At 35.8% G+C, this 66,539-nt stretch overlaps 4 protein-coding genes across 7 annotated transcripts; 3 read left to right on the top strand and 1 right to left on the bottom strand.

Moving 5' to 3' along the window:
- Positions 1-16,535: 16,535 nt before the first annotated feature.
- Positions 16,536-23,893, bottom strand: LOC131944345 (uncharacterized; the record flags this gene model as incomplete). Its single annotated transcript, XM_059304900.1, has 4 exons — positions 23,887-23,893; positions 23,576-23,774; positions 22,838-23,130; positions 16,536-16,654 (listed from the first exon to the last, which is right to left on the bottom strand). Coding segments are annotated over exons 1-4 (618 nt in total), but the record flags the coding sequence as incomplete, so codon positions are not given.
- Positions 23,894-31,999: 8,106 nt separating this feature from the next.
- LOC131944365 (uncharacterized) lies at positions 32,000-34,705 on the top strand. The gene is made up of 4 exons (XM_059304928.1): positions 32,000-32,274; positions 33,318-33,557; positions 34,171-34,265; positions 34,615-34,705. The coding sequence occupies exons 1-3, from the start codon at positions 32,049-32,051 to the stop codon at positions 34,263-34,265; spliced, it is 561 nt and encodes a 186-aa protein (XP_059160911.1). The 5' UTR covers positions 32,000-32,048; the 3' UTR covers positions 34,615-34,705.
- An 18,768-nt stretch (positions 34,706-53,473) lies between these two features.
- On the top strand, positions 53,474-55,771 carry LOC131944375 (keratin-associated protein 4-4-like). The gene is made up of 4 exons (XM_059304940.1): positions 53,474-53,732; positions 53,984-54,169; positions 54,416-54,473; positions 55,660-55,771. The coding sequence occupies exons 1-3, from the start codon at positions 53,507-53,509 to the stop codon at positions 54,463-54,465; spliced, it is 462 nt and encodes a 153-aa protein (XP_059160923.1). The 5' UTR covers positions 53,474-53,506; the 3' UTR covers positions 54,466-54,473; positions 55,660-55,771.
- Positions 55,772-59,179: 3,408 nt separating this feature from the next.
- LOC131944383 (glycine, glutamate and proline-rich protein-like) lies at positions 59,180-66,256 on the top strand. 4 transcript variants are annotated; one of them, XM_059304953.1, is made up of 9 exons: positions 59,180-59,319; positions 60,568-60,627; positions 61,507-61,629; positions 62,146-62,258; positions 62,692-62,796; positions 63,617-63,662; positions 64,122-64,265; positions 64,506-64,526; positions 64,567-66,256. In XM_059304953.1, exons 1-7 carry the CDS (start codon positions 59,274-59,276, stop codon positions 64,256-64,258), a joined length of 630 nt encoding a protein of 209 aa, XP_059160936.1. In that variant the 5' UTR covers positions 59,180-59,273; the 3' UTR covers positions 64,259-64,265; positions 64,506-64,526; positions 64,567-66,256. The 4 variants fall into 4 exon arrangements, with proteins under 4 accessions (XP_059160936.1, XP_059160935.1, XP_059160934.1 ...); XM_059304952.1 differs by having other exon boundaries at positions 64,506-66,256; XM_059304951.1 differs by having other exon boundaries at positions 64,122-66,256.
- The last annotated feature ends 283 nt before the right edge of the window (positions 66,257-66,539 follow it).

The following is a 66,539-nucleotide window of genomic DNA, read 5'->3' as shown; positions in this document are numbered from 1 at the left end:
AGCGTATGTGTAGGTTATGTAGACGATTTGATACAAAGTTGAAAGGCAAGCCGAGGTGCATACGAACTTCTATATCCATAACTTATATGTTGGTTGTATATATATGCGTTGATACAAGTTGAAAGGTATGCCGCGGCGCATACACATTTCTTTATCCAACCCACGTGGAACAAGTTTCTGGTATGCTACTGGTATATCTGCAGATAAGTATGTATAAGGTTATACTACCTGTATACATACTTACAAATCAGTATAAGTTTATGCTACCTATACATCTACTTGTGGGCTAAGCTCATGCTGCCCTATACATTAAACTACCATTGTACTTTGTAGACCAAGCCCAGCTTATATCTACATTGAGGCTGATATGGTCTTATATTACCAGTACATTTACCTGTGTGCTACTATTTCTTGTACATCTATATATGTGCTCGTTTTAACTATTTATGGGCTAGTATAAACTGTATTTCTACCTATGGGCTTATCCTACCTTTGCATATCTACCTATAGTCTAATACTACCTGTACTTTTATAGTTATGAACAATAGCTTTAGTTTTTATTGATATAAGAAATTTGTTTCGTTATTTATCAGCTCAAATTAAAAAAAAACGATTAGTTACGAGAAAAGGAAATTCATAAGATTACTGTAAGTTAACTATCTGTTTTTACTTTTTAAACTATTTTTACGATTAATTTTTACTAGATTTCTTGTTCAATTTGTTTACAAAAAAAATTTGTTATTGCATGTATTCAGAGATAGTAGCAGTGAGTAAATCACATTTTTGTACTTGTGTATAACTCATTATTTATAAAATTTATTGCTTGTTAATATGACCCGCTTATACTTTAATATTTTAAAATTATGCATATTTAAAATTAGCGAACATTTTCTTCAAGAGTTTTAGTTTTAACAAAATTTCAATGAATATTTTACTGGTTAAAAAAAGGAGCGAGTTAAAAATAACATAAAGAAACTCGGAATGTTTCAACACAGGAGTTACCGCTCCTAACTGCTCCTAAAAAAGTTAACTTAAAAAATAGACGTCTTGGTTTAGTGTGCCAGTTTGTAGTGAACTTCCTCTTTACTCACTGAGATAATAAACATCACTGATTTACAATCTGGGTTGTAGGATGGTGGGATGCAAATGATACTCACAACTCCCCCCCCCCATTTCAACCTCCGTCCTCAGCATCATTTGGCTAAAGGTTATACATAACAGATGCATTGATTGTTTATATCAAACCGGCTTTGTTATTGATTCCTAATCTGTTTCTGTTTAGTAGGTCAGCTGTATCGGTATTACAAATGTAAAACACAGTTTAAAAAGGAAAACGGTTTTAAAATTTGAAAATATAATAAAATCACGGGAAAAAAGTTAATCATGTTCGTGCCCAAGACATATATATATATATATATATATATATATATATATATATATATATATATATATATATATATATATATATATATATATATAAACGTAACTGTATGTGTATGTATTGTTGACCTTTTAACTGTAATTATTCATTAACTGAACTGACAAAAAGCATTTTTCTTCTATATAGCCTATTTTGCAAGTTTTCGTCTTGGTGTCAACCCCCTAGATGGTCCAAACCCCCCCGCTCCCGCCTCGTGACGCTTCTGGCCTAAATTGAACCATAAAAGTACCCGTCATATCGATACAAGTTAGATCATCCTATGCTAAATATTCAGTTTATTCCCCTCTCTAATCGGTTTTCTTCGATGATGATAACTATCTGCTTTACCTTTTAAATAGCGTAACTCATTTACTTTCTTTGTGTGTATTTTACCTCCCTTTCTATGTAGAATAAAATGGATGCATGTACAAGGATTTTATAACACACTGTTATATTGAAATTCCGTCTTGGTTTGTAGAAAAACCAATTTAGAAAATAAAAACAAATGAAACAAAAAAAAATAGTTTACTTTTAATTATATAATAGATATAATCACTGTTAAACTTCACTGTATATTATTACTACACTTTAAATTTAATATAATATATTGATTATGACGTAACATAGTCTTGATTTTCTTTTTAACATCATATATAAAAATGACATAAAATCAACCGTTACTATTCAACTACCGGTATAAAATAATAAATATGATTTTAACATTTATAACTAATTAAGCATGTTTCTTTATTTCCGTTTTAAATGCAACCAATTTTTTTCAGAATCAATAATTACTGACTTACAGCATTTCTCTATTTAGAAATCAAGTAGCGACAATAATAAATACACACTTAAGAATATATATAGGAAATTACCAATATATATATATATATATATATATATATATATATATATATATATATATATATATATATATATATATATATATATATATATGTATATATATATATATGCCCACGGAATAGTACAAGCAAGTAGGCCTACATCTATTTATCTACATCCTAATATTAAAATTATCAATACAAAAATAATTATCTGACCATAGAGAAGGATCAATGATCAATCATTTTGAAAAAAAAATGGGCATGATCAATTAACCGTTTAAAAACGTGATACTAAAAGACTTACAGTTGATCAAAGTCTGACACAGCTAACCTCCAGGCTTGCCCCCACACAGTCCCTGCACACTACACACCTATCGAAGCATCACATCCCCTACGTCATCTGTTCCATGCCCACCTTCAACCCCCCCCCCCTCCCGCACCCCGGCTGAAGGAAAGGGAAAATATCCCCCCCCCCCACCCCACCTCCTCTCCCCGCTTGTTCCCACATCTGAAGTTCCCAGACGTTCTATTTTTGTCTTTTCTTTGACTCGACGCATACCTTGTTATCTTACGTTGGCGGATCGCTGTTCAATTGTGTGATGGGGTGCTCAAATTGTATTTCTGATGAGATGCTTAAGTTTTATGTGTGATGGGGTGCTCAAATTGTATTTCTTATGACATGCTTAAGTTTTATGTCTTATCGGGTGCTTAAATTTAATGTGTGATTGGGGGGGGGGGGTGCTTAAGTTAAATGTGTAATGGGGTGCTTAAGTTAAATGTGTAATGGGGTGCTTAAGTTAAATGTGTAATGGGGTGCTTAAGTTAAATGTGTAATGGGGTGCTTAAGTTAAATGTGTAATGGGGTGCTTAAGTTAAATGTGTAATGGGGTGCTTAAGTTGAATGTGTGATGGGGTGCTTAAGTTGAATGTGTGATAGGGTGCTTAAATTGTATTTCTGATGGGGTGCTCAATTTTTATGTGTGATGGGGTGCTTTAGTTGAATATGTGATGGGGTGCTATAGTTAAATTTGAGTTGTGGGACTAATGTTAAATTGGTGATGCGGTGCTAAAGCTACATAAGTGATTTGGCAGAGTTATAACAGTGAGTTAGTGCTAAATGTATATATTTACATTTTCAATTTAATCTTATTCTAAAGCTACCTTTTGTGTGTGTGTGTAGGGGGGGGGGGGGTAATATTACACGTGCTTCGAGGTGCTGAAGTTAAATTGGCATTGGGGTACTAAGTTAAATTTATAAATTGATAGTTATGCAAAAAATGTTGTAATTAACAAAAATTAGTACTTTACGTTCAATTGTGTCTTTTAATTAGAAATTATAGCTCAAGGGTTACATATTAGATTTATGCTTATGATAAAATCTGATCGGTGCATTCGACAGATCAGTGGCGTAGGCAGGGGGGGTTAGGGGGGGTTATAACCCCCCCCCATGGACCCCCAAAATGACTACTTTTTTACGTTAAGCTATAGCTATTGACTTGTGTCAATATTGTTTAGGGCTTAAATACTAAACACTTAAGCCTGGCAGCCTCTAGAACAACAATGTATATCATTGTGATGAGAATTGCCTGTAGAATTTAGTTATGAATTTTATTATCGCGCTAAAGTAAAGTATAATAATCTGGAACGCAGTAGGCCAAGGGAAAGTTGGCCAAGGTTAGATCAGTTAAGGAGTGTCGAAAGGGAGGGGTGGGCTACGTGGGTAGGCCTTTGTTGTCTAATATGATTGTAGTGCAATCGGAAAGCGTCTAGAAATGAAAAACAAACAAAGGAATTGATTATTATTCGCATTGAGGTTCTATAATGTGTATGTTTTTACTACTTCAAACCATTTGAAATTCATTTCACTTAATTTTTAAAAAGATAAGTAAACTGAAAATGATAAAGATGGCAGAGGGAGGAGTAGGCAGGGGTGAGGGGAGGGGGGGGGGGGGGTAGAACCTTCAAAATGACAATCCTTTACGTTAAGTTACAGCTATTGACGACGATGGACTTGTCTCGCTATCATTCAGTGCTTAAACAACAAACACTCAGGGTCGCAATAGGCGAAGGGAAAGCTGAACAAGGTTATCAGTTAAGGGGTGTAAAAGGGGGTGAGGGTTGGATGAATATTGGTACGTATCAATTATAAAATACTACCGGATGCACATCTGGCAGGAAGGCGTGGGCTTGACCCACAATTGTTGACACAAAACTTTGTGTTGGTAGGCTATATAAAAAAAACTGCGTATTTGGTTAAATATAGATGTAAAGCCAGGAACCTACAGTAGTCAATTTAGACAGAATAGAAGACCAATAATAATTTGCTTTCTTCTTCGTATAGTCGTGTTTTAATGTGTATCTTTTAACTACTTCAAGCAATTTAAATTCATTTTAATGATGGCGGAAGGAAAAAGGAAATTAAAAACTACTTTATTAACTGATTTCTTTACAAAGAAAAGTAAAACTGAAAATGATAAAAATGAAGATGGTACTATTGCTTTTCAAAGTACATTACATCAAGAAATTTCCATAAATTCAGCACCTTCGACTGTTTCTTACGCAAATGATATCGGCAATTTTATCAAAGGAGTTATAACAGACGATACACGGTTGTATTTATTAGAAAACATCTGGCGTCCTGATGAACTTTTAAAATTTCCAGCAAGCGGACAAAGAAATTTAAAGTTTCAATATTTGTGGCTACTTAGGTGGAACTGGTTGACTTATTCCAAATTACTTGATGGCGCATTTTGCAAATATTGTGTTTTGATTAGTTTGAATTATCGTGGTGTAGGTAGTCAGCCTATGGATAAGCTATCAAAAATTTCATTTTCAAACTGGAAAAAGGCAACAGACAAGTTTAATGAGCACCAGCAATGTGAGTATCATAAAAGAGCAATTTTACTTTCCCAAAATCGTAAATCGGTGATAGAGAAAAAAAAATTAACTTATTAAAATCTCCTTAAATTTATCATAAGTCAACAAATTCAAGAAAATCGTTTAAGATTAGCGCCCATAATAGAATCTCTAATATTTTGCGGCCGACAAGGAAATTTTTAGTTGGAGAAAACTGCTGAAAATGATGGAAATTTGATTTTTATAATTTTTTTACGATAGTGTACATGTGTTACTTGTTACAAAACAATAGCTAATACTAAGATAAGTTAGTCGGTGGCACCCACGAGTTTCTATTGTCACCAGCCACCAATACTTTACACGCACGCACTTACACATGCATATGTACACACACACACACACACACACACATATATATATATATATATATATATATATATATATATATATATATATATATATATATATATATATATATAATGCTGGAAAAAATTTGAACCCCCCCCATGAGACGATCCTGGCTACGCCACTGCGACAGATACTTATCAAGTTGGATTTTTCAAGTGAATCATTGATACTGTGAAAAAAATTAATTTACACATGCGATGCACTGCCTGAATTCTAGACATGTGCTATAATTTTATGTATTATATTTTTTTGCAGTTTTTTCTAAAATATTATTTAGCACTGGTTATTAGTAGGTGTTGGAATCAATCACGATACGTATAGAGATTTATACACGTTTTCTGTAGACTTAAGCAGTAGATGTTCTGTCACTCACATCAGCACCACACACCATCCCTACACATCAGCACCACACATCAGCACGACACATCAGCACCACGCTCCAGCCCCACACATTAGCATCATACATCAGCACCACGCTCCAGCCCTATACATCACCACCACACACCATCTTCCCACACTTCACTTCCACACACCAGCCCCACACATCAGTCCCACACACCAGCCCCACAAAATAGCATCAGACACCAATCTTACACACCTGCACAACACACCCGCCCACACTCCATCCCCACACACCATCCCTACACACCATCCCCACACACCATCCCCACACACCATCCCTACACACTTTCCCCACACACCATCTCCACATTCATTCCCACACTCCATCCCCACACACCATCTCCACATTCATTCCCACACACCATCCCCACACACCATCCCCACACACCATCCCCATACACTATCCCCACACACCATCTCCACACTCCATCCCCACACACCATCCCCACACACCCTCCCCACACACCATCTCCGCACACCATCCCCACACACCATCCCCACACACCATCCCCACTCACCATCCCCACACACCATCCCCACACACCATCCCCACACACCATCCCCACACACCATCCCCACACACCATCCCCACACGTCCGCCTCTGATACAACCCGAGCACCAAACAAACAGTTCAGGTATTACAGATCTCAGGTACTCTCACTCTCCAGGTATGTGCTGCAGCTAAATAAAGGACAAATGTGGAGCAGACGTAAGGGTTAGCTAACTGAACTGAACATGTTTATATGTATATACATACACACACATTTATATATATATATATATATATATATATATATATATATATATATATATATATATATATATATATATATATATATATATATATATATATATATATATATATATATATATATATATATATATATATACACACACACATATATATATATATATATATATATACACACATATATATATATATATATATATATATATATATATATATATATATATATATATATATATATATATATATACGTCTTGATAGATGTAGAATACTTTGAATTCATAAATCCCTTTCGTATTATTAGCGCTAAAGCAATGTTCATTATCCAGGATAAAACATCTAGCATGTCTGCCACCATTGTTATCAATCGCTAGAAACTTGGGGTACTGCCAGGCGTTGAATTCCCCCAGTTGTTAATTCAGGACCAGTTAGTCAGGTTGGGGGGAGGGTAGGGGGCGGTAATCGATAGTTTTTATTTCAATTGGCTTTCAATTACTTTCGTTTTACTGTTAGGAAACTCACGTTCTTACCACTAGACAACATCGCAACAACAAAAAATTAATACCTATTTATATTATGATCGCTGTTATGTCTCACTTTCAATCAACTCAACACAGTCTACTCAAATCTAGTGGTGAGGTCACATTTTTACACAAGTCAACGTAACAAACTCTATGCTAGTCACGGTAGACTTTCATCGTGGGGGGGGGGGGGGGGGGGAATGAGAAGCCTGGAAGAAACTTGGATTTGAACCTTTTCTAACATAACCTTCCCCAGAAAAAGTAACAATCTCTATGGCAATTTTGAAACATTTTGAGAATATCTGATTTCGTTGTCTCCAACCTACACTACTGGATATATCTTCCTTGTAAAAATACCGTTTATACAACTAATCGTCCTATCTTTTTAAATAAATACGATATGGTAAGAGTCATGTGTAGTATTAGCAACTGAATATCAAGCCTACGTTAAAAGGGGACATCAGGTGCTAAGTATTAGAAGATTACCAATGTTTAGCCTCTCTATATAGGAAATGATAAGGTGATTTTAATGACGGTGTGGTTTGGAGGTAGAGCACTCAAATCTACCCCGAATGTCTCGAGTTCAAATATCTATTAGGAATTAAGTCTTCCCTGATTCCAACCAGCTGTGATGATACTGAGTCAAGATTGTCAAAGTAAGGGCAGCTAGAGATAGAGCTGACCATACCAATCCGGTTATGTGCAATCATACGTCGAGAAACACATGAACTCTACTTCATCTACTCTGAGGGAGGCTCGATGTGAATGGGAAACTCTATTTTGTGATACAAAGGAAAGGTATAAAAGACATTGAATTGTCACGAGACTAGTACCAAGACCTAATATCTCTTACATGCCCTACCCTCTGTACCCCCCTCCCCCCCTCACAATACGTTTAGAAAAAAATCAACAATATATTTTCGCTGAAAGTTGTTTTCTTGAATATAAATTACTTATCTAAATCAAAAACTTTCGTTATAAAAAAATTACCAAAAAAAAAAAAACTTTATCTTCTAATAGCTATTCCTTGTACTAAACCGGTAATCCACCCTACCTGTCCTGTTGATAACTCCGACCTATCCTATACCAGCCACTTGAAGAACGCGAACCTCCTAGAGGAAAGTTCATGCCGTCACTATCAGCTCCATTAGCTGCAGGGACCATCCTAGAATCTCAAGGGAGATTAGAGAAAATTACCTGCAGCAAGAGTACAGGTGATAACTGTATGGGGCGTCTCAACCTGCACAATTTTACACAGTTTTACAGTTTTACACGAATTTTTAGTTTTACAGTTGTACACAGATTACACATTTTTACACAGTTTTACACAAATTTAGTTCTACTCAGTTTTACAGTTTTATAGTTTTACATAGTTTTACAGTTTTTACATATTTTTACAATGTTACATATTTTAAAGTTTTACCCACATTAACATTTTTAAACAGCTTACATATTTTTACAGTTTTTCACAATATTGCCCATGGTACTGAAACTAGATCTTCCATCTTACCACACCCTAACAAACCACACACTATTTTGTGTCATTAAATACACGAAATACGTATTGCTACGAAAGAACGTAGAATAAGAATTGATACGTATAGAGTAGATCAGTCTCACACGTAAAGAATATCTAAATTTTTAATATGATACATAGAGAATACATATGTTTCTTATTAGATCTTGTAGAGAACACTTGTTGCTTGTTGATATGTATCTAAGACACTTGCTGCATATTGACATACATAGTCCACATGTTTTAGAAACATAGAAGTAACCATGACAGGCAAGGTTAGAGGGTAGTTTAAACAGAGAAAAGTCAAGTTTTAGATTTCAATAAAGATTTATTTTTGTTTAGTTTGATGGTTTAGTTTAGTACACTTATCATAATAGTTTATTAATTAGTGCTTAACACGATTAAGCTATTTATGGCGGAGTGGTCGAGTGGTTGAGCGTTTAGTTGTTACTCAAAAGATCTCGAGTTCGGATCTCTGCTCTGTAGATCGTCCCAGTTTCCACCCAGCTGTGTTGGGTACCTGACTTACGTTAGAAAAGCATTTAGCTAAGCATAGTACTGAACGTAGTATCCGATTGTAGTCCTAGGTCATTGAAACTGTACTTTATCTGCCTCATGTGTCTTGGGCACGAACCGGAAAAGGTGTTATTCAACTAGGCTTTTGAGCAACATGAACTAAACTAACAATTAATGTGACTAAAAAATAATGCATTTCAAATTGAACTACAGTGTAAATATAATACAATTAATTATATACGTGTATATGTATGGGCTTTTCTTGTAAAATAAAAAACTGTTGTTGTGTAACAGTAAAGTATGAACCAGGAAAGAAACGAGAGTCATCGTCACGCAATGCACGTGCTACGAGAGTGAGTATAGAATCCAGGTGCGCATGTTATGTCATGCATTAGGTAGGGGTCCTGTACAAAGGGCGCTTAGATTCAACCCACACAGCATGTAGAGAGCAGCTCAAGTTTTTATACTGCTAGCTGTTGTAGTAAAAGAACGTGTACTCAATGTAACTTCCTGGGGTTTTACACGTTTTTTTTCAAGTCACGATGTGTCATAACAACGTTCGTCGCTACATACATTTTCTTAAAATATATGTTATTATACAAAGGCTATGGAAGCAAATCCAGAAAGAAAAGCAGGATGAATTCGGAGTCAATGGCCCCAATGGCGTATAAACTATTAACACGTATCCTTAATTGTGTTGGAGGCGTGGTCGAGTCGGCAAAAGCTCATGGTTGATAAATTCGAAAAAAAAGTCTCGCGTTCAAGCCCACTGGCAGATAAGGCTCGATCCCCTCCTACACTAATAATTAAGAACGAAGAAGAAGAATACAAGTTGTGGTTTTACTGTTTTAGCGGAATCAGTTGAAAGTACTGAAAATATCTTTTTTTTAAATTTAATAATTTTAAATGTATGTAATAATATTTAAAAAGTTTGTTGAAAAAATAGCTTTTTTGTGTAGACATATAAATACGTGTTTTGATATGTTTTAGTATTCTTTTACTTATAACTTTTAAGAAACGTTTAAATAAATAAAAATTATAGCATATGTGTGTGCAGAATACACAATCTAAGAAAAATGACTTAAGAATAATGTGTTTGTTTTTTTGTACTTTACTTTGTAAAAAAATGTTTGGAATTGTTTACATTTTTGTTGTTCGAATAAGCATGTACATAAGCGTTTTTAAAAAAAAAATTAATATCATAGGTAAGCTTTCATAATAGCTTGTAACACTTACTATAAGACAGTCAATGCATTATACCGTTTAGTAAAAACATGCATTAATATTTGTGTAGAGTAAATAATGTTCAGCAGTTGACAACATGGCAAAAAGCATTCTATTTTTAGTACCAGGCGAGACTACAACAGTGACGTAATAAACAATGCCTTGGTGCCTTACGTCCCACGCACAGGTGTAGGCACCTGTTGAAGGCTTCTATGATACAGGTGTTACAGGAATGGGCTTGAGATTGTAGGTGTGTCGTCCTGTCTAAAAGCCGTCCTATCTAAAACTATAATTCGTTATACAAATCTGTTTAATGAATTATTCTGTTATTTTAGAGATTTCAATCAAAAGTTATAGATTAAATTTGAATGTTTAAATCCTTGGTGTGTTTGTTAATATAATATTGAAATAAGTTAGAAACTTTACAGAAAACAATAGTATACAAACGCAGGTAAGACAACTGATCACTACTACAAAACCCTACTTAATATTATTATTAGTGTGTTATTTTTATTTAATATAAAAACTAAAAGCATTACATATTTCGTAACATGAACACATTTGTGTGAGTTTTAAGGCGAGGTAATAGAGTCATATTAAAAACGACATTAATTATTTGTCACCTCCCTTGATTTACAAAATTTCAAACAACAATTATTTTATTCTGAAGGGAAATAAAAAGGGAAAGGGAAGGTGATGGAAAAAACTTTGTTATCCCCCTTATTCTCTATAATACGGCAATATGTAGAGATTATTGTTAATACTTCCAAACATAATTTCTAATGAATTGCGAAATGTGGAAACTTTACGTTAAAAAAAGTTATCCGTTTGAAAATGACAGCAGTCTAGGAAACAAGTATAAACAAAAACTATTTTAAAAATAGTTAAAACATTTGTAAAAGGTGTCTGTAGATCACGCCTCCCCTACCATATCCCACACTCCACATATTCATGACACATACATTATTTTTACTTATCCACATTACGCACATGATGCTTAAACATAATTATACATACATATATATATATATATATATATATATATATATATATATATATATATATATATATATATATATATATATATATATATATATATATATATATATATATATAACACGTTCGAAAGTATTGGTGGTCATCCATGAAAGACATCACGCCTTTTTACAAGCTTCGTCTTAGTCGTGTCTGTCTATCTGTGTTCAAATAGAAATAATAATATCAGCATATACAAATTTGTGTGCGTTAGTTTGTAGCATAATTCAAACATCTACAAAATTGATCATTACATGAAGAAAATGGTGAATATTACTAAAAAAGAATTTGTCGATCAACAATTCAAAAGGAGGAAATTAGAAATAAAGAAATACAAAAATGGTATTTTTACCATAATAGTCTTAATTGTTTTTACAGTTATGTTGAGAATTTTTTACAATGCAAACAGCGTGAGAAATTTATAGGAAATATTAACGATATGTTAATAAAAAGGTAGAAAGCGAAAAACAGAGATGCATAGTAGATTTTAATTGGATACCAAATGGGGGGAGGGGTGGTGGATGGTGTTATCTTTTCTTTTTCGGAAAGGAAATTATTCCCCTTTAGGCCAAGCCTTGTTCTACTTACTACGTCATGAAAAGACATGTGACACTGCAGTGGGGTGAGAGGTGTAATAACTGTTCAAGGCCGTATTTTGAAGCAAAGTATAAAGAAACAGTTCAAGGCCAGTTTTAACAAGTCTTACATATGACGCTTTAAAACGTGCACACTATACAGAAGTCTCTATATACCTAGCAGAAAAGTTTGCAGACAAAAGGCCAAATTTGGCATGCTTTAGTAGGGTAGTGGTCTCAAACCAAGGCCATATTTGACATTTTTAATTGAAATAATATTATGTTTTCAATGAGGGCAAAGACTATACCGGTGCTGTGGGAAAAGAAGACCTGAAAATATCCCCTTATACTGTCACTTATACATAATTATTTTAATAGTTTGCGTTTTATACTGTCTGCTGTCCGTCGAAATTGTATGTGTATTGACTGAGTCTTAAAGTCTCGATTTAAAGATTTCATTGACAGCTTTGTCTGTATATTTAAATCCGTCATACTTAATCTTATTTCGTAAATACCAGACTGGCGACCTAAAGACGGCCGTCGCAATCATTTTGTCGTCGTCATATGTTGCAACTCCAGTCTTCATTGAATAATAGCTTTTTTTGCAGTGAATATTTTCTTTGTTTTTAAGATGGTCTTTAGTGTTTGATTTGCTAATTGAATTGTACTGCTTTCTAAAAAAAAATTTGTTTTTCTGTCTTTTGTTTGCAGGTCTGGCATGTAATTTAAATGTTTTTGTTTTGACTTAGTATTGCGTCAGATTGGGGTTGTGTTAAATATTAACCTATAGCTAATCTCTCTTTCTTTGGGTGTTATTTGCTTCTAATGTAAGTTTCTGAAGGTGTCGCTTATATCTATTGTATTGTACTCTCTGGCCCATTTATTCCTATGGTATAGAGGGGTTGCTTGTTGCTTGACCAGGATGTCCAATATATTTTTGGACTTTTCTGCAATGATGTTGCTGTTTCCTTTAGATATTTTAAATATTTTTCTGTAGAAGTTCCCTCCATAATGTGGTGTCATGATATTAACTTTGAGGATATTCTTTATTTTAAGCCCTATATAGTATTGAGCCAATGGGTGGATGTTTGGTTCAATCCTAATTCTGTCTAAGTGTTTTAACCTAATGGCATTGATTTTTGTATGTATATCGTGTAGCCCTCTACTGCCATTTAGCTTGCTTTGTATTAAAGTTTTGTTGCTAATGTTTCTAATTGTGTTTTTAAAGAAGTCCCTAATTTACTTGTTCGTTGCTTTTATGAATCTGTTAGGTATCGTATAATTTGTTGCCATGAATATTATTTTTGGTATGACATATCTGTTAACTATAGCGGCTCTGGCGAAAATCGTTGTGTTAATATTTTTGTATTTTTTAAGGCTTGATTCGATTTTCTCGGTCAGCTTTAGCCAGGTAGCATTGTCTTTAATATTGTTGTCGCCTGTATAGGTTATTCCGTAAAATTTTAGTTTGTCCACCACTGTGTTGTCTGTATTGTAGTCGTCGTTGCCTTCCCATTGTCCTGCTCCCATAACCTTCGATTTGTCCGTGTTGATTTTCCGCCACTGGCTTTGCCGAAGTCGATAAATCTTTCCATTACTATCTTTATGGCTTTCTCAGATTGAAGTATAAAATTTTAGACAAAACCAATGCTCATCAATCCCTGCCGATTGATTAAATTTCAACGGTTTTGAATCAGTTCATTTTTGAGTTTTGTTAATATTACGGGTTTTCTATTTTAAAATATTAATAGTAAAATATAACAGTAATAAAAAGTAGCTGTAGTAAATAGAGTTGTTTGAATACTTTTATTGTTTAATGTCAAAACTTATTACATATGTATTTTATTCATATTTGTATGTCTCAGTTGTTTATTAACTTTTTGGAGTGTAATAGCGGCTTGTTTCCCTTTTTATTTCGAACTTCTACATGGGAAGTAACTTGCAGATTCTAGTGTAACCAACTATATTTTTTCAGCGTTGTATTGTGCTTAAAACAATTTCATGTTATGTATTTCGTTAGCTTAATGATAGCGAACTCCACCCCCCTCCCATCTTTTACGTCACAAAAAGACAGATCCTCCCGCTTGAAATTATGTCATGTCTTAGCTTTAACCCCCCCCCCCCCCATCAATATGGCAGCTATTTGTGTTCAGTAATATTGACCGAGCTCGTTTAACAAAGAGTATATTAATCAAATTTTAATTTACTAAAAACATTTTGTGTAATACGCAAAAAAAAAACCGGATACATTTCGGTTTCTATTTATTTAATGCAAAAGTATGACGTCACATTATCTGAACCTCGCACCCGTCTCCGTCGTAACACTTCTTTACACAAATAAGACCGCTTCCCCCACTTCTCTTAAGTTTGAAATAATTTATCAACGACCCCTTGACAAAAAGTTAACTAAACAATACCGCTATACACATATACACAAAGGTATAAAGTAGTTAATACATTTACAAAAACAAATGTTTGAATAAACATTTTTCACATTGTATAAATTAATTAAACAACAACAAAAAAAACAAACATAATACAAACAACTACATTAACACGAGAATGCTATTTTTAACGTTTAGTAAAGATCATAAGTAAGTTGTGATGGTTGAAACTGTGGTTGTATATTGCTCGCTAGAGGGCTCTGTCTGTTTGCAACAAAGATGGCCGCAGCTCTTGCTGAGGTAGTGTTTGCAAAGCGTCACCAGTGCGCACCGGAAATGACGCCATAACAGGAAGTAGAAGACCGAGTTCAGCGCGGCGTTTGCTATGACGAAAGTGTCAACAAGGGCAGAAACTCTAATGTCTCGAGTGCTCTCCGCTTTGTAAATCTGATAATAAAATGTACGTTGTTTTCATTGTAATGAAGAATATTAAATCAGTTTTAAATGAAAAACAAATCACTCTTCAAGAAATAGTAATTGCTAACTTTGTTCAGAGGCGTACGACTAGCTTTCAATTTTGCGCCCCACCCCCAATATATATTTTTTATATTTATAATTCAAATCTGCAGATAAAATGAGCTTTTCATTTTTTAACCCATTTAGGCGCCCATAATGTCAGCGCCCGAAGACGCCTCTGACTTTGTGAACAATCATTAGGCAATGTTGGTTAAAAATTTATATATTATGGACATAAAACAATTCAAATAACTACCTCTACAGCCCATTTCCCAGATTAATGACCACAAAATGTGTCAATACATCTCAATCTCCAGTCTCAACGCATGCTTCTAACATTGGAATTCGTTGTTTATGGTTTATTAGATTGTGATGGTTTATATTTTGCTGCACAGTGATTTTTTGTGCTTTGTTTAAATTGTGCTATTTTATGTTTTGTTAGATAGTACTGTTTTATGTTTTGTTAGATAGTACTATTTTATGCTTTAAAGATTGTGCTGTTTTATATCTAGTTAGATTGTGCTGTTTTATGCTTTACCGGATTGTGCTTTTATATTTTGTTAGATAGTGCTGTTTTATGTTTTGTTAGAAAGTACTGTTTTATGTTTTGTTAGATTGTTCTGTTTTATATTTTGTTAGATTGTGCTGTTTTATATAATTTATAGAGTATGCTGTTTTATATTTTGTTAGATTTTGCCTTTATATTTTGTAGGGTGTGTATCGAATAAACTCATCAAAAATTAAAAGCTAACACCTGATCGAGACAAATAGAACATACATAGAACACACATAGAACACACATAGAACACACATAGAACACACATAGAACACACACAGAACAGACATAGAACACACATAGAACACACATAGAACACACATAGAACACACATAGAACACACATAGAACACACATAGAACATACATAGAACACACATAGAACACACTCATATTCACACACAGTCATAGTTTTAGTGTTAGTTTCCATTATTATTGAGTTTACCTACTGGAACTCCACTTCAACTTATATGTATTAAAACGAACCACAACCAATATATATTAAGGTATATATGAAGTTTACCTTTGGAAGACGTATGATGTAATATATTTATTCTTCTTCTTTGCTCTTAATTTTTAATGTTGAAAAAGAACGAGCCTTGTCTGCCAGAGGGTTTGAACTTGAGACTGTTTCGAATTTATCAACCATGAGCTTTTGCCGACTCGACCATGCTTCCATCACAATTAAGGATACGTGTCAAGTGAGTGGTTATGCGCCATTGAGGCCATTGACTCCGATTTCAGCCTGCTTTTCTTTTTGGATTTGATTTCATTGCCTTTGTCCAACCAAGAACAAACTACAAGGTAGCAGTCGTTTGATTTTGGAGTTGACTCTCCTAGAAGAGTGGCTGTCCCCAGCTAACGAGCCTCATCTGCCCGAAGGTTTGAACTCGAGACTTTTCGGTTTAGCAACCATGAGCTTTATGATGTAATATATGTATTAAGATATATATTTAGTTTACCGTAGGAAGATATATGATGTAATATATGTATTAAGATATATAAGAAGTTTACCGTAGGAAGACGTATGATGTAATAGGTCCCAGGCACGAGCCAGCAGACGGTATACCAGCAGGTGAGACCAACTGTCAGCCTGATGAGACCCTCATCACGTGACGGCAGGGGCGTGGTCCCTAGGGGAGCAGGAAAATAGTTTGTTGTTACTGTCGTCAACTTCCGTTAGTTCAAACCATAAAAACGTTGAAGAAGTTACAGTGTAACAAAATAGTTTTTCTTGTTTACTCTTCTCATTTGAGGTTAGTTTATTCTATCAAAACATTGAAGAAGTTACAGTGTAACAAAATAGTTTTTCTTGTTTACTCTTCTCATTTGAGGTTAGTTTATTCTATCAAAACATTGAAGAAGTTACAGTGTAACAAAATAGTTTTTCTTGTTTACTCTTCTCATTTGAGGTTAGTTTTGCATAAAAGTACAGTATTGTGTACTCTAATTTATATCAGATCCATCTATCAAAATATTGTTGAAGTTATAGAAGGATGAAATAATTTCCTAGCTTTGCACAGAGGTATTTACTGTCGTGAATTACTGTTTGTTCTATCTATAAAAAATATTGTGCGTGCATCGGCTTTATACAGGAGTATAAAGTACTTTTTCTCTTATTCTACAAAGACTGAAAAAAGAAACTTTATTATTTTTAATTAAATGAGGCGCGCCACTTATGCAAAAGTACAAGGACGAAAAATTAAGCCCCGTCACTTTTGCCAGTTTCATTTTAATGAACGCACGCAAGCTTGATCTGTTTCTGATGCCTAGACTTTTGAATGTTTAAATACACGCCATAAAAACAGCCCTTTATCCTCCTCTAGGATTACGTAAAGTTTACGGCAATGACGTTTTGAAATTACCAAAACAAAATCTATTTCCTCAGCAGCTGATAGATAAATCACATCGTGGGCCTAAATAGTCATTTCTATATTGATATGTACTTATGCTTTTAACCTTTACTTTGTGGTATAGCTTATTATTTAAATTAAAATTTGTACAAGAAAGGATTTTCTTTCAGTCATTCATTGAGGGATGAGGATGGGGCGCTGACTCCTGAAGTACGTTCACCCCTTTCACCTATGAAAAAAAAATTATAAAGAAAAATATTTACTATAACCAGTGTCCCCCCCCCCCCCATCCGGGATTTCAAATGATCCCCCCTTCACCCAGCAGAAACAATCTTGAAAGAAACATGGTACAGCTCTGACCAAAACACCTAACAGTTCGATACACAACGATTAAATATCTAGTCCGAAAGCTAAGGCATTGTACGGCTAAGCCAGCAGTTAACAAACATCTCAAGGCTAACCGTGCCGTTAGAGTCTATCTAAACAACCCCAAGGTTTGCAAAGATCAAAAGTTATGTGTCCCCATCTCCCTGGTCCTGTGTTTACTTAACACGGTACTCTGAGGGCAGAGGCGTAGCGACCCTTCCCGGCGCCCGGGGACAAACTTTCGATTTGCACCCCCCTCGAACTTTTCATTTGCAACCCCCCCTCAAACTTTCGATTTGCACCCTCTCTGGAACTTTTCATTTGCACCCCCCTCAAACGTTCAATTTGGCGCACCCCCCCCCTTAAGGTCGGCGCCCGGGGACATATGTCCCCCCCCCCCCCACCTCGCTACGCCTCTGTCTCAGGGTTAACGTCCAAGTATAACGATAATTTTTAGCCCCACGCAGTTGTGTAACTTAGAACATAAATATCAGTTACAATTTAAAAACAAATATAGTTTTCACGATGTAAAATCCGCCATCTTGGCTGGTTTACTGTTTTTGTTGATACAAACTGTAGCGCCCGAGTCGTAAATAAAGAGATAGCTCTTGTGTTTATTATTGAGAGATACACATTACTAAGAAAATAATGTTGACAATGTACTTCTAATTTATTTTTCTGGCCAGTAAAAGTTCGTCTGTTTTAAAATTATTAATTTGAGTGCGGGTACTTGATTGTGATTGCGGATGTTTATTACACGTTATAATTGGTCTCAGTGAGGGTTACATTATGCTTTATTCAACATAGCCCTTACATTAAACCAAACCGTACTTTATTACCTTACTCTAACCGTAATCCTAAGCATGCAGTGAGACTGTTAAAGGGGGTCTCCAAACTACGGCCCGCGGGCCGGATGCGGCCCGCGAGGTCTTCTCATCCGGCCCGCGGAGATATTTTTGTCCACGGAAAAAACATTTGTTGGTAATGGCTGAGGAACTTTGCCCAGAAAAATCAAAGACATGCCTGGAAGAAACTGGCCCCCGAGCTGAAATTTGATAGTTAATGAGGCCCTCAGGCTGAAAATTTTGGAGACCCCTGCTCTAGCTGATTAAAAGCATAATATTAAGAACTAAAAATTGGAGCTCGTGTCGCGTAGTTCAGGAGAAAGTAAATAAGCTAAAATGGTTATCTACCATTAACAATGTAAAAATGTAATTATAACAGTTTTGTGTAGAAAGTTATAGTGCCTAATTCTTCTGTGACAAGTTACAAAATAAGGCTACAGGTAAAACAAGAAAAGAACTAGTTGTGTTGACTATTACGGAGAGCTATTTTCACTTTTTCAACCTTTGCTAATATATATATATATATATATATATATATATATATATATATATATATATATATATATATATATATATATATATATATATATATATATATATATCAGTGGCGTAGCAAGGTCGGGTGTCACCCGGTGCGGCACTTAATGGTGTCACCTCCCAGAGGCGTAGCGATCCTTCTCGGGGACAAACTTTCAAGTTTTCGATTTGCACCCCCCCCCCATCAAACTTTCGATTTGCACCCCCCCCCTCAAGTTTTCGATTTGCACCCCCCCTTCAAACTTTAGATTTGCACCCCCCTCAAGTGTTTATCTGTAAATTTTGCTATTTTTTGCCTTGGTGTCACCCCCCTAAATGGTGTCACCCGGTGCGGTCAGCACCCCCCGCCCCCCCCCCCCCCCCCCCTTCGCTACGCCCCTGATATATATATATATATATATATATATATATATATATATATATATATATATATATATATATACAATTGTGTGTCTTTAAAGCACTCTAAGAATGTAAGTTTTAGAACCTCTGAAATGTAGGGGTACATGAAGGCTACGCTCCCATTGGCTAAAATACAACAATAGTGATTTGACATTGACGGTGTTGATACAAATTCTCATTCCCGGATATTTTACCCATTTGACCGACATTACCAGGGACATCTCGACTTACAGGTAAACGTGACATTTTTGTCTGGGTTACACCTGATAAGTAAACAATATCACGTGATGTATTTGGTAGACCTGCTTTAATTACCCTGGTTAGCCCGGAACTGTGGAACGATTCTTGGCGGGCAAGAAATAATTAGTCTTTGTATTCAGCTTACCGTGTTATTACTAGCATACTAGGGTCATTATTTTACTGAAATTGTGTATTATTATATTATATTGTATGTTATAGTGTATTCAAGGGCGGTATTATAACTCGTTTATGCTGATTGTATGTGAAACAACGGGCTTTCATGAATAAAGCGTTAAGAGTGTGTGTGTGTGAGGGGGGGGGGTGTAGTGGGTGTAAAACAATATGGTTATAATGTCCGGTTACTGTATTACTTCTAGGGCATTGTTAGAATTTTCTTTGGATTTAGGTTTAAATTTCAATGGCTTATTGTTAATTGCTATAGTTCTTAAGTGTAATTGTAGGGAATTATAATAAATAATATGAATGAACACATGACAAAATAACACAGTTTTAACCATAAGTGCAACAACTAAGCCTGTGAATCTAATCATTTTATATAGTGTGCGTTATAGCATATGCTTTTCCTCAGCCTATGTATAAGAATTTGAACATGTTTGGGTCCAACTAAACACATGAAAGATTGACACCTACAGCACGTCACTAATTGGATCAACCAGCACCAGGCCACGCCCCATCGGTACATGTACTCTCCATGGGAGTAGGAAAGAGACAATATCTACTTCCATGGCTAGGGGCCAGATGTTTATTGATCACAACCTTAACAGTACCATTTTATGACTCAATGCCTCTAGCAAATAATTGGTCGATTCTAAGATCACCTAGTAGTACGTTTGAAATCTTCCATCAAAAGTGCTAGTACTCTTGGCTGTTTTAATACAAACGTCGTTTGCTCCCTATACGTTATAACGTAGCTTAATTTTAGGCTGATGAAGTAGAGTTTATTTGTTTCTGTGACCCATATAAAGGGATAGTGTGGTCAGCACATGCCCAACCACCATAACTTTCCTTAACATGAATTAGGTACCCATCAGAGTTGTGTGGACTCAGGGACGTTCTACTGACTTGAACCCGGATTCGAACTCGAGTCTTCCAAGTCTATTTTACTTCACATATAAACATTTGAGATGTTCTATGGCAACGGACAATTCAACTGCCAGTGGAAGTAGAGATCCTCCAGAGAAAATGGAAATGGATTGGCCACACACTCAGGAAGCTTGTATCCAGCATAACAAGACATGCCCTCACCTGGAATCCACAAGGCAGGAGGAAGAGAGGCAGACCAAGAAAGACCTGGAGACGTGACCTGGAAGAAGACACCAAGAAGATTGGATACACCTGGGGACAGTTGGAGAAACTAGCCCTGGACAGAGACGTCTGGAAAGCTCTTGTCAGCGGTCTATGTCCCAGTAGGGACGACAGGCAAACATGACATGACATGATAAACATTTGAGCAGCCTAAGAATTGCAACCAGATAACCAATGTTTTATATTTATATTTATTGGTCCCACCCCCCTTCAGTTATTTACACTACAGGAACTATGCATTTTTTGGGTATTTTATAATACTGTGGCATGCAAGAGGTAGAGTTAGTAAAGGGCGACAATTATTACTGGGCGTGGTCGTGTGACGGAGCGTACAACCGCTATCACGAATGTTCACAGTTCGGATCCCGTACATCAGGGCAGATGAGGATCGTTAGCTGAGGACATCAACACATCTAGGAGAGGAAAACTAAATACTCAAACAACTGCTGGTTGAAGTTGTGCTTGGGTTGACATAGGTTATGGAAACGAATCTCAAAAGAAAAGTAAATCTAAAATAAGTAAACAGGCAATGGCGCCTAACATGCAGGTACGTAATACTTAATTGTGATGGCAAACATGTCCTCTAATGCAAAAAAAAGCATAATAAAAATAAATCGGAAATCGCTCAAAAGTTGATATGGATCTACAAATTTGATATAATACTTATATATGAAATTTCATCAACCTAGCTATAAAGGTATTCAAGTTATCGTGTTTACGGACACACAGATACACACACAGACAGACACAGACAGACAGACACACACACACACACATACACACACAGACATACGGACAAGATTACATAATTATGTTTTTTGCATGATTACTATACTTTCTTTATACTTCGTATTTACGAGAAAGTAAAAATACTAAGCCCCCTATTTGATCGAAGGGCTCGCCTCTGGATCTCACTACAGTACATTTGATACTCCTTAAACAAACGAGCCGTGAGACGCTAGCGAGTGTACACAATCTCGCGAGATTCTCGTCCAAGTCACGGGAAGTTTACACTAGATGGTGACGTTTGTAACCGTTTCTAGACGTGAGATGGCCTTGAATAATAATTTATTTTACTTGTTGGCTGGGTTATTAGGTTAAGAAAATATATCGGTGAAAAACATTTTTTTTTAAAAGGGATTCGTATGAAATAACCAAATTATTGTATATGCATACAGTAATTATTTAAAAGAAAATCTTTATAATAACAATCTTTTAAAGGCATTAAACTGAGCAAATAAAGCAAGCTGGTGCTTAGCTAAAAAAAAAATTGTTTACAATATATTGAAACAATTTCAAGATGAGATAATAAGTAAAACCCATTATTGTCAGCATTAAACGAATGGTTTGGTAAATTGTAAATGATACTGTCTTTAAAAAATACCATACAGCTCTAGTTGTAAAGGAACTCGTCCATTCCGTTTCGATTTGATACATTTGATGCTATCAACATTAAATACGGTCAAATATCTTTCCAAAAACTATTACGAGTAAGATCATTTTAATTCCTTAATCCTACAAGCTCTGTATGACTCCACGCAGCTATTATTAATATATTAATTTTTACCATTATCCTAATCAAAAATCACAGGCACCAACGTACTAGATTAAAATTGAAAAAAAAAAGGTTTTACTTTTTAAATAACGTTTAAAAATAAATACAACTTTGCTTTCTTGACTAATAATAAGTGACCGAATATCAAGGATCTGGTACCTTATAACGGAAATGTTTTTAAAAAAATCTGACCATTTTCCGCCGGGAGCGAGCACTGGCGAGTGTTTGATCGCCTTAAGGCGAACAGCGTCCAGGCGAACCACACATTCATGGCCAGGACGACCATGAAGGGCAGGACAAAGTTCAAGGTCACGGTCACGTACAGGGTGTACACGCTGCTCAGGTGGGTCGCCTGGGTCTGGTTGTCTACGTCACATCCGCCGTCGTGCGTGACGTAGGTGAACTCGTCCACCATCTGGGGCAGGATGACCAGGACTCCTAGCGCAAGGAACACCAGGCTGACCTTGAGGGCGAACCGCGTCTTTCTGATGGAGGGATTTAAAGAAGTACGTCAAAACGTCGGGGATTTTGAAAAAGTACACACTTTAAAATTATCAATGTAAACATTAGGGCATTGATAGATTGTGCGGTGTGTTGACTGTGGAAGGAGTAGGTTGCGAATGGCAATCGGAAAACTGCGCAGACGGAAAAAAACAACTGCTCAAACAGAAAATTTCGTAACGAATTAAACTAATACACTTTAATTTGGCCTAATTTCGTTGAAATATGTTTTATCATGCTACAATGTACATGTAGTCATTATTTAAAAGTGTCGTTAAATGCTCGATTTAAGAAAACAAAAACGTCATTGCGCTCTTTTTTGTGCGCAGTTTCCCGTTTTCCATTGCGCTGTTTTCCGTTGCGCAACTTTCAGTTCATCATTCAAACAAATAGATTTAAAAAAAAAGAAAAACAAATCAACAAGCGCACCTGTATTTTTCCATAAGGAACGGCTTTGTTATGGACAGGGTCCTCTCCACTGTGACGGAGATGATGACGTAAGCGGAAGTAAAACGACAAAAGAACCAGACACAGTTACAGACGCTGGACAGCCAGATGACGACGATGCCAGTCAGACGGAATGATGACGTCAACATGGATGATATCATGAACAAGCCGTCATATACACCTGGAGGAATAAAGGTGTTAACATTTAAGATGAATTAGCGGTTAGCAAATCAGAGGCAAAACATATAGTATACCAATGAATTACATTATTGAATTTGAACTGTATAAATTACTTCCCATGTATACAAATAAAAAAATCAAGGGAGTGAATCCTAAACCGTTTTATCCATCCGCTTTTGACAAATAGAAATTATCGTTGGCACATTAAAAATGAAAAATATTAGCTGCTATTAAGTTTCAACCTTGATAATACGTTTATTGAAAACAAATGTATAAGGATTTTAGAAAATACGTTTTTAAAATTTATTTTTGGTACATTATTTAAAATAGAATACTGTTAGCTTTATTTAACAATTTATTTATTTTTTAAAAAAGATTCTCGATTCAAGACAGTTTGCAATAAGCACCAATCTCGGACACTAAGCAATTTAAATAAAACAACTAAAGAATTTTGTTTAATGAAAGTAGGCTACAAGTAAATCTGTATCAGTCCTCACAAGCCGATGGTGAAAACTGTAATACTAAAGCAAACACACACAACTGACGCTGTAAATTACATGTCTGAAGCAAAAAAAAAAAAAAAAAAAAAAAAAAAAAAAAAAAAAAAAAAAAAAATAAATAAATAAAAAATAAATAAAGAATTTTGTTTTGCAATACGCAGCCGCACCTAACCATTCCCAAGATTTCAAATTGCAATTTAATTAAATATTAAGTACTCAAGTTTATTAAAATGAAAATGAGAAACCTTGTATTATGTACAAGTATTTTACCTAAGAATGTTTTGTAGTGATAACGATTACCTAAGAATGTAAGTTAAGGGGGGGGGGGATATTACCTTAGAACGTAAAACGAGGTGGGAGGGGGGTAAAGATAAACTAAGAATGTAAAGTGGGGGTAAAGATTAGCTAAGAATGTAAGGTAGAGGTAAAGATTTCCTAATAATGTAAGATAGGGGTAAAGATTACCAAAAATGTATTGTGGGGGTAAAGATTACTTAAGAATGTAAGATGAGGTAAAGATTTCCTAAGAATGTAACATGGAGTAAAGATTACCTAAGAATGTAGTATGGGGTAAAGATTACCTAAGAATGTAGGATGGGGTAAAGATTACCTAAAAATGTAAGATGTGGTAAAGATTTCCTAAGAATGTAAGATGGGGAAAGATTTCCTAAAAATTTAAGGTAAGGGAAAGATTACCTAAGAAATAAGGTGGGGGTAAAGGTTACCTAAGAATGTAAGGTGGGGGAAAGATTACCTAATAATGTAAGATAGGGGAAAGATTACCTAAGAATGTAAGGTGGAGTAAAGATTACTATAGAATGTAAGATGATTTAAAGATTACCTAAGAATGCAAGATAGGGTAAAGATTACCTAAGAGTGTAAGATAGGGTAAAGATTACATAAGAATTTAAGATGGGGAAAGATTACCTAAGAATATAAGATGGGGGAAAGATTACCTAAAAATGTAAGATGGGGGAAAGATTACCTAAAAATGTAAGATGTGGTAAAGATTACCTAAAATGTAAGATAGGGTAAAGATTACCTAAGAATGTAAGGTAAACACTCGTTGACGACCGCATGCGTCTGGATGACGTCACACCGACGGATATCAACGCACCTAATAACCCGATGACGCTGAGTGACATTTGGACGACAGCAATGACGTTCAGGTAAAATCTGGGATCTTCCTTCCAGAAGTTTCAAGAGGAAGGATCAAAAGAAATAATTAAAAGAAAGGTATCAAATGTTCCTTACAGAAGTTACAAGATGAAAAAATTAAAAGAGACAATTAAAATAAAAGTATCGAATCTTCCTTACAGAAGTTTCAAGTTGGAAAAAATAAAATAAATAATTAAAAGAAAAGTATCGAATCTTCATACAGAAGTTTCAAGATAAAAAAAAAATAAAAGAAATAATTAAAAGAAAAGTATCGAATCTTCCTTGCAGAAGTTTCAAGATAAAAAAATTAAAAGAGACAATTAAAAGAAAGGTATCGAATCAGCTTTTAACAATTCATTAAAATAGTATGACATAACATGAGCATATTGTAAAGTGAAGCATTTACCTGTAAATTCACGCATCGACCCAATCGGTACATAAAATACAACATAATTTACACCAGGAGAAAAAAAATAATAACTATTATTTCACATAACATAATTATTTCACGTGATAATTTAAAATCATCATCGCGCACAAACACGAACATTTGAACAAAAGTGATCGCAGCTGGACTAGAAACACGATACGTACGTTAGTCATAACAAAAATATTTTTTATTTGACTTAGTTATTACATCGTTCTATAATAATGTTACGTTTAAATTTTATGCACATTGCTAAATATAGTTAAATCGTTACATGAAAGAAAGAGCATGGAAATATAAGCCAGATGTTTTAGAGTAGAGCTGTTGCTAACGACTCCTGCGTATGAAATTAGATCAATGTAATTAAATTAGATGCATTTCCTTACAGGTTCTCAAACTGTTTTATAAGCGTTAAATAGAGAAAATAGGAACATATTCAAAAATAGAAAATTCAAAATTTCTATAATAACATGGTTTTAATTTCTTATGTTGGCATATGGTTTTTGCTTTTCAAACTAATAAATTTAAGCTTTTTTGGTTTATACCAAACAGTCCATGGTGCAGATGCAGTAGAGTTTATATTTCTCTGACCATGACATATAGAGGATCAGCACTAGAGGTAATTTATAAAGGGGGGGGGGGGGGGCTGGACGTTTTCAGACAAGAGGCTTTCGGGCATTTGTCGCATTCGGGCAGGTGTCCATTCGGGCATTTGTCGCATTCGGGCAGGTGTCCATTCGGGCATTTGTCCCGTTCGGGTAGGTGTCGATTCGGGCAAGTGTGCATTCGGGCAAGTGTGCATTCGGGCATTTGTTCCGTTCGGGCATTCGTCCCATTCGGGCAAGTTTCCATTCGGGCAAGTGTCCATACTAGAAAACGGCATTCGGGCAAGTGTCCATTCGGGCAAGTGTCTTTCGGGAATTTGTTGTAGACCCGTAGAAAGGTAAGGTGTTAGAGCATTACATTATTATTCTTAGGAAAAGAATACTAGGAAAACTTCTAAGATACTAAGCATTCCTAATCTACAAGCGACTTAGAGAATAAACAATTAATTAACATATGTCAATGACCCTTGAAACTTGTTAAATAGATTGTCACTGGTAGCAGATTTCTGTGATATTATTTCTCTATTAGTACACAGAAAGTAAGTGCTAATGGTGTTAGTTAAATGTACATGGATCCAGCAGATTTCTGTGATATCATTTCTCTATTAGTACACAGAAAGTAAGGGCTAATTGAGTTAGTTAAATATACATGGATCCAGCAGATTTCTGTGATATCATTTATCTATTAGTACACAGAAAGTAAGGGCTAATGGTGTTAGTTAAATGAATATGGATCTTACAGGAAAACTCTCAGCTTCACAGTGTTAAGTATTATTATTATTCTGCCGTTGAACTGATTGTGTTTAATTATACTAATTAATTCATGTTCTAATCTAGACACAGCCTGCTGTGAAGATAAATTGTGTGTCTGATTGTTGGTGGCGGATAATACAACAGCTGTTGGTATTCGAGTCATGGTTTTGTTAGTTATAAACTTTATACAGAAATGCATGGGTTCTCAAAGTGATAAGGGGGGATGGGGTGTGGGGGGGGGGGGGGGTTAAAATTGTGGCACTAACGCAATGCTTGAAAATTCAACTTTTAGTGACTAACGCAATGGGTGCTAACCCATTGTGTCATACCTACCTCAATGATTGTCTAACCATCGTGTCACAACTAACTTATATGTTGGTTACTCATCGTGTCACAACTAACTTATATGTTGGTTACTCATCGTGTCACAACTAACTTATATGTTGGTTACTCATCGTGTCACAACTAACTTATATGTTGGTTACTCATCGTGTCACAACTAACTTATATGTTGGTTACTCATCGTGTCACAACTAACTTATATGTTGGTTACTCATCGTGTCACAACTAACGTATATGTTGGTTACTCGTTGTGTCACAACTACCTCATATGTTGGTTACTCATTGTGTCACAACTACCTCATATGTTGGTTACTCATTGTGTCACAACTACCTCATATGTTGGTTACTCATTGTTTCACAACTACCTCATATGTTGGTTACTCATCGTGTGACAACTAACGTATATGTTGGTTACTCATTGTGTCACAACTACCTCATATGTTGGTTACTCATTGTGTCACAACTAACGTATATGTTGGTTACTCGTTGTGTCACAACTAACGTATATGTTGGTTACTCATTGTGTCACAACTACCTCATATGTTGGTTACTCATTGTGTCACAACTACCTCATATGTTGGTTACTCATTGTGTCACAACTACCTCATATGTTGGTTACTCATCGTGTGACAACTAACGTATATGTTGGTTACTCATTGTGTCGCAACTACCTCATATGTTGGTTACTCATTGTGTCACAACTACCTCATATGTTGGTTACTCATCGTGTGACAACTAACGTATATGTTGGTTACTCATTGTGTCACAACTAACGTATATGTTGGTTACTCATTGTGTCACAACTAACGTATATGTTGGTTACTCATCGTGTGACAACTAACTTATATGTTGGTTACTCATTGTGTCACAACTAACGTATATGTTGGTTACTCATTGTGTCACAACTTACATATAGATTGGTTACTCATTGTGTCACAACTAACGTATATGTTGGTTACTCATTGTGTCACAACTAGGGACTAAACTCATGACACAAGCAACAGATAAAAAAAATATTGACACCTTACTTTACAGAAAACTAACATTAGAACTAGCATTAGAACTACAGTGCTATAACTTCGTGTAGATCAATATTAATCCGGTTAAAATGCCGATTCTGGATACAAATCCTTTTTCGATGACATTTTCCGGTTAAATTTGAAGTTGAGGTGGTGATTTTGGTTTCGGTTTAGAGAAAAAAGACAACACTATCAACCTAGCGCCTGGTATTTCTCCTTCAACGGGCCATTTATCTAGCAATGTATATAGATCTAATTTGGTTTTAATTTTTTCTAATTGGTATCGGTGGCCTATGTTATTTTAATTGTGTCGGATTTTTAGCTTTTTAGTTATTTCTTTGCTTTGTCACTAATATCGTTCAACGTGTAGTAAAGCACATTGTGTTTTGACCATTAACTACTTTTTAAATTTTTTTTTTTCTAAACAAGTATAACACTACAAATATATATATGCCTATAATTCACGTGAAACGGGTACCCATGGCTAGAAGACAAGATAGCCAACGTAGAGCCATCGCATTATATCACAATTTTGGAATTAATCCACTGCAACAGTAACAAGATATGTAGTATAACAGATGACAATGGAAATATAACAAATGACCTAGACAGTATAAAACGTCAGTTTAGTTTATACTATCAAAAGCTCTTTAACAAGGAAGATACAGAAGATGAAATACAAGAATATTATCTTAACTTTATTACACAGCAAGACTAGACATCGTTGTACCAAAGTCAGCACTACAATGAAAGAGGGGTGGGGGGGGGGGGGTTATTGTCCTTAACGACCTACTGATAGTGTTTTAAAGCAAACATTTTCAGTGGCAGCATTGGTACTGTCGAACTCACAAACTATGAATTACTGAAAAGTAGAAAATAAAACAACTAAATAGCGGCATATGATACGCCGCTGGTCGGCTCGTTTTTCTTAAAAGCTATCTTTGGTTGTTTATTTTTCAGCATATATTTTAAGGGGGGAGGCTTCGGTGAAAAAAAAAACTTTTTTAATACTCGTTAAAAAACAGTTATTTCTTTACAACTTTATTAAGATACATCCGCATATGCATTTCCACTGAAGAAATTGGTGGAAAAATCTTTGTAACTATGACAACGGCGGCGATCTTGAAAAATTAACCCCCTCGTAGGTTTTCCACCATCCATAAAATATTACATTTTAAACCCAATAAATAATGAATTCATAATCTTCTTCCATAGATTGGGGCACTCAGCTAAAAAATTTAAGTGCATATCTTCAAAATAATTTATTATGAATTTTCAAAGTTTGTGTCCGTTCAAAACACTTGATTTTGGGGAATTTTGGGGCATTAAATCTATTAAATCTTCGTTACCAAGATTTTTCCACGAATTTGTTTTAGTGGAAATGCATATGCGGATGTATCTTAATAAAGCTGTAAAGAAATAACTGTTTTCTAACAAGTATTAATTTTTTTTCCGGAGCCTTCACCGTTAATCTAGCTCTGAAGGGAGTCATCCAATAGTAACTACCTACACATCCTTGCTTTTATCAAAACACTACCATCTTAACTACCATCGACACACGACCATCACTTCTACAATCACAGCACAACCATCCCAACTTGCATCGCCATCACAACTGCTATCGTAGCACATAATAAACCTCAGTATACCACGCAGCTAAAGTCCTAGCTAAGAAACGAAAATGGTTTTCTGACCCATGCTTTTATATCTCAACATACCTGAATATATCTAATAAATAGCTGACTTTGTTAGTATTTAATTTAGAATCATTCATATTTTGACCCGATAGTTGTGTAAACGAATTTGAAAGATGACCACTCTAACATGACTTTCTATTTAACACATTTCTTTTTGATTTTATTTAATGAAAACATGGTTTAATAAAAACATAGATGAAGTATCTAATTTTATCCCAATTTGAGTAGATTGTCATCCGGATAGAATGCGATATAGGAGATTGAATATCTAAATTATAATAGGAATTAGAAAAAAACTTGACACGCAAATCGTTTTATATATAGCTGAATGCCTTTTCTAAAGAAGACTTGTCATTCACTAGCGAAAAAAATGTCCTTACTTTAAAAAAAAATTACTTTTTCATATTCTTTATTCAATCTGCAGAACAGAGAATAATTACAATTACATTTTCAGGCATGAACATTATTTGAGGAGTTTGATAATGCTGGTGGCAGTTATAGAAAATGTCAAAAAATATTCTTTATAAAAATGTCACATTTTATGAATGTTACACCACATAGTGGTAGCTTCACAAATTAAAATATCACCTCAAGTCATTCTTTATTTTTAGCTGCCTACATTAAAGCGGATGTACAATCTTTAGTTGATATGAACAAATACTTTTGGCAATGAACGCTAAACTTAATGTTTTTTTTTTTAAAATTTTTGTGATGTTTTGTGTTGCATACACACAATTATTTGGGATGTGTAATGTAACTTGTAGGAAGCGAAACTTAAAACATTGAAAAAACACGATACAGTAATTAATGCATTAAAACGTTTGGTAAAACTAGGTAGAAAGGTAAAGTTTATACATTTTAATGTTAATTACATATTGATTTGTCTTTAAAGCTATTTAAAACTACTGGCTTAATAAAGGAAGAAAAAAACAACTATTTTAAATGCACCATTGGTTGAATGGTCTAAATTCATAACATTTAAAAACATGAAATCAAATCGTGCCACTTATAGCTAGTGGGTATTGACATTAGCAGTATAGATACTATTTAGGCCCTGCTTTAAAGAGTAACTAAATAAAAAGTTGTGTAATTAGGTTAAAAAATAATGTTTCTTTCGATAATTTCTTAAGTTTAGCGCGGCACAATTAAATTGATTTTTTTATATTGTATCCATAAATAAAGAACAAATCAAACTGATCTTTATAATAGTATGAATATCCTATATATATATATATATATATATATATATATATATATATATATATATATATATATATATATATATATATATATATATATATGATAACCCCATTTAATAATATATTTTAGGTAAAATCAAAGTTTGTATTTAAAATAAGAAAAAAAAATCGTTTTCAGGATAATAAAATAAGAAATTTCAATGTCTATGCTCAAAGACCATCGCATCTAAGCAGGAAGTTAAGTTTAAAATAGATTATTTTTAATTCTTGTAAGGTTGAACTAATTTCAAACTAAATTAATTCTGGAAAATATTAGTATAAGCCTATAAAAACATTTCTAAAGAAATCTATCTATAGTTTAAATGTGTACCAGGCAAAAGGCAATACCGAAGTTTCCTCAAATAAGTCTAAGCAATAACTATTATTTGAAATCATAACTTGTGCAAACATGCCAAGCATACACTACGTGGTTTGAGTCGCAGCAAAAGGTATAAATAGTAGACAATTTTGTCATATAACTACAGCAAGTCATTCCGGAAGCCAAGGTTTGCATCACTGCTACACTTCAACTGAGAATGATTTCATTTCAAAAAGCTGGGCTGCTCTATCTGTACGCGCTGATGTGGTCAGCCCCTAATGCAAGCAGTGGTCAGCTGATTGAAGTGGACCTGAACAAAGGGTTGATATACAACACGCCAATCTACTGCTCGACTGCAGTCCCTGACTATTTCAACTGTAAGCCTTCAGCCTGCTACTGGTCAGGGTCAAGGTCAGAGTGCTGCATGTATCGTTACACACGCAGTAAGATGATTTAATTATGATTTAATTATAAATATATATATATATATATATATATATATATATATATATATATATATATATATATATATATATATATATATATATATATATATATTATGTAGTAAATAAACTTTGAACATAAAATAAATTATTTATATTTATTTACATAGCATTTTAGATAAATAATAACAATTTTTACGATCATGTATGTATAACTATGGTTATTTTCGCGTTTTTGACCGTAGTATGGCTAACCAAATCGAACATCAGGGCTATTTTTAGCTTTCATAAAAATGTAATTATTGGCATTATAACGCCAAGGGTAAACAGAGGTACAGAAAATAGTCCGAGAAAAGACAGAGCAGTTTTAATTTTAACCCAACGGGATCAGAGTTTCTTCCAGGCATCTCTTCGGGAGAAAAAAGTCTGGAAGAAACCCTGAACGGGATCCGAACCTATCATTCCACGCGGCACCAAATCGCCTCGCCTTGCATGCATAGAGTCAGACGTGTAACCACTTCTACAAAAATAGAGCGATTAGCCATATTTCTTGAAAAAATATTTTGTATTGCAATAAATCTACATGTGCCGTTTCTTTATATATTTGAGGAAAATACAGTTTTCCTAAAAGAATGGCTTAATTATTAGTGTTGAAGGGGATCGAGATTTATCTGCCAGTTGGTTTGGACTCGAGACTTTGTTCGAATTTATCAACCATGAGCTTTTTGCCGACTCGACCACGCCTCCAACACAATTAAGCGTTACGTGTCAACTGGTTATGCGCCATTGAGGCCATTGACTCCGATTTCAGCCTGCTTTTCTTTTTGGATTTGCTTCAATAGCCTTTGTCCAACCAAGAACAAATTACAAGGCAGCAGTTGTTTGATTTTGGAGTCGTCTCTCCTAGAAGAGTGGCTGTCCCCAGCTAACGAGCTTCATCTGCCCGAGGGTTCGAACTCGAGACTTTTAGCAACCATGTGCTTTACCGACTCGACCACGCCGATTTCCTGGCTGTTTTTAATTTCTGATTTCTTTCACAAAAGGTGATGGACTTACACTTGACCAATGTAAATGCAGCAATAAAGTGAACTGCCCAGTTGTGTCCACCACTACCACTACGACAACCACCACCACCCCCATCACCACCACACCACATGTGGAAACAGATCCTATCTACTGTACAGCTGCAACAGAGGCCAACAACCCTAAGCTATGCTCTAACGACGATTCATGTTTTCTCTCCTCCACGAAAAACAAGTGCTGTTTTACAGCTAGGAAAATATGTAGGTTTATAGTTTTTCAAAGTCCTTCGTTACTTTTGTTTATATAAGTGTTGTGTATACATGTTACATTATGTTTGTTTATTTACTCGTAAGCCAGGTGAAGTATTTCTATTGTTTGCATTTACCTGAATATACGTAACAACGGCGATGTAGGGAATTAACGAATAATAAAGAATAAAAACAAGTGCTGTTTTCCGCAGTGGCGTAGGCAGGGGCGGGGGGGTTAGGGGGGGGGGTCAGAATACCCCCATAGACCCCTCGGTAGATACATAAAGGTTGAGCGGGGGGTGCAAAATCGAAAGTTTGAGGCTGACGGGGGGGGGGGGGGGGGCAAATCAAAAGTTTGAGGGGGGGGGGTGCAAATCAAAAGTTTGTCCTCGGGGGCGGGGTAGGGGCGCTACGCCTCTGATATATACATTAATGATGCGGTAAAAAATTTGAACGCCCCCCCACCCACCATGAGACAATGCTGGCTACGCCACTGGTTTTCCGTCAACTTGAACGTACTGAATGTTTGAGAAGCTGTTTAAGATATCAAAATGTAGCCTAGTTGAAAATTATAAAGAAAATGTAGTTAATTTTAATGCAATTAATCTTTGTTTTATTATTACAGATTCGCAGTTATTTTTTGAAACTGAGCCAACCCTGAAACTTGATCCACAGTGCCACTGTAGCGCGGACGTTGATTGTTTGGTATTAAAAAAATAAGTAAGTTATTTAGAGCTGTCAAATAATGTATTTTCTTTTCATAGTTTAAAAATGATACATTATATAATAATTTCATATATAACTCACCTTAAATATATAAATAGACATTTTTCTTCTTGAACAAATGCTCTAGAGTGATTAAATGTTCTTTATATTTAGTATAATTCAGTGTTTTAATTTGCATTTGCTTAATTTAAAGTTATTCTATATTATTTCAAAGCGTGTGGTGATAGACAAATAAGCATAGATTACAACGAAAGTTCTCAACACTAAAAAATACTAGGTTAGTTCAGCTGTATAACTATATTAAAATTATCGTATTATTGTACTTTGTACTTTGTACTTTCAGGCGCAAAAGGACATTTCCCCGCTTTGGAATGATCAGCTCCAAGAAAAAAACTATCTTTTTAATTCAAAAGAAGCATAATATTAAATTTACACAAAAAATTACTTGTTTTGTATATTTTTTCTCCAAATGTTTCGTGCTTTAATTGGTAAAATAAATATAAAAATGCACAGACAATAAGAAATAAAACAAACTTGTTTTTTATAGTTAAAAGTTTTGATCGCTTACATGGTCTTTTACACATTTTAGAGACCAGCGATTTTATTACAGAAAACAATTTCTTTTCAAATTGTCTTATTCCACTTTTTAGTTGTTTCTTCTAAATGAAGTTGACACTAAATAGGTTACGACTAAAATAATTTCGTTTAAACTCTACCAGTGTAAGCCTACCGGTAGCTTGTGATCATTGAAAGACAGTTATCTGTTCCTACTTAGTTGGTGATCGACGCTCACGCAAGAAATCAACCATCCGTGACAAACAGTTCAACCTTGACAGTCAGTTGATCGCTTGTATCATGTTTTGTTATCTCCCCTTTCAATATTGAATATAGTAATTTTTAAATTGCATTTTTATGACTAACCTAATGTCTAATTAGATTACAAAATATATGTCTTGGAATTATCATCAAGGAAAAGTGTATCTGGAAAATTTAAACGAATTATCTGTATTAGAGTTGGGTTAAAATGCTGTTACATTACTTGCCACAAACCCATAAACCAGGGGTTCCCAACCTTTTTTTTTTACTCTAGAGCACATTCTAAAATATCGGTAGGGTGGCGGGCACCACCTATTTTAAATCGACAAACTCCTTCCAGAGGCGTAGCGACCGTTCCCGGGGACAAAACTTTCGATTTGCACCCCCCCCCCCCCCTAAAATTTTCGATTTGCACCCCCCTTTTCGATTTGCACCCCCTTTTCGATTTGCAACCCCCCCCCTCCCCTCAGACTTTCGATTTCCATCCCCTTCAACCTTTCAATAATGTTTATGAAAAAAATTCTGTCTCTGTCGAATAGTGAGAGGCGGGCACATACGAATCGTTCGGCGGGCGCCATGGCGCCCGCGGGCACGGGGTTGGGAACCCCTGCCATAGACAATGTTAACAGAGCAAAAGCTTGTAAAAAAACTTTTATTATTCCTGCAATAAATAAAATAACTAAAAAATGTGTGTAATAAAAAGCTTTTAAATACTCTAAAAATAAAAACAAAATAAAATAACATCTCAGTCTTTAAACTTCCACTGTGTAAATAATGTGTTTAGTTTTGGCTCTCTGAAAAAGTACAACACTATTGAAGATAAGGCAAACGAATTTGCTTGCATGGACATTTCAAAAGCTCTTCTCTGCCAGAAAATGGCAAGTGGTATTTTGAAGAAAATATTCTGAAAGAAACACTACACTTGGTAGGAGATAGAGGAACTCGGTATCATCTGCACTATAAACATGCATTCTAAATCAGTGGTTCTCAATTTTTTTTGGGTATCGAACGCCTCCAGTTTCATAATGCGCATTCACCAACGTTTCTTAATAGTTTTTTCGTCCACATGGACTAAATCCGATATTGAATGAAATGAGTCGTGTGTCTTGATCTCCGCCAAACTCTGAGACTGACTCACCAAATCCAAAGGATTTGGTCTAACGCAGGATAAGAACTACTGCTCTAACAGTTTGTTTTTTAATTGACAAAACAAATAACAGTAAATCATGCTATATTATATCCTCTATAGTATCTCATCTTGCCTGATAATCACATTAGTATTACAGTACTTATCCAAAAACCACCTAGATTACAACTGAGAGAAATCATCAGAAGAATATCCTGCATGCAGGGGCAAGAATTTGAGACACCCAAGGCGATGTATGTTTATTATCTCAGTTCTGCCAACATTTGAACAAAGAGGTGTCTGTTATATAGTACCCAACACTGCAAAGGATACGTATGTTATTATATACGTGTACGTTGACTCGGTGAGGTCAGTGCCGGCGCCACGTTATTTAGCGCCCTAGGCAAAAGTTATTAAAACGCCCCCTTTCACACAAATTAATTACTAAAACATATGTATAAGAGAACAATTAATTTAAAGTGATATTAATTTATTATCAGTTGCACACACGTTTGTAAGTAGACATCAAAATCAAATTTTACTTGCCTCCTTCGTCGCAAAAGTTTGTACTAATTCCTTCAATTCCAGTTTGCAAGCGTAATCACATTTTATTGAAATTGTTGCTAGATCCACGAGTCTACTTTGTACTTACAGACTTAGCCCCCCCCCCCCCTCCCCCTTAGAAAATTTTAAGTGCCCCCCCATCCTGGGGGTAAAAAGGCTGAAAAAAACCCACTGAAAAAAAGTTCTTGTAGAGTTGGGCTCTCTGCAGTCCTCCCAAGGTGAGTTCCAAAAAGAACTTACCTGTTTTAAGCTTATGTGTCTTTAGTTATAATTGTAAAATGTCTATATTGTGTGATTATGAAACGGTTTTTTGTTTTTGAAAAATAAAAGGTTATAAATGTTATAGATTCCAGCCTAAAATTGTTATATATGAATCCTTTAGGAGAGGGTGAAAAATATGAAAAGACATGTTTCATTTACGACTGAGACTGTATGTCTACTTACATTAAGTATTATAATCTGCAACGGCTACTGATATATTTGCTTTCAACTTTATAAAGCTAAAAAACCTATCAAACTATTTTGTTTAGAACTTAAGCTCTGTATTATTTTTACAATAGCAAATAATAACTTAAAGTTGTATTTATATGTAAGCGGTCAACCTAAGGTGCGGGAATTTGAAATCAATGTTAAGTTAAGCAACGAACTATCTCCCATTTGAAAATCCAAATACCAAAATTTTATTCAAGGGAAATAACTTTCACAAGAATAGGTAAATTAACTAAGTGCAACTAAGAAATGCTTGATAAACACAATAAACGCCATAAATTTTATTACGTAATAATTATAACAAATATTTTTTATTAACTATGTAATCTTGTGAAAACAATATATTTTACGTATGGAATACTTGACTGTATCTTTTGTTTGAAAGTACAAAAACGTTAGCTTTATAACAACATACTTCTATTCAATTTTGATGACCCTTTATTTAATTGTTATCTTGGCGAGATTATACATTAAAATTTTGGATCCCCGATATAAAGGGACGCCTTTCAAAAACATCAAACACGGTAACTGTGTTAGACCACGGGTCGGCAACATGCGGCTTGCAAGCCGCATGCGGCTCTTTTGATGTCAAGATGCGGCTCTCCAGCTCCTTGCACAAATATTAATAGTTATATAATTTAATTTTCAATACTCATAAAGAATATTATACAGTAAAAAAAAAACAAATTTAAACAGGATTAAAAAACTGATCAGAGAACAGTGAGAATAGGTGGAGTAGAGCGTATACAGACAGCAGACAGCCGCTTGGCCACCAGGCTCAGCATTATAGCCGTGCTGTGGACAGCCCCGTGGCGACTATTATATGCTTGCTACTGCTCAAGTGCCGACTTTTTCAAATATCGTTACATTGGATAATGTTATTTTATTTAGAAAGCATTCCTCTGCCAGTCAGTGTGCATTAAATTGACCTGAGAAACGAAGTAATTTATTTACTAGCCTCCTACGGTTGAGCCAGGTACTGGACTGTGGGGTATGAGTAGGGAGGAAGATAAGCCCTGTAAGAACCGGAGGACATAAGCAACCACTACAGTAATCAAACCGATACCCAAGCCAGTTAGTTAGTCGGAGTTTGCCGAGTTGAGGCCTGCCTGGCTGTGGGAGACACCTCCTGAGCCAGAGGTGTACGTAAAGAAAGAAAAAAAAAGTTATTGTCTTCAAAGTGGATTTGGGATTGTCCTATAGTTATAATATTTGATAACTAACTTAATCCTAGCAGAGCTAGCTAAAACAGTTTTTGTGCTAAAAATGTTTTTATATTAATTAATATTAGTTCATATTTAAAGCTATTTATTTGAAATAAAAATTCAAGTTTATTTCCCTAATCGTTATTAAATACCACATCATTGGAAAAAAATGATGTTAGTGGCTCTTTAAAAACTGGGAAATTTTGTAAACTGGAACTTTTGGCTCTTCCGGCTCAAAAGATTGCCGACCCTTAGTATAAAGTATAAACAACCTAAACAAATTACTATTCAAGGGAGTTAACTTTTAAAGTTAAATAAACCAACTAAGCAAACACACTGTCTAATAAGAAATATCAACTAATTAATAATATATATTTATATTTTTAAAAAATATTTACATATAGTTTTAAATGAAATTATAATATGATATTTAAATACAAAAATTAATCTTATCTTATATTTAATACATATAAAGCATATTATTAAGTTTTGTTATTTGGTATAAGTAAGATCTCTTACTCTTCATTAACGCTACAAACAATCTCTCATCGTTTTTGAAAATTTGGATCCCATTCAGGGACAAGAAATAAAACTGCATAGGTCAGGGGTCGGCAACCTTTTGGAGCGGAAGAGCCAAAAGTTACAATTTGTAAAAATATCCCTGGTTTTAAAGAGCCACTAACATTCTTTTATTTCAAATATTTAATTTTTTTATTAACATTATTAGTATCTGTGCAAGGAGCTGGAGAGCCGCATCTTGATATCAAAAGAGCCGCATGCGGCTCGCGAGCCGCAGGTTGCCGACCCCTGGCATAGGTATTACTCCCTCCCCCCCCCCCTCCCCCCCCCCCCCCCCCCTGCATAATACTGAACCAACGACGTCATGAGCCTAACAAACACAGTACACCAGACTAGGAGATGACTGAGACGATACTGTAAGGAAGGACAAATAAACGACGTAACACAGTAGACGCGACACATTTAAACATCAGGCCAGCCTAATCGTGGAAAGGTGAACGGCAACGACCGACATGTACTAACAAACTACAGAGGACACGACTTTAGGAACTATGGGGCGAGATTCTAGAACAGGGGTCGGCGATCTGCGGCTCCTTTCATGTCAAAATGCGGCTCTCCAGTTCCATAATTATATTCGTTTTTTTTTTAAAACTCATAAAATGTTATACTGTAAAAACAAAAACAACTTTAAACAAAAAATAATGAGAATATGTGGAGTAGAGTGTATATGGAAAGCTTACAGCCATAGGGCATTAGCATTTTTTTTCCAGAATTTTTTCTCCCGGTCGCGGGGGGGGGGGGGGGGGGGAAGGGCGGACACTGTTAAAAGTATATATTTTCTATGTAGATTTCGATCGGTAGACCTTCTCAGGGGGAGGGGAGGGGGAGGTCTCGAAAATGCCTGGAAGAAACCCTGGGCATTAGGTCCAGCCCCACAACTGTGCTGTGGCCAGCCCCGTGGAAATGGTTCTATACTTTCCACTACCGAAATGCATAAAAGTATGTGTGGCTCTTTAAAAATTTGAAACTTTGGTAGATTGTAACTTCTGGCTCTTCCGTCTCAAAATGTTGCCGACCCCAGTGTTAGACATTGCTAGAATTATTGATTAAATATACACAAATTATAATTTGAAAATACAAAGTTTACGGTTAGTTATAAATTCCATCCTATTTCATATTATATATTAATACTTTAAGAGTGGTAATATAGATTCCTAAAAAACTAAAGATTTTTCAACTAGAGAACGCCTACCTTTCATTGTAGTGTGTTCCGTACTGAATTGAAATCATCTAATTTAAACTCGACTACTTGATATACTCTACTAAATTCACAACACATATCAAACTTCGATACCTAAACATAACTAGACTCGATGCTCCAGAACTATGACGCCACCTCGTTTAACTTTATCGAGTTCTACAAACGATACTCCAAATCAATAACGATTTCACTGGACCTACTACTACACTTTAACAGTCAATATAATTCGATACCTTAATACCACAAGAATCAAAGCTCCCGAACTCCAGAACTACTATACTTCATCACCTGCATTCTCATTTCTCTATTACCAATCAGATTCCACTAGATCTTCAACTACAAAAAAGACGAATAAAAATTATGACACTTTAACACTTATATACTTTTTACCTACGAAACCATATCAGCAGCAGCCTTCCGCCGTTACTCCCAAATGTAAACGATTCATCAAAACTTACCAAACAAGTACAATACTATGAACACCCCGTCATTACAAAACTCTATGCACCAGGACAGATTTCTAATTTAAAGTCAGAGAAAACGAGACTTACAAGCACTATTAAAATTAATTAACCGTTTGAAATGTTATAAATTTAAATTACGAACTTATTTAATCGTTTTCTACATCACTTATATGACACCAAATTAGAAAGGCAAAGTGACTGGTAAAAAGCGCACCGACCTTTCCAAATTAGGGAGGTGAGGTTGCGTTTTCACCATCGCGAATAAATATAGGCCTATATAGACCTAATTTTGGGGTGGGGGTGCAAAATTGATAGTTCGTTCTGGGTGCCGAAATAGATCGCTACTCTTTTATAAAAGTTAGTATTTATTAGGTACTTTTTGATAATAGCGATTAAACATTTTGCGCCCCCCCCCCCCCCCCCAGGGATGGCGCTCTAGGCGACCGCCTAGTTCGCCTTATAGGTAGCGCCGGCCCTGGGTGATGCCGTATATAGACTGGTCTATATTGTTCCTTGTGAGTTATATGTCTCTACATGCAAACATTAATAGTGCATGTATAATAGAACTAGATCTACCCATAATGTTCGCTGGTCAATTTGACTCAATTTGTTTCAGGAAAAATGTTCAAGTTACATACAAACATACACACACGCACGCACGCGTGCATGCAAATTACACAAGCACGTACACACGGACACACACATTTCTTCATTACAAGTTTAAATACATACAAATTGTCGACTTAAAACTAAACATCATAGATTTCAAACCACTTGTTTAAAACTATGAATATAAAATATCTATTATATATTATATTTCTTATTGTGTACCGTAAACGTCACAATTGGAGCAATTTTTGTAAACTATTGTTCCTTTTTAGTTAGCAAATGACTATCAAATGCAATATAATATATAATATTTAAATACAAAATTAATAACGCTGGAGTGATGTCCCCTAAGTTTTCTCGAATATTCTTATATAAAACTACGGGGATAGTAACTTAAACTTTTTGAGAATAGAAAAAGTTTTTACTCAAAATTTGACAGGAGGCAGAAAATTAGATCTTTTACTGATATGTACGATTTCTTTTATCTATGTGAAACAGTTCTCAAGTTATACGCTTTTGAAAAAAAAAAAAAAAAAAAAAAAAAAAAAAAAAAAAAAAAAAAACACGTTCAATTTCTGGTTATCGGAAATAGCTGAAAAAATGATTCAGAACTACAAATTTGATATAATGCAGACATACATACAGACAGACAGACAGACAGACAGACAGACAGACAGACAGACAGACAGACAGACAGACAGACAGACAGACAGACAGACAGACAGACAGACAGACAGACAGACAGACAGACAGACAGACAGACAGACAGACATTTTATTTCGTAATAGAGCTTATATAAAGAGAATTTTACTCGCGGTCACTTTTTAGCCCTCGTCGAGGGCTTTGAGTAAAACCGACAGGTTTCCATAAAGGTCAAGCCATTTACCTAAGAGCGTGCAAAAAATTAGCCAGATGTAAAGACGGTAAGTGCCCTAAAAGCCGTTTTGAAATCACACTCTGTTTTTCCCATAAAATACAAGGATTATATAGGGAAATACGACTGGTCAGTTTTGACCCATTTAACGAATTTTCCCGGACATGGCGAGTTTTTTGTGACACCCCAAGGCATTCTCCTACCACCTCACAAAATTTCAAGGGGGGTCGTCGGAGGAAATTTTTTTTTCGTAATAGAGCTCATATAAAGAGAATTTTACTCGCGGTCACTTTTTAGCCCTCGTCGAGGGCTTTGAGTGAAACCGACAGCTTTTCCTAAAGGTCAAGCCATTTACCTAAGAGCATGCAAAAAATTAGCCAGATGTAAAGACGGTAAGTGCCCTCAAATCCGTTTTGAAATCACCCTCTGTTTTTCCCATAAAATACAAAGATTATATAGGGAAATACGACTGGTCAGTTTTGACCCCTTTACCGAATTTTCCAGGACATGGCGAGTTTTTTGTGACACACCAAGGCGTTCTCCTACCACCTCAAAAAATTTCAAGGGGGGTCGTTGGAGGAAATTTTTTTTTCGTAAAATAAGGCGCCGGTCAGTCGAGGTCAGTTTTGACCCCCTCTCCGTGGACTTTTCGGCAAACCGTCACCGGCCCTCGTTTTTTATCGCTCCAAGGCACCATCGTGCCAAATTTGACGCGCCAGAGGCGCCAGGAAGTGCCCTATCGGGCACCTTACCACTTTGCTTTATATATATATAGATATAAAGAAAATACTTTATTTTCTCCTTTTAATACCTTTTTATTTTAAAGCTTGTTATTAAAATGTTTTTATGCATTTTTTTGCAGCTTTATTTACAAAGAAATATTCACAAATCGTGGTTTAATAATGTTTTCAATGGCAATTGTTTGATTTCTCTTTTTAAATATCCGATTTCCAACCTGTAATTACAAATACCAGTACAGGTAGACGAAATAAACAACGTTCTTAATTCGGTCAACGGTGATCTATATTTACATTATATTTATAAGCACACTTTTTAGCGGAAATTTGAATGATTTTATATAATGGTATATTTTTAGAGTTTCTTTCGAGTGTCGGCGTATTAGTATTATGAGTTCGGCAGTAATCAAGATTTGTATCACTTAATTTGCTTTGTTAGAGACAGCGGCTACGGTACTAAGGGAAATAATCCGTGGTTATGTAATTAGAGAAAACAAAATTTGTAAATGATCTACCAATAACATAAATCAATTGAAATTAGTATAAAAGTTTATAACAAAAAAATAATATTTAGCACAAAATGAACAGTAAATATGGAAATAAAAAGCGTATTAAAAACAAATATGTCAAAATTAGAAATTACAAACGGTAACTTAACTTATGGGTTTCTTGTTTTAATTTAAAAAAACTGCAAGAGATCAGTGGATTGATGTTATGGAAAATATGTCACAAATTTTGGCTCCCTGTAAAGGGACAACTGAATCAAAATAAATCCTTGTGTGTGTGTTATTTTATTTTTCTTCACATTTTATACATTGTAAGTACTTTTTATTCTTTTTTATTTCTTGTGTGTGTTGCTTGGCCCCGGGTGGGCCTCACGCACAACTATGTCGGAAAAATACATCAAACGGTTATTCCTGCCTAAGTTTGGCATGGCAGGACATGCGCCAAAAACTCTAGAGATTTACATAGAAGAGGGTTTTTCTTTAGCTACCCTCACAGCTGACGAACTAAAAAGAGAGCTATGTATGTTATGTAGCCTATCACCAGCTGAATTTGAAGGTCTGTATAACTATGGGACACTGCGTAAATGGTATGTCACCATTAGATCAAAGGAACTATATGAGAAAATGCACCTAAAAGAATTTCACAGAGATTTGCCACCTGGGGTAGCATCCAGATACAGAGTGCAGAGAATATCAATAACCCACGCCGATAAATCTGGGCAAAGGGGCATGCTGAAATGGCTGCCTTCCAAGACAAGCGACGATGATATAATGGCGATTCTGAAATCTATAAGCAGTCAGGACTCAACACCAACATTTAAGAGAATAGACCAATCAAATGTGGTCCAATTCACCATCTCTCTGGAGAAAGAAGATGTGGAGAGTGTCCCACACTATATTATACTTACAAATGAGGCCAACAAGGAGAGCAGAGTCCTTATAATCCTCAATGGGAGGAGGGTGCAATGTTGCCACTGCAACACAGACAGGCACCTGCCTAAAATGTGTGAGCATTTAAGGACTCGCGCTCTTGACGGCGTCCAGCTAGTAGATGGACAGTACAGGGCAATTGAGCCTTGGGATGCAAATGATAAAGAAGAAGTTAGGGAGCATCTAAGTAACAATAGAAATTTCTTAAAGCATTGGGACAGTTATGATGTTGACGGAGAAAGACAAAATGAAATGCTTAGAGAAGCAAGGCATAGAGAGGTAGAAGATGCCTTTGAAGTAGATGGCCAAACTGAAACACATCATACTACTGCAGCATCACAGCAAGTTAACGAAAGCGTAACAGAAACCACCATAGAGGCCGAAGCCATGGAGACAATAGCGATCAGAAATTCTAAGGTAACGGGGTCTCAAAAAGATGGGAATCAAGAAAATTTGGAGGCTGTCGACGAAACAATAAATGATATTCTTCAAGATAACACTAGTTCAGAAAACATAACGAAACCGCTAAAGGAAATTAAAAGCTCACAAAGTATATCAGCAGCAAAGGTATCAGGTCAACTGTCATATAGTCAAGCAATCAGTTCAAGTAAAAATCAATTACCTACAGTAAAGCCACCTCAAAGGGTCGTGACCAGGGCCCAACGGGATAGCAAACCAGCGGTTGGAAAGTTTGGCGTTAAAAGACCACCACCATCCAGCCCTACAGAAACAGATGTTCGAAAGAAAACCCCAAATAATTCATGCTAACTCTGGCAACATTGAACATCAGGGGGACTAGGGACAAACACATTATATAAACAACATAATAAATAAACACAATATTGACATCCTACTTTTACAGGAAACTAACATTTGAACTACAGATGAAGCAAATAAACTAGATGCATAATTAATATCGACAGTCTCAAGCTAAACATCACTAGAACAGCCCTGAAGTAAATTAACATTAGAACATTGTTCTGTTTCCCAGGTTTTTAAAATTGCACAACCTGAATGGTATAAAGAGATACACACCTCACCCCCCCCACACACACACACTTCCCCCCCACTCAACCGGACTGGCGGATTTTTCAAGGTAGCGTGCCCTCTTTGCCAAGGGTCAATTTTATGTCATGGACAGTTTTGGAATGATAGATCAGTATGAGTATTACGGAGACACTTCTCCCACGGTCGTTTCTATTTCTGTCCATGTGTGGCTACAATGTGAACTTTTGACTCCTCAGCTAAGGACAAAGCACAGTAAACTAAGCAGTCAAGAGAAACCTAGTTTGCACACCTTATTTTAGTCTAGTTCTTATGCCATTTTATTTTCTCCATTTGATTATTATATATGCAATTGATGTTCATGTCTTTGATGCTGTGTAAAATCTATCAAATAAATAATTATTACTGATTTAAATGTTTAAAACAATTGAATTAATAAAAAAATTTAAAAAAAAGGAAAAAAAAAAACTAATTGAGGACTGTATAGATATAGATGTTTGAAAGGGAAGAGTGTTTGCTTTTACGTGTCTCATTGTAATAACATAGCTTTTCCGATTGCTTAAAATTTGTATCATTTTAATTCTCTGTAATCCCAAATTCATTTCAGCTCTACTTTAAAAAAACAAATTCCCCCTCCCTCCCCCCCTCCCCCCCCCCCTCGTCCCCTCAGCCCACCACGCCGAGAAAAAAAAATCCATTGAATCATCATTTAATTACACATTTGCATTTTCAGTTTCAGGTTGGTTTTTAATTTTTATTTTTTCTTTATATTTAGACGTTTTGTATTAGATCTATGTATAAGTAAACCATCTTAAATGAATGAAAGCAGGCTACAAGTAAGAATGAAGTATTACTATTGTAAATCTGTATCAGTCCTCACAAGCCGATGATGAAAACTGTAATACTAAAGCGAACACACAACTGACGCGATAAATTACGCGTCTGAGGCAAAAAAAAAAAAAAAAAAAAAAAAAAAAAAAAAAAAAAAAAAAATGAATCAAAATAAATCGGGAATGATCTCCCCTACACATTTTCTCGAATATTCATATATATATATATATATATATATATATATATATATATATATATATATATATATATATATATATATATACATATATATATATATATACGGGGATAGTAACTCGAGATATGGACATGATTTTTAATGATTTCTTAACATACTTAAACCTTTTTTTAAAATAGAAAAAAGAAATTACTCAAAATTCGACAGAAAGCAGAAAATTATATCTTTTACTGATATGTGACATTTCTTTTATCTATCTGAAACAGGACTCAAGTTAAAGGCTTTTGTAAAATTGAAAGTATAATAGGTTCCACTTGCGGTTACCGGAAATTACTAAAAAGTTTATACAGAACTACAAATTTGATGTAATACTTATATATGAAATGTCATCAAAATAGCTGTAATGGTACTCAAGTTATCGTGTTTACAGACACACACACACACAGACACACACAGGCACACACACAGACATACACAGACACACACAGACACACAGACACACACACAGACACACACACACACATATACGGACAGAGTTGCAAAGCCCACACACACACACACACGCACGCACGCACGCACACACACACACACACATACGGACAGAGTTGCAAAGCCCAGTTTTCCGACTCGATTACGCATAGAACTCTGGAATTTTGATATATGTGTATTTATAATTTTTGCCCGATTAAAATAAGTCCTCTATACTCCAGATGTGATGAAGGACTGAGGTGTAAAACGGCGAAACCTCAAAATTTCATGTAATTTGTGTGCACGATTATAATACTTTATCTATACTCTGTATACGAGAAAGTAAAAAAAAAAAGATGGTATATTTTTTAAAGGCACTAAAATTATTCATTGCATTTATGCATAGACACCATCTTGTATTTTAATCCCCAAAACAATATTTATGTACATTAAAAATAATATAAATAATAATAATAAATCTTGAATCCCCAATTAAGGTTATTTGTAATTTGTGTTTTAACCTACGAGTTCCCCAACAAACGAGCCAGCCGATACACGGACCATAATTCCATTGAAAATAATTTGTTGGTGTTATATGCTATGCAAGTAAATTATTGTACATGTTTATGCAAAGGGAAACAACCACAATTGTAATTGCAAACTGACACTATAGCTAAAGCAATGAAAAAAGTACAAGTATAATGATGTATTTTGGTTGGTATTTTTACTAGCATAATATGTTTGTAATTAAAATTATAAATGTTTGTCTTTTTATTAATCTGCCATTCAAATAGTTTTATAATTTAAAATTATATAAACACAATCGACTTATGTGTAGACTCTTGTTTAATTTGTAAACCCTCGCTTTGAATCGGTGCTGTTATGTATGTGATATGATGAAATTTTGGATCCCTGTTCACAAATAAAGGGGACAACAGTACTAAAGTCGTTGGTATCTGGAGGCTCTAATTACAAAGTTCTAATTATCAAGCTGTGGGGCCAACCATACCATGCCATACTAGATTCAAGGTAAGAAATCCGTTTAAAAAAAGCGGTCCAGTCTATATTAATCTTCGAAATGTAAGCAACATTTTAAAATCGCTTTTATAATACAATTTTAACGGTTTATAAATGAATTAGTATTTAGGACTAGGGCCAGAGCCAGGGCCAGGGCCAGGGCCAGGGCCAGGGCCAGGGCTAGGGCTAGGGCTAGGGCGAGGGCTAGGGCTAGGGCTAGGGCTAGGGCTAGGGCTAGGGCTAGGGCTAGGGCTAGGGCTAGGGCTAGGGCTAGGGCTAGGGCTAGGGCTAGGGCTAGGGCTAGGGCTAGGGCTAGGGCTAGGGCTAGGGCTAGGGCTAGGGCTAGGGCTAGGGCTAGGGCTAGGGCTAGGGCTAGGGCCAGGGCTAGGGCCAGGGCCAGGGCCAGGGCTAGGGCTAGGGCTAGGGCTAGGGCTAGGGCTAGGGCTAGGGCTAGGGCTAGGGCTAGGGCTAGGGCTAGGGCTAGGGCTAGGGCTAGGGCTAGGGCTAGGGCTAGGGCTAGGGCTATATTATATAATTATGCACAATAAAAATAATATTAATAATATAATAAATTTTGAATCCCCAATTAAGGTTATTTTTAATTTGTGATTTAACCTGCGAGTTCCCCAACAAACGAGCCAGCCGATACACGGACCATAATTCCATTGAAAATAATTTGTTGGTGTTATATGCTCTGCAAGTAAATTATTGTACATATTAATACAAAGGGAAACAACCACAATTGTAATTGCAAACTAACAATACAGCTAAAAAAATGAAAATAAAACAACACAAGTATAATGATATATTTTGGTTGATATTTTTTATTAACATATTATGTTTGTAATTAAAATATAAATATTTGTTTTTTTTAAATCTGTAATTAAAATAGTTTATAATTTAAAATTATAAAAACACAATCGACTTATGTGTAGACTTGTTTAATTTGTCAACCCTCGCTAATAATATGGGGCAATCATGTCGATTTTATGATAAACTTTTGGATCCCTGTTCACAAATAAAGGGGACAACAGTACTAAAGTCGTTGGTATCTGGAGGCTCTAATTACAAAGTTCTAATTATCAAGCTGTGGGGCCAACCATACCATGCCATACGATGATTCAAGGTAAGAATTCCGTTTTAAAAAAGCGGTCCAGTCTATTTTAAACTTCGAATATTAAGCATACATTTTAAAATAGTTTTATAATATAATTTTAACGGTTTATAAATGAATTAGTATTTAGGGCTAGGGCTAGGGCTAGGGCTAGGGCTAGGGCTAGGGCTAGGGCTAGGGCTAGGGCTAGGGCTAGGGCTAGGGCTAGGGCTAGGGCTAGGGCTAGGGCTAGGGCTAGGGCTAGGGCTAAAGCTAGGGCTAAAGCTAGGTTAGGGCTAGGTTAGGCCTAGGGCTAGGGCTAGGGCTAGGGTTAGGGCTAGGGCTAGGGCTAGGGCTAGGGCTAGGGCTAGGGCTAGGGCTAGGGCTAGGGCTAGGGCTAGGGCTAGGGCTAGGGCTAGGGCTAGGGCTAGGGCTAGGGCTAGGGCTAGGGCTAGGGCTAGGGCTAGGGCTAGGGCTAGGGCTAGGGCTAGGGCTAGTTTAAAATTTAAACACTTCGAAATTAAATTATTCACGAGGGCGTCCACAAATCTCAATTGTTTACAGAACCCCCCCCCCCCCTGAGGTCGTCATAAATGGTTAACCCCCCTTTTACCTGTTTGAAAATTCTAAAATATTTTTAATAAGGGAAGCAATCTCAAACTAAATATAGTCAAAAAATTAAGAAAGGAAAAACAATGTAATATTCAATAGATCAATTCATTGTTTTGTTGAAAATGTAATTTAAAATTTAGTGCTTTTTGTTAAAATACAGCAATTGCTTCATTTATCAGATAATCATTAAAATATTTGTATAATCTTAAAATATACAAACTAGAATGATTTATAGTTGCTTTGGTTTATTAAAAATCCACCTAATATAACACATTGTTTATGGTAATAAGTCAAATTTTGGTCGATTTACAAAAAATAGCATGTTTCTGTTCACATACGCGTAAATCTTTCGCCTTTTGGCTAAGAACAAAGTGTAGTATCAGTTATGGATCTACATCAGGGGTCGGCAACCTTTTGAAGCGGAAGAGCCAAAAGTTAAAATTTTCAAAATTTCCCTGGTGTTAAAGAGCCACTAACAATTTTTTAATTCAAGTATTTTATTTTTTGATTAAGATTATTAGTAATATTAGTATTTGTGCAAGGAGCTGGAGAGCCGCATCTTGATATCAAAAGAGCCGCAAGCGGCTCGCGAGCCGCAGGTTGCCGACCCCTGATCTACATGTATTTTAGTCATTTATTTTGTCAGCCCTTTTTAGGGCTGGCTGCTTGGGTCGAGAGGCGGTGAAATCTACTACTCACTCATCAAGCAATCAAATGCAAATCTCGCCATTGTTCACTGCGGGGTTGCGCCCACACATCCCACGAAGTGCACATGCCCTCGAGATGAGTCACCCAGTACCTTTATCGGGTGGCCTCAAATGTACGAGTGGCTAATTTTCAATTTTCTATTTTTCAGCCTGACGACACCCACCTAGGAGATATCTTAGGTGGGAGGCTCCGTCACAACCACCATCAAGTCAACTCGACATCCATCAAAGACCAATTACTCAAACAACTTCACGATTACTCAAATCTCGTAAAATAAACACTCGTCAACAGCCTCACTTCGCCCATTTCAACTACTCGACCAAGCTTTCGGCTACTCGACCACTCTCAAATTCTTCTCATCCACAATCCTCGACACAGCAATATCACGAAAATTAAACATCCTTTAACATTATTTCGCCCACTTCAACTACTTGACTACGCAATAATTCCCTACGATACAACTTCACTTTCTCTCAAACTACAATGAACAATAAATCAAGGCAACCTATGAAAAACGATATCTCAACACGAGGACACTACCTCAACTACCCTCTCCAAGCTCTACTCGATTTGATCAACTCTACCATCAACGACTTGACACAAGACTCGTCCTTTCACCAACGCAACATCCCTCATTGATATTCTCAAACTACAACGACTCTACACAACTAGATACTACCAACTAAGAATCAACCGCTGCCCAAACAAGATTGTAATACACGCAAGAAGCAAGGCCAAAGAACTGCGAGAAGCGATCATGTTTTGTCATGTACTCTATGTTATTTTAAAGGAAACCAAGAAACCGAAAGTGAAAACAAGTGAAACAAGAAGACAGAAGGACACGGAAAATACGACAAGCACGGATTAAACTGTTTAAATATGTATAAAATTTCATGTATGTATATGCTCATGTAAACCTGCTCTTGCTGCCTACCCTTGCTCGATTGGGGAAGCAGCAAGAGAGGAACACTATTAAACCACAAAAAAAAAAGTTATACCAATTACACCTTGCTTGTCATTTCTATGTTTCCTATTATGAAACTTATACAAAACGTCTAAAAATGAGGTTGAGTAGCAATCGATTAAGTGTTCATTTCCTTACTCTTCGCCATGGGTATGGGTTTCGGATGGCGATTAGTTGTGTGTATCTTAATGCCCTCATTTGGGAGGGTCACGTCGCAAAGGATGCATTGGAAGACAGTTTCATTGTTGTGAGCTTTATAGTAGTGCCTTTTTATGTCATTGTGAACTTTATTGTCGTTGCAGATGTTTCATTGTTTAAATTTTGTGTATGCTGTGTTTTTGTGACTTTCTGCTTCCTTGACTGTTTTGAACTGGGTGGGGCAGAATTTACAGTTCGTGTGGTCGAGATTTAAAACCACGAGTTTTTGTTCTTTGGTTGTTTTTCCTTGTTCTGTGGGGCTGTACTCATTTTTTCTTTATATTGATGAGGTGGCGTTTATTTCTGTTTCTGAGTTTGAGCTTCTTGTTGCAGTGTTTTGAAGTGTTGTTGATCCCTTAGATGGTGGCTTCGCTGCAGTCGTAGTTGGAGTTGCTTGTTGGTTCGTCGACTTTGTGGATTCCGTTGGTTGCTGCGGTGTGGGTGATCCGCCTGGTGGTTCTGCTATAATCGTCATGTATAAAATGTATAATACAATTAAAAAAAAATAACTTAAAAAACAATATATATATATATATATATATATATATATATATATATATATATATATATATATATATAAACAATTAGCAGTTAGTTTTCTAGTACGAGCTGTGGTTTTGGCCACGGCTCGGCAACTTTTGAGTCGAAAGAGCTCAAAGTTACAATTTACATAACTTCCCGCTTTCTTACTTTTTTACTTTTTTATTTCAATGTTTTGGCATTTGATTAGGATTAGGTATTAGGTATATAAATTTTTGATTTTTGACAACTTTAAATATGAAAGAATATTTATTCATTAAAAAAAACATACTAATATTTTGCACAAAACAGATTAAAGTATTTTAGCTAGCTGTGCTGTGATACAATTAGTAAACTCCAACTAACTGGCTTGGATATCTGTTAGATTACCGTATTTATCGCTTCTGTCTTCAGCTCTCATTAGGCTTATCTTGCACACCAATAAACACAGGGCAAACTCGTACCCCACCGTCCAGTACCCGGCTCGACCGTAGGAAGCTAGTAACTAAAAACACGTCACTGAGGTCAAATTAATACATAGAGAAATGCATTCTGTATACAATAAATTTCCTCATTTAACGATATTCGAAAAAGTCGGCACTTGGGCTGAGGCAAGCATGAAACCATCGCCACGGGGCTGGCCACTACACCACTGTGGGGCTGGGCCTGGTGCCCAAGCGGCTGTCAGCTGTCCGTATACTCTCTACTCCACTTATTCACAGTGTTCTCTAATGAGTGTTTTTATTCTGTTTAAAGTTGTTTTTCTGTATAATACTTTTTATCCGTTTTGAAAATGAAATAATATAATTATTATTGTTTGTTCATGGAACTCGAGAGCCGCAACTTGACATCAAAAGATCCGCATGAGGCTCGCGAGCCGCAGGTTGCCGACCCCTGGCTTAGGCATTTGAATAACGTGAGACTGAACGTCCCTTAACTCTCTCGTATATTCTTATTTATCACGAATTTGAAACAGGATCTCATTATTTTTGAAGAGAACGAAGCAGACGTCCTTGCTTGAATTCGATTAAACGATATTTTTAATTTAAAAAAAAATCAGAATACAGCCTGGCTATACTTTTACACACAAAAAAGAACCCTTAAGAAAGGTTTCGCACACGGAGACCAATGCTGAAGTGGTTTCTCTGTTTACACAAGAAAAAAGCAATTTATTTTAACGTTAATGTTTATGGTAAAGTAAAACATAGTAAAATACTCCTTTCGTTTTCTATCAATACGAGTTATGACATCAAAGGTATTTCGACCACCGTGCGGCGACAAGATCAAACGATAATAATCAAAATTATTCAAAATTATGTTTGTCTAGATTACCATTCAAAGATTCAACTGAAGAAAAACATGGTTGTAAGGTAATAATTAAAATCTGAAATTTCATTGGTCGAAAATGTATGCAAACATATAACGCGCTACACGGAAGTCAACATAGACGTATGTATAAATATGGAGTTCAGCGATGCAAAATGTACAGACACATTCGTAATATATAGCAGAGGTCTGAGAAACATGATGTCTATCACCGCCGTTGTTCTGATGGGTGCCACCCTCATGATGTTTTCTACTATCACCTCTAGCGACGGTCAAACTATCAACGTGGACTTGAATAAAGGCTTTAACTACAACACACCTTTGTACTGCTCGGCAATAGTCTCTGGGCTCTCGGACTGTAAGCCTTCTGCTTGCTTCTGGTCGGGGTCAAGGTCAGAGTGCTGCATGAACAAGGCTACTTCAGGTAACATAATAAAGAATACAATATTATCACCATATATATATATATATATATATATATATATATATATATATATATATATATATATATATATATATATATATATATATATATATATATATATTTATTTACTTATTTATTTATTTATTTATTTATATATATCTATACAAATATATATTTTTGAACTGTAGTATATGTACATGTGTATACGTCTCGCATAATGTTTTCTTTTGATTTACCTTACGCGTGAGCAGTGTGTAAATGCAGCAGCAAAGTGAATTGCCCAGTTGAACCGGCCCTTAAACTAGAGGATGGGCCACCAAATTATTGTGAACCCAAAGAGATCAGGCCACCCGTGCTGAGCAAGACGTGTTCAAATTTCAACAACTGTTTTACTGCATCAGGCAAAGTTAATTGCTGTTATAGCATTGAAGTTCAAGGTATAATTTTAGTCAATGAATTATACTTACAGTATATTTATTTTATACTTCCGTTAAACGTATACAATATCTGCAAAAACATGTCCAATAAAACCGTTAACAGATTATTAAATCAGAGAATAACTATAGAACTAAAAGCTAATAAAATATGTGTAATATTTTAATTCATATTTGAAAATAAAATTCAAATAAGTCTACTATAAAATCGAATCACATTATTTAAAACGTGTATTTATATATTTCAAGGTGGGAAGTATGTTCAAAGTTGTCTCTGTCTTCAAGAAGAAAAATGTTAGTTAAAAAGGTATGTTAACAAATGCTCACTAACGTTCATGTGTGTTTTTGCATTTAGTCTTAATTAAAATATCTTCACGAGGCAGAATGTGATTACCGCCATTATTATAACAATTCACTTAGTAATATAGAGGTAAGTAACCGGCACTGGTTCACTTGCATACTAAATATACATGCATCATATATATATATATTGTGACCTACTTAGGTCTTTTTGCTTTATTTATATTTAGTCTCCTGAGTTATGTATTTGTCCTTGGGAGAATTGTTAGTTCACCGGTTCATATCGGTCAACTGAACTCCGTCACATCAGGTGATTGTATTTTAATCCCTGGCAGAACCTCAACCAATGGTCTTGCGACCGTGAGGATCCTTGACAGATCCTCAACCAATAGTCGTAAGACTTTTGAGTTATTTCCCCTATTATTGAATGCTATTTAATCTCGGGATTTTCAAGTTCAAAGGCAGCCAGATTGACCTTTGGACCAGGAGAGTTGCGCCGGTGGTTATGGGCGCCACTTTTCAGTATTGTAATTTTGTGACATGTTTATCACCTTTGTATAAGGTATTGTGTGGCAAGTTGTAGTATTTCTACTATTTTGTTCTGGTGTATTATTGCACCTTTTTGATTACTTCAGTGATAGTTTGACCTTTATTTGGATTTCTATTGTTGTAGAGGCAATAAGTCTCAACTTGGTTTTTTGTGGTAATTATGATGCCATTCAGTTGTGTGTAGTAATGATCTTTATTGGTGTATAATATACTAAGCCACAGCTGTGATATATTGTGATTTTCTCAAACTGTAAATTGGAGTTTTTGAGTTTATTTATTGTACTCTTAGAGTCTGTACATTTTGAACTTACCTAGTGTCATAGCTTGTACATTTATTAAAAAGGTATTGATAGTTTAAGTCGTGTTGAGTCTCTTCGATTTGTCGTGTTTTACCCCTAGACAGCATTAACGAGCTCACGGCAAGTTGTTAGGATTCCATTAGAGTGACTTCTATCGGTACCATACCAAACGAACCTGGGGTGTCCGCTCCCTCCGCGGCTATCGGAGAGCGGTCCATAACAATATATATATATATATATATATATATATATATATATATATATATATATATATATATATATATATATATCTGTAGCGACTTCTGATGCTATATATATTTCAAATAAAAATATGCCTATCAACAGGGAGTTTGACGCCAATCCAACTGCAAGAAATACATCCAAGTTGTATAATAAATAAGTTTGTTGTGTTTCATTACAATAAAATAAAATACTGTAAGAAATTAATAAAGAACAACACATTGTTTCTGTTTCATTATGTGTGCAGAGGAATGGGTTTACGGCGAGCTTGCTCTAATTACTCTCAAGCTGATAATGGTAACTTTAAAAAAAATCTAGACAATATCTATATATATAATTCTCTTCTGGGAGACGCTAGAAAACAAGCTGTAAACGCGCTCCCTACCATCCCCACCCTTACATGGTCTTAATGAGCTGTGGTTCACGCTATATTTACCTTCGTGGAGTCTGGTTTAGTGACGGCTATTAGGGGCAGATAATTTAGTTTGAAACTATTTTAAACGTTGGGGGGGGGGGGGGGGGAAGGGGGGGGGTATGGTCCTTAACGAGCTACTTATAGTGTTTTAAAGAAATATTTTCATTGTCACCATAGGTACTTTCGAATTCACAAATTATGAATTACTGAAAAGTAGAAAAAACAACAACTAAATAGCGGCGTATGTTATGCCGCGTGCCGGCTCGAAATAGATAATAAGCTGTGTTTTCATGTTGGATGATTACATAAAATGATGTATGTATATTTTGGATGGGGGTGTGATATTGAGATTATGTCCCTTGATATTCTCTTTCTTGGTACCTCACTTGATTTAAGAAACGTATTTAACTTGAACCTTAATACATCCTTCTTCATCTTGTAATCTATTAGTAGATTTTTCCACTAACAGAATTAAGCAGAACGTGTAAATTATATGTGCAATATGACCCTTTGGCACCGACTCCAGTCGTCTATGTTTCTTTCTGGATAGACTTCTATAGCTTTTGTCACACCTAGAACAATCTGCAAGGCAGACGTTATTTGATTGTGGATTTGTCTTTCCTAGATAGGTTGCTTTCCAAACTTAATGAGTCTAATCTGCCCGGGGTCCGAACTCGAGACTTTTGGAGTATGCAATCATATGTCTCCTACCCTACCACGCCGTCAATTTATATTATTTCTGAAAAGGAAAATAAATCTATAAAATACCTGGCCTACATTATAAAGGGCTGACAATACAAGATACATTATAATGGTTGAATAAATTGGTAAACACAAGCAAGGTAAAAGCAAGGTAAAACACATCTATGTGTAGTGTATATTTTACCTTTAAGATCAGGAAAGATGAACAATGACAAATCGAAGGTCATGTGAACAAAGACGACTGCAATACACATATTACACTTGTGGACATGCTAAAAGTTTACAGAATAACCAATACAGGCGACAAGATGTAGGGCAATGCAAACTGGCTAAAGCTAACCGAGAAAATCGAATCATACCTAAACAAATACAAAAATTGCAACACAACGATCTTCGCCAGAGCCGCTTTAGTTAACAGAATCCGAAATGGCATACCTAAAATAATATTCATAGCAACAAATCCTACGATACTTAACAGATTCATAAAAACAACGAACAGGAAAATTAGGGAAGTGATCTTTAATTAAAAACAAAATTAGAAACGTTAGCAACACATCTTTGATAAAAATCAAACTAAATAGCGTTATTTGGCTACAAGCTATACAAAAGCCTCACGCTTTTTTTTAACCTATTTACCCCCCCCCCCCCCCTACCCCACCCTTCCACCCTTTCACGCGCATCTTCCCGCATCGTCAAACCAAAAGCCAGATCTGTTATGGATGAAAGAAGCGTATTTGATTATTTGTATTCTATCAGGACATTTCAGGCATTTTATAGAATGCAAGGGCAATTTATAAAATGCTTGGCTTCTCGCTTGCTCGAAATCATATATACATAGTCTTCCCAACATCAAGACCGCACTTAGATAAGAAACCAATCTATCTGGCGCGCGTTAAAAGTAATGAGATTATATGTCAGTGACAAATATTAATTGTTTTTAAACAGCAGTTTGCCGACATAAGGTGTTTACAACTCGGCCTCCACCAAAGGTTTACAAGTAAAGGTAAAGTACTTTATAAACACGGTTAAAAAGAAATACATTTTGCGAATATAATATCAACAAGGGGTGGAGGTGGGCAAGGAATTAGGTACACTAAGCTATAGGCTGTTTCGCTAATAAGTAAATTGGGCACTGGGTGTAAGGGGGGGGGGGGAGGTACTTCGGGTAAATAGATCATTGCAGGAGGGTAATGTTTGAATGTGTGTGTTCGTGCGTATGTGAGTGTATGTAGAACGTAATAGTATAGTATTGTAGAGCATAGTATTTTCTCTAAGAAGCGAGTTTTTCTTGGTGCAACATACATATGTTTATTTAAATAGCGTTTTCCTCTTGTTGTCTTGTCATCGTCCACATACAAATGTGTATTTAAATTGTGTTCACTTACTTGTTGCCCGGTCACCGTTAAGCCGTGTGATAAACTACAATTGTATGGTTGCGACCCGAGAAAAATAAACAGCTGCTGTGTATGGTTCTCATCTAGGTGGTTAAAGTAAAAAAATAATTAATTGTTGTATTTGGAGTACTCCTAGTATTTACATATTTTGAAACGAGGCCTAGAAACAAATAGCTGCCATTTTTAAAAATCGATGTGGATTATGTTCACAACAATTATTATTAACCTAGTTCCAGACTTGCTCTCTCCCTGACTAACGAGATTTTGAATTTTAAGCGAGAGGGACAGAGACCTACAGGCAGTGGCGTCGCTAAGTCGGGTGTCAGCCAATGCGGCACCTAACGGTGTCACCCCCCCCCCAATAAAAACGTATCAGTTATATATATATATATATATATATATATATATATATATATATATATATATATATATATATATATATATATATATATATATATATATATTACGTGTCGGGATCTTTGATTACCTCTTAATACGACGTTTTATCGCTAATTAATCGTTAATTAAAATGGCAAAAAGCATTCTTCTTCTATACATTTTTCAATTCTTTGTCTTGATGTCACCCTTCTAAATTGTGTCACCCGGTGCGGTCAGCACCCCCCACACCCGCTTCGCGACGCCTGTGCCTACAAGAAATATTTGAATTACAGGGTTTGTATCACAAGTATAAAACTAAAATGGGCGACATTACGTTGATAGCGTTCGGAGTAAACAACATAACGTAGCCTACACGCGGGGTCATTTAGTTTGATCTAATGAACTATGCTAATGCCCTTGGGGTCAACACCACCGTTTAAGAATGACCTTTTAGATAAGAGCATTATTTTTAAGACACTAAACATTATTTACCAACATCGGTTGAAAAAAAGGTCAAGTTTCTTAGTAGGCAATTTTAGAAAAAAACTTGACACAATTTATTTACGTAGGCCCATTTGTAGAGTTTGTTAGCTAAAATAAACGTATCGTTGCGTTTATTCGTGTCTTTAAATCGCAATAGCAACCAGCTAAATCTTAAACAGAAAAAAAATATATATAACTTGAACGCTGCTTATCTATTTTATTATTTTTTACAGAAAAGTCACGGACATACAGTAGATATTATATATAACTAGATATAGAAAATAATAGATAAAAGTCGATGTACTTTCTCCTGTAGTCTACGTATTGTTTCTTAAAATTAAACTAACATGCATCTGATTATTTTAGGCGCTTTTCTGGCTGTGGCCAATGCAGGTAATGTTGTATAATCCTTAGTGTTTAATAAGCATGTTGCTTATCTAATAAGTAAACAAGGTAATTAAAAAGTCTAGTGACAATTTTAGCGCAATTTCCTTATGTTATCTAAAAATAGCTCTGTCGTAGCGTAAATCAAGAGCAGGGTTAGTAAAACCATTGGTTAAAATACATGTTTTATTTACAATAGAGTTACATGACTAAAAACCATTGCGCGCCTAGCTACTGAACGTGATGACGCAGCCATTGAACGTGATGACGCGTGTGGTGTGGTTGGATAAAAATGTCTACTAATTCGGTCCAAATTTTAATTAATTCAAAAAAAAATTTGTGACCGAACAAAAGGATATTTTTGAAAACTTTCTTCGGCAGTATTGTTCTAAATTATGGCAGGAATCGATTGGTACATGTTTCAAGTCGCTAAGTGGTCTGGTTGCCGAGATATGGGCCAAAAACTGCATTTTTTCGAGGTTTTTTGGTTTTTCCGGGAAATCCATGAAAGAAACCCGGAATTTTTTGGGCCTATGTTCATCCTCGTAACTTGCTTAACATAATTGCTTTTGGAACTAGTCCTCGATATTGCTTCGTTGAGGAGGAGATACGACTTAAAGCTGCGGACACACATCCATCCATTCATTCATACATTCATACATCCAGAAATGACGGGTTAATAAACGCAATTCTCCAGAATGGAAATTGCGCTAAAAAATTAGCACATAGTTAATGAGTTGCACTTGAATGCGATGACAAGAGAATCTCAAGATAAAGACCTGGCTAGATTTTATCAAGGCTAATGCAGGTAATGTTGGAAATTATCCTAAGTGTTTTATACACATGTTGCTTATCAACAAAGTAAATATTTAGCACGTAGTTAATGAGTTGCTCTTGAATGCGGTGACCAGAGAGTCTCAAGTCTAAGGCCTCGCTAGACTCCATCAAACAATCTTGAGTCCAAACAGCTCAAATAGGAACTTCTCTTGAGTCACGCGCTCTACCGCTTGACCACATAATATGGAGAAGTGATAGCAACAAGGTGCTGTGTTGGGTACACAATCCCTGAAAACGCCGAGGAAAATAGTGCATCACTCTTTTGTAAGAGAGATCGGCAGGGTATTGGTGATTTAATGTTCCTTTACTAGAGACTGTAAAGACAAAGCGACTAGTACCAAAAGTAAACTTTATATCTGTTATTAAATAGGATGGTTTGTGTGTGTACTCACGGTTAACATTCTTGATTCTTCTCCCCAGCCTCTAGAACTTGTCATGGTGACATTAACCACCTACATCCTTCAGGGAAGGCGAATGGTGGTAAGTTTAAAAAACCTCACGAATCTCATATATATACATATATACATATATATATATATATATATATATATATATATATATATATATATATATATATATATATATATATATATATATATATATTGCATTTTTAAATGAAATAATTACGTGATATTCCTGATGAGCATTAAGATCTCAACTCAAAACATGCCTGGAAAGCTCTTGTCAGCGGCCTATGTCCCAGTAGGGATGACAGGCAAACCTAACCTAACTTAACCTAATTCAAAACATGTTGAGTGTTATAACTTAGTGTATTGTTGATGCTACTAGTGGCTTACCCCCCCGCCCCCGTCACCCGTCCCCCACCTGAACTGGGACATGACGTAATTTGATAGGAAGGCATTCCCGCCCCACCTAGCTATGTGCAGGCTATGGCGCCCCACCCCTCGCTGGACTACCGGAGTCAGGCATGGGTTATGTTTCCAGAGGGTGAAACTTAGGCCGGAAGAATGAATTAGGACAGTCGAATGTTATCCTTAGGAGGCTGTAGACGTGTTTTGTGTTGTAAGGTGTGGTAGGGCTGGCCGCTATGTCTGGCCGTTATTGATGACCAAGTTTCTCTTCTGTTTTAGACAAGACCAAAAGTATTAACCATCCATTATATTAAAGACAATGATCTGAGACTGTGTTGGTGTTTATTTTGAATAATCAATTAATCTAATGTTGACGTGTCTAGTTCACCACACAACTGTATAACCTCTCACTGCAGTCATTAACGACATCAAACCATAGTACCAACTATACTGATGACTTCATAACATTTAGTCTGTCGTGTTATTGTACGTACGTCAACCGAAACAATGTAACAACATTTAAATGTTTGAATTGGTGCTCACCCAGGCGTGGCAGCCTCTAATGCTGATGTCCAGCATGACGTCCCCGCCCTCAACCAACATAGGAACTGTTACCAGCAGTCAGCAGACCATAACTGTAAGTCATACCAGCAGTCAGCAGACCATAACTGTAAGTCATTCCAACAGTCATATTAACAAGTCATTCTAGCAGTCAAATTTTTAAAAAAAGTCGTTACGTCAGTTTCAACATTAGCATCTTTTATGTTCGTGCTCAAAACATACGGAAGATGAAGTAGAGATCATCTGATACAAAGATTTCAATATACAGGGAATAGTATGGTCAGCACTTTGTCCTGCTACCATAGCTTCCCTAGCGAGAGTTGGCGGCCCTTAAAGGATGGGTTTACTCAAGGATTTCCAACAGAGTCGAACCTGGATTCAGAAACCGTGACTTCCGGATTCGCAATATTTTTAAAATTTATACTATCTGACTTATAAAAATAGTAATCTCCATACTGTTTACTTTCCGAAGTACGAACCTTATAAAAGTTGTCCAGATTTAGCCGAAACTCAGATCGAAAATACGTTTACATTTTGCAAAAAATAAATATATTTACCACTTTAAAAATGTACATACATATGATTTTTGTTTTGCGTCTCATTTAAATTTTACAAAACTTATTAGGTATTCAGGCTTCAGTGATCGCCGCCATCGCCAGCAGAGAGTCCAGGGGCGGAACCCTCCTTGTTGCGACCGGTGGTTATGGTGACTTTGGCCACGCCTGGGGAATTATGCAGGTTTGATATTTTCACATTTGAGCTTATATAATGTGATTTGAATTAATATAGCGTCAGAGTTTAAAGCACGTAAATCCTAATTTTAGTTTTCGCATATTTAAACAAAGAACAATCAGTGCTTCGGCGGATCGATGAACTGAATGGCTGCAATTGCAGAAGCGATCAGTGACACACTTTACGTGACTTATAATGCCTGGTTGGAATAATGTAGCAAAGAAATGTTTATACACGAATCTAAATTATATCGACTAATAAATAAAACTTGGACATCCAACTTTTCTTTGATTTGACAGTCTGACACGACATCCAACTTCCCATTGATTTGACAGTGTGACATGACATCCAACTTCCCATTGATTTGACAGTGTGACATGACATCCAACTTCCCATTGATTTGACAGTGTGACATTGACATCCAACTTTCCTTTAACAGTGTGACATCGCCAACTCGGGTCTACCGTGTACGTCGGTGCCATGGGACAGTTGTGCACACATCGAGATGCTGGTCAACAGGCTGTTGGTGCCCTATGTCAACCAGGTGAGTGTGTGTGATGTGTGTATGTGTGTGTGATGTGCGTGCGATGTGTGTGATGTGTGTGTGATGTGTGTGTGTGTGTGATTTGGTCAACAGGTTTTTGGTGCCCTATGACAACCAGGTGAGTGTGTGTGTGGTGTGCGTGTGATGTGTGTGTGTGTGTGTTGATTGTGTGCATTTGTTCAACAGCTGTTTAATACCCTATGTCAACCAGGTGAGTGTGTGTGCTTTGTTTGTGTGTGATTTGTTTGTGTGTGTGTGTGATTTGTGTGTGTTATTTGTGTGTGTGTGTGATATGTGTGTGTGTGTGTGTGTGATGTGTGTGTGTGTGAATTTTGGTCAACAGACTTTTGGTGCTCTATGTCAATCATGGTGAGTGTGTGTGATTTGTGTGTGTGTGTGATTTGTTTGTGTGTGTGTGCTGGTTGTGTGTTTTTGGCCAACAGACTGATGTTGCCCAACGTTAGCCGGGTGAATGTGTGAGTGTGTGATTGTGTGAGTGTGTGATTGTGTGATTGTGTGAGTGGATATTGCTATTTTCGTCACTAGGCTGAAGATGCCTTACTCCAACCAGGTGTGTGTGTGTGTGTGTAATGTGTATGTGTTGAAAGTATGATGTTTATATATAAGTGTATTATTGATATATGTAAAAAAACTGTCAACGTTGTGTCTACATAGCTTTACACACAGAAAATATACCAGCTTTGTGTGAACCGATTTTTTCAAACAATCCGAAAATTGGAAAACAAAATCCAGAACATTAATATGTATACTTAAACTATTCTTCACTGTTTATCCATCAAGATTTCTTTCCATATTTCAGGTCCATAATAAATTTCCAAGCTGGAGCATCGACCAGGCTCTTCAAGGTAAGACATTTTAACAATCTCTCAAATATTATATGTTATTATTGATAGATCTAAGACATAGGAATAAATAAATAGTTATTGTCTCATAAAATTTTACAAGTAATTTTAACTAGATACATTTTAATTAGGCCTACTAATTGAAATTTATTTTCAAATGATAGTAAAACTTTTTTTTGTAAAATCAACTTTTTTTTTCATTTATCAGCATAAAGCTAAGAAAATACTACTTAAATTGTGCCTACATTTATTTCATCAACATCCTTCTAAAATTTCGAACGTTTTTTTTTGTCTGTACATATGACATATGACACATGACACATGACACATAACACATAACACATAACACATAACACATGACACATGACACATGCCATATGACACATGACACATGACACATGACATATGACATATGACATGTGACATATGACATATGACACATTATGACATTTTTTTCCTCAGGTGCCGTGGCCGGCTACAACGGTGGGGTGAGCAGGGTGACGTCATGGGCTAACGTAGATGCCGGAACCACGGGCCACGACTACAGCAATGACGTCATCGCAAGGGCCAAGTGGCTCATGGCCAACGGATGGAACTAGAGCATCACAGTTGACATAACAAATAGACATATTATAGTAGACATATCTAGTAGACGTAACATAGTAGACATATCAAGTAGACGTATCACAGAAGACATATCTAGTAGACGTATCATAGTAGACATATCTAGTAGACATATATAGAAGACATATCTAGTAGACGTATCTAGTAGACGTATCATAGTAGACATATCTAGTAGACATATATAGAAGACATATCTAGTAGATGTATCTAGTAGACGTATCATAGTAGACATATCTAGTAGACCTATCTAGTAGACATATCTAGTAGACGTATCATAGTAGACATATCTAGTAGACATATCATAGTAGACATATCTAGTAGACATATCTAGTAGACATATCTAGTAGACGTATCATAGTAGACATATCTAGTAGACATATCATAGTAGACATATCTAGTAGACATATCTAGTAGACATATCAAGTAGACGTATCATAGTAGACATATCTAGTAGACATATCATAGTAGACATATCTAGTAGTCATATCTAGTAGACATATCTAGTAGACATATCTAGTAGACATATCTAGTAGACGTATCAAGTAGACATATCTAGTAGACGTATCATAGTAGACATATCTAGTAGACGTATCATAGTAGACATATCTAGTAGACATATCACAGAAGACATATCTAGTAGACATATATAGAAAACATATCTAGTAGACGTATCTAGTAGACATATCTAGTAGACATATATAGAAGACATATCTAGTAGACGTATCTAGTAGACGTATCATAGTAGACATATCTAGTAGACATATCAAGTAGACATATCTAGTAGACATATCTAGTAGACATATCAAGTAGACATATCTAGTAGACATATCAAGTAGACATATCTAGTAGACATATCTAGTAGACGTATCATAGTAGACATGTCAAGTAGACATATCTAGTAGACATATCTTATCCAACAATAAAAATTTCCTATTTTCAAAAGACGAATTTAAAATAATTATTTTGTTTCGTTGTTAAAAGGTAATGTTACTAGTACAAATGTTACTAGTTTTTTTAAAGTCGTGTTGTTTCAAAAAAAAATTCGTTAAGCTGCTATCGTCGCCCCCCCCCCTCCCACAAAGCCAGAGGCGTAGCGACCCTTCCCGGCGCCCGGGGACAAACTTTCGATTTGCATACCCCACCTCAAGATTTCGATTTGCACCCCCCTCAACCTTTCAATTTATTTTTCCAACCCAATTTGGCGTCCCCAAAGGTCGGCGCCCGGGGACATATTTTCCCCACCCCCCTCGCTACGCCTCTGCCCAAAGCCCAGCTCTGACTACTATTTAAATTGATCGAGAATTTAAATTGGTAGTTACTATTTGTCAAGAGAAAATATTTTTCTCAGTAGGTTCTTAAGATATCGTATGTATGCTTTTTCTTTTCTACAAAAATTTGATTTGTAACCAAAGCCATTCATGACCACCCTAGCTACAATCACCACATGGCCATTGAAATTACCATTGTCACACCACCATATCAATTACAAACGCTACCGCTGTATTATATTCCCCACAACCACTGCCAAACGAAGTTACCGATACGATCACCACACAACCATCACAACCACCCTCACCACAAAACCATTCCAGTGACAACAATATCCACACAACCATCACAATCACCATCACCACAAAATCATCACAACCACCATCACCACACAACCATCACAACCACCCTCACCACACAACCATCACAGCCACCCTCACCACACAACCATCACAACCACCATCACCACACAACCATCACAACCACCATCGCAACACAACCATCACAACCACCATCACCACACAACCATCACAACCACTATCACCACACAACCATTCCAGTGCCAACAATAGTCACACTATCTTCCTAACAACCATCGCAGCACTAATTAAATATCCATGTCCAACATATGATTATTATACTAAAATTATCTTATATTTAACAGGTTTTTGGATTAAAGTAAATTATTGTTTTATTTAAAAAGATGTCAAATCGTTCAGTTTTTTGCCCAAAATGAGTATATTGTCTGCAAAAAAGAAATACGAGATCCATATCTAGATTATGTTAAGAATTATAGTTCCAGAATTTATTTCTATACGTACACGCATATTGCGTGATTTAAAAAAAAGCCGGACCAATTAGCAAAACATTTATTTTTTCCCTTTCTTCTATATTCAGTAGAACAGATACTAACTTTAATTAGCCTACGTAGTTCACATTTAAATAACGTAAAACATTGGCTTTTCACAGTTTTAGAAAGTATGATAT

Source organism: Physella acuta, unplaced genomic scaffold, assembly GCF_028476545.2.
Source record: "Physella acuta isolate Inbredline_101_S28 unplaced genomic scaffold, ASM2847654v3 ptg000489l, whole genome shotgun sequence".
In the NCBI taxonomy this organism is placed as follows: domain Eukaryota; kingdom Metazoa; phylum Mollusca; class Gastropoda; family Physidae; genus Physella; species Physella acuta.
This window is presented reverse-complemented; position numbering and strand designations above follow the sequence as displayed.

Excerpts from the sequence above, each read along its gene's own strand:
- LOC131944383 (XM_059304953.1), top strand. The coding sequence starts at position 59,274 with ATGCATCTGATTATTTTAGGCGCTTTTCTGGCTGTGGCCAATGCAG. Across the intron at positions 59,320-60,567 it reads TCTGGCTGTGGCCAATGCAG|CCTCTAGAACTTGTCATGGT; the intron begins GTAATGTTGTAT and ends TCTTCTCCCCAG. Across the intron at positions 63,663-64,121 it reads CATCGACCAGGCTCTTCAAG|GTGCCGTGGCCGGCTACAAC; the intron begins GTAAGACATTTT and ends TTTTTTCCTCAG.
- LOC131944375 (XM_059304940.1), top strand. The coding sequence starts at position 53,507 with ATGATGTCTATCACCGCCGTTGTTCTGATGGGTGCCACCCTCATGATG. Across the intron at positions 53,733-53,983 it reads CATGAACAAGGCTACTTCAG|TGTGTAAATGCAGCAGCAAA; the intron begins GTAACATAATAA and ends ACGCGTGAGCAG. Across the intron at positions 54,170-54,415 it reads TTATAGCATTGAAGTTCAAG|GTGGGAAGTATGTTCAAAGT; the intron begins GTATAATTTTAG and ends ATATATTTCAAG.
- LOC131944365 (XM_059304928.1), top strand. The coding sequence starts at position 32,049 with ATGATTTCATTTCAAAAAGCTGGGCTGCTCTATCTGTACGCGCTGATG. Across the intron at positions 32,275-33,317 it reads CATGTATCGTTACACACGCA|GTGATGGACTTACACTTGAC; the intron begins GTAAGATGATTT and ends CTTTCACAAAAG. Across the intron at positions 33,558-34,170 it reads TTTTACAGCTAGGAAAATAT|ATTCGCAGTTATTTTTTGAA; the intron begins GTAGGTTTATAG and ends TTATTATTACAG.